We start from the raw sequence: 72089 nt of genomic DNA on the forward strand, positions 1-72089 counted from the left end.
AGCAGATACGAGAGGAGTTGAGCGTTCCCGTAGTTGTTCATCCACCGAATGCAAATTCGACAACGTTGGGAACTGAGAATCGTCAGACAGATGACGTCAGCAAGGCGATCGAGCAGATGCAAAGACAACTCGTAGAGATGGCTAGAAAACAGGATTCAGAAACGAAGAGTCTTGAGGAGCGAGTGAGGGCGATGGAAATCAGCAGCAGCGAACCTGTCCCAGCGAGGAATGATGGTTTGAATGCGGATGCGGATCCATTCATTCCTAACGGCCTTCATCTATCTTCGACAGTGAATCCTTCTCATGAACTCAGCAGGAGTCAACTCGCTGCGCGACACGCGGTGGCAAAGGAGTTACCTACATTCTCGGGCAACCCTGAAGAGTGGCCTTTATTCATCGCCACTTATGAGAGTACCACAAGGATATGCGGCTTTAGCGATGAAGAAAATTTGCTTCGACTCCAACGCAGTTTGAAAGGCAAAGCTCTTGAGACAGTTCGTAGTCTGTTGTTGTATCCAGCAGGACTTGATGGTGTCATCAATACGCTTCGTATGCTGTTTGGCCGTCCTGAAATCATCGTTCACTCGTTAGTTTGCAAGATTCGGGAAATGCCAGCGCCAAAGGCGGAGAAATTGGGAACTCTGATAGATTTCGGCGTAGCAGTCCAGAACATGTGCGCAACGATTGTGGCGTGTGGTTTGAACGAGCATCTATGCAACGTGGCACTCCTTCAAGAACTCGTTGAGAGACTGCCACCTACTGTGAAGCTCGACTGGGCAAAGCATCGTCAAACAATGTCAGCGGTCACACTATCGGATTTCAGTAGCTGGTTGGGCACGCTAGTGGAAGCAGCTTGCGTAGTAACGATTCCATCGACGATCAGTATGTACGTTGGTAGAACTGAGAAGCGTATCCGAAAGGAGGAAGTTAATGTCCACATTCAGTCCGACTCAAATCATTTTCCAAACTCTACGATGTCCTCCAAAAGTACGTCGAAACCAGCCAGCAAGCAATGCGTTACTTGTCACGGAGAATGCAGCAGTGTAGGGTTGTGCCAAAGGTTTCAAGAATTGGATATCGGGGCGCGATGGGCAGTGCTGAAACAGAATAAATTGTGTCGGAAGTGTCTGTCGAAACATTTCGGAGCATGTGCAGTAAAGCAAGCCTGTGGTAGAAACGGATGTTCATACATGCATCACAGGTTGCTACACGACGATTCCAGATACCAGCGAATGGAGAATCCTCAGATATCGAGTCTACAGGCGGAAGCAATTACACCTACCGAGAATTGTAATTTTCACATTAACGATGTTAGCAAGATTCTCTTCCGATACGTGCCGGTGCTACTTCACGGACGAGGGAAGATTGTACGCACATTCGCCTTTTTGGACGACGGTTCGTCAGTGACGCTGATGGAACATAGTTTGCTGAAGGAGCTAGACATTCAAGGTGAATCATATGCCTTGTGTCTGGGCTGGACAGGGGATTATCAACGTCAGGAAATGAATTCTGTGAGATTAGCGGTAGATATTTCCGGAGTGCACGACATGAGTACATATTGGATACCGAAAGTGCACACCGTGGACAGTCTCGCTCTACCCCAGCAAACTCTCGCGATGGAGGAATTAGCGCGACATTTTCATCATTTGACGGCCTTGCCGGCTGATTCCTATCACAATGTTCGACCACGGATACTTATAGGAATGGATAATTGCCGTTTGGGCCACGCGCTCGACAGCAGAGAAGGAAGAAAGGACGAACCAATCGCTGCCAAAACACGCCTGGGGTGGATAGTATTCGGGCCTTGCTCTATAGCATCCAAAAAAAAAAGACTAGTTTAGTCGCACACCACAGTCTTCATGTGTGTCCATGTACCGAACAGAGCGACGCAGAGCTACACAACGCAGTAAAAACGTACTTTTCGTTAGACAGCATCGCAATAAGTTCCGTTAAACCACTGATGTCGAAGGACGACGAGCGAGCCGAGAAATTGTTGAAATCTCTGACTAATGTGAACAAGGGGCGCTATGAAACTGGATTACTCTGGCGGTATGATGATGTTCGAATGCCAGACAGCAAATCAATGGCAATGAAGCGGCTGATATGTCTGGAAAAGCGAATGCAACGGGACCCTGATCTAGCTGAAGCTCTGAAGGAGAAACTTAGGGATTACGAGCGATCTGGGTACATCGTAAAACTGACGGAGAACCAACTAGCCGAGAGATTCGAACACGTGTGGTACCTTCCAATATTCCCTGTTGTCAATCCCAAGCCGGGAAAGTTGCGCATAGTGTGGGATGCAGCCGCAAAGGTGACGGGTGTTTCGCTGAACTCGTTCCTGCTAACTGGACCAGATCAACTTACTTCTCTTCTATCCGTTTTACAACGCTTCCGAGAATTTCGCATTGCCATAACGAGCGACATTCGAGAGATGTTTCTTCAGGTGTTGATGAACTGGCACGATCAACAGTGTTTGAGGTTTCTATGGCGGAACGGAGAATCAAATCGTAGCCCAGATGTCTATGTCACAAAGGTAATGACTTTCGGGGCAACCTGCTCACCCAGCTGTGCACAATATGTGAAGAACCACAATGCGCAACGATTTCAGGATAAGTTCCCGAGGGCAGCGGAGGCGATAATTAGAGAGCATTACGTGGATGATATGCTGTCCAGTGTGGGGACAGAAGATGAGGCGATTAAGCTAGCTGTAGATGTCCGATTCATTCACGCAGAGGCAGGTTTCGAAATAAGGAATTGGCTGTCAAATTCGAATCGAGTACTGCAGGAGCTGAAGGCAAATCCAGGAGAGAAGAGCTTGAATCTGTTGAGCGAAATGGGAACCGAGAAAGTTCTGGGATTGTGGTGGTGCACCGCAGCCGACACCTTCACCTTCAAAGTGTCTTCGAGGATAAATGTCGATCTACTGCAAGGTCATATTGTGCCAACCAAAAGGCAGATTTTGAGTACGCTGATGACGATCTACGACCCACTTGGACTACTTGCGAATTTCCTTATGTTCCTGAAAATCCTGCTCCAGGAAATTTGGCGTAGTGGCATAAATTGGGACGAACCCATTAAGAGCGAACAGTGGGAGAAATGGCAAATATGGTTGCAAGTTCTTCCGCAAGTGGAATCCGTCAGTGTACCCAGGTGTTACCGGATAAAAACGAGTACAGGCGGTCAAAACGAAATTCAACTCCATGTGTTCGTAGATGCATCCGAAAACGGATATGCCGCAGTTGCCTACCTCCGGTTCGAAGAAGATGGCGAAGTGGAATGTGCGCTCGTCGGCGCGAAAACAAGAGTAGCTCCGTTGCGATTCATGTCGATTCCCAGACTTGAACTTCAGGCAGCAGTTATCGGTGCCCGTTTGGCGAAAGGTATCATGATGTCTCACCAGCTTAAACCAACAAAACAGTTTTTCTGGACGGATGCGCGTGACGTTCTTTGCTGGTTGAATTCAATCAATTCGTCGCAGTGCGGATCAGTGAAATTCTAGAGTTGACCGAGGTTAACGAATGGAATTGGATTCCGACGAAACTGAATGTTGCTGACGATGCGACGAAATGGCAGAAACTCCCGGATTTTTCTCCTGCTAGTCAATGGTTCCGTGGTCCACAATTCTTGTTGGAGGCAAAGGAAGAGTGGCCTGTTGCAGTATCGAGCTTCGATTACACCGCAGAAGAGAAGCGACCCAATGTGCTACATCATTCCGTCAAGCGTGTCCTGTTTAGGTGGGAAGATTTCCCTAAATGGAAGCGGCTGCTGCGTCATGTTGCATTCGTACAGCGGTATCCATCGAATCTGCGCAAGAAATTATCGAAGGAGCCCATCGTCACTTGCCCATTGACACAAGAAGAGCTTCGAAAAGCAGAGTTGTTAATTCTCAAACTGGTTCAGAATGCTGAATGCACAACCGACTCATGCATTCTCGCCATCAGAAACTTCATCGCCAGGAGAGGTACCCCTCTGGAGATAGTAAGCGATCGCGGTACCAACTTCATCGGAGCAAGTCGAGAATTGAAAGAAGCGTTACAAAAAATGGACCACGAAAAGCTGATAGAGCACTTCGTCACCACTGATACGAAATGGTCTTTCAACCCTCCTGCATCTCCACATTTCGGAGGAGCCTGGGAACGCCTTGTTCAATCCGTGAAGAAAACCCTGAAGCAACTCCAAGTCACACGCACACCCACCGATGAACTATTGAAGAACATGCTCTCAGAGATCGAACTAATCATCAACTCACGACCTCTAACGAAATTGCCATTAGATGACGAGCTTTCCCAAGCTCTCACTCCGAATCATTTTCTGATCGGGTCATCAGATGGTTCAAAGCCCCCGTTCACGTTTGACGACAGCAGTTACGCTCTGAAACACACCTGGAAATCCTCCCAAGTCTACGCAAACCGGTTTTGGCGTCGCTGGGTAGCTGAATACCTACCAACTCTCACTCGGAGGACGAAATGGTTTAGCCACGTCAAGCCAATCGCAGAAGGGGACATCGTCGTCATCGTTGCCGAGACTCTGCCGAGGAACTGCTGGCCGAAAGGTCGAGTTGTCCACGCAATTCGGTCCAAGGATGGACAGGTTCGTCGTGCTCTGGCACAGACCTCGACTGGAGTGCTAGAGAGGCCAGTCGTGAAGATCGCTGTGTTGGACGTAGGTGCAAGCATAAGTACATAGGATCAATGGCCCTGATGCACTGGGGGAGAGTGTCGCAGAGAGTGTGGTGCGGTTGCGACGCACCTGCTCCCAAACACCTTGAGAGAAATAAAACGTTCCCACTTTCGGCGCGCTACTGTGTTTCACCGAGAATCGAAAGAAAACACAACAATGATTCAATGATTCAAAAACAAATAGTCAGAAGTGAAAGAAAGTCCTAAATTGATTGTTACAAAAGCGTTAAGCCTAATTATTCTTAATTGTATATCCTATATTATTGTAAGTAAGCTAGTAAATCGATTGTGCTATGTCTAATGCTAAAACTAAATTTACAGCTGCAAATCGAGAGAACGAAGATTCTTAAAAATAACCCCACCTCCAACGAACTATACAAACGAGACACTAAACGTAAGTTCTCTAAATCTAAATCTAGCTGCAACACAGAAAAACTTATGATAGTGTAAAAAACCTTAAAATTAATATGTACAATTTAAAACTACTTCTATTCCTAAAACTACTACGTACAATAGAACCATTTTAATGTATTGATTTATACCTACGGTAGGGATTTTTTAACGTCGTCGTCATCGCCATCGCCATTGTATTGCGTATTGAAATAAACGTTTAAAAAGACGGGTGGGTAATGTCGGGGACATAACCGGAGTGACGTAGGACTATACAAAGGGGACAGCTTTTGTTAAATATATATTTTAAATATATTGTTTTATTTTCTTCTCCTACGTGAATACCTACCTATCTACCTTAAAAATGGATTAGTTTACTGTTTACTCTTCATGAATATGTTGATGGTTCTGAAAAGAACCTTTGGTGTTGTGTTTTTGTTATCACTCGATATTCCCATCTTGTTCGGTTAAACCTTCCTGTTTAGCTATTGCGTTTGCCATTCGCCACAGCTTTCACAGTTGGAAAATTTCTTCCCATCCAGCTTGTGACATGTTGTTCAGTAAATTACATTTGATGCGACGTGCCGGAGAAAGAAGAACACTTAAGAAACACTTTGCCACTCACTGAAACTAATTGTTGCCTTGATGAGCGCCGAACCGAAGCTGCTTTGTTCTTGATGCGGGTTTTCTGATTGTCGTGAGCAGCTTTGTAAGCCAACTCGAGCACTCCGACGGCCAAAACTCTATAATCGCTGTTAGGTATACTGGTGCTCCGGCACCAATCCGTTCGGCCTAGTTACTCTTGCGGAGCAATCAGTGAATGCGACCAAAAGGGAACTGGAGACTTGCACGGTTCGAGTGAGACTTTGCCTTTCCCTTAACTTGTCCTCCTTTGTTACGTCCACGATGCCGATGACGTACAACCACACGGGTTTACGGTTTGAAAGAAAATAAGATTTTTTTTTTTGGGGGTCCGCGTGTTTTATACTCTAGCGGTACACACTCACAGGATAGAGACAAATAGGCAGACTCAGCCAGAGGGGCGAGTCCAACGAGACGAACGAAAGAGCGTTAAAAGGGAGCGATGGCAAAAAAATACATTCATTACGATTTGTTCGCTCGTTGGATTCACATGCAGGCTAAAAAGGGTCCTTTTCAGGATCACAAAATTATCTTCAATCTAAAGAGTTTATTGTTTTGTTATCACTCGATATCCCCATCTTGTTCGGCTAAACCTTTCTGTTTAGCGATTGCATTTGCCACTCGCCACAGCTTTCACAGTTGGAAAATTTCTTCCCATCCAGCTTGTGACATATTTTATAGTAAAGTACATTCAATGGCACGTCGCACTCAGTATCGGATTGGAGGTAATTTTAACCTTTAATTGAATATTTGCGATGACAGTGGTACAGTGTCGACCTTCAATGTGGGGTCATAATTTGGACCCCGAACTCTATGTTTACAAAAATGTCCAACTAAATATGTCGCATTACTGGTCCGTCCAATTAGCTAAATGTCGAGATAAGTGTAAATTACTGTACTTTCAATCTAGAAGCAATTTAAGAATTGGTGAAAATCAATAAGCTCAGAACAACTGCCAAATTCACATACTCATCATATCCTGGCAAACAAATTATGAAAAAATCAATTTGTGTTTTATTATTATTTTGGATATTGTTTTAGAAAGCATTGAACTGTATTTCCTAAACTCTTTTTTGGAAGGTTTAATGGCCCTGAAAAGCGCCTTGTTTTATGGAATGGTTCCAATTTAGAAAACTTAGTACTCGTGGTTTTGAAAAAAACCATTTCGAACGCCCTCGATGCCGCCTTGTTCTGGATTTGCCACCAAAGCAGTGTGTATAAAGAACAAACTTTTTTCTTCTGCTACCTGATGCCGTTTTGCGATTGCGTTTGCCACTCGCCACTCGCTGCAACTGCCTGTTGTCTTGATGTCCACAGAACCGAATATGTGTTCCGAATGCGGGTTTTCTTATCGTCGCGAGCAGCTTTACCAGCTAATTCGATCACTTCGGCGGCCGAAACTATATAACGCCGGCTAGGTGGACTGGTGCACTGGTACTAACGCGCTCGGCCTAGCTACCCTTGCGGAGAATTCCAGATCAACACAGTTCGAGCGGGATTTTGCCTTTCCCTTCACTTTTCCTCCTTTACCATGTCCAGACATGGCTGCTTGGGTTGGTTTGTTGATGTGTTGTGATGCGAACCGATGTGGTGTACGGTTTGAATGAGAATGATCGTTACGGCAGCGGAGCGGGGATTTTTAAGCTGACTGGCTGGCTCGAGAATTACGCATGTGTGGGACTGCGACCAATGTTTCGTTCATTTTTTTTTCTTTTTCCTTTCCAATCGTGGTTCATTCTATTTCGCTGCTGCTCTGGTTGCCCGTTTTGGTCGGTTCGATTTGAGGAGCACAAAATGGACCAATCAAAAATGGGCACATAGTGCATTTTGACAATGCTTGATATTTCACAATTATTCAATTATTTATCTCAAGAAAAATGAAATGTTATTCGTTATGATAGATGCGTAGATATATTTCCTATCAATTGATGCAAAAACCTTTGCGTTCTATTGAGAAATGCTCGAGTTATAAGCGTTCCAAATCTTGCATTTTTTCCTACTTGTTCAGTGCCTAGATTTCCATTTCACCCCCTATATCTTCCGGTTAGACGTAGTCCTACGTCAAAAACCGGAAAATTGTTTCTCTTCCGTTGCGGTTGCAACAATGCTCTATATACTAATATTCCAAACATACATGTACGTACAAAAATCTATAATAATTGTTATAATTATCAAGAACGCTTTCCGCTATTCGGTTTTTTTGGTACTCCGTAGTAAATCGTATATACGCATGACAATAGTCGTACTAGATACATGTATAAGTCGTAATTCATCTATCCAATCATCGGGAATACTGGTTCAAGTGGAAAATAAATGTGGAATGTGGAACACTAGACTAGAACAACTGATTAGACAGAGGAAGATCAGAAAAACGGTGAAATATACAATCAGCGGAATAAATGTGTTTGCGTTGTGTTTGTATGTTTTGTATTTGAAATTTGAATCTGTTTTTCCGGTTTAAGTATCCGAAAATTCAGAACGGTTGCGCGCGTACGTACACAATCCTTCTATGTGACGGTTAAACTTTCGTACCACCCATGAAACGCGTTGAAGCATCGCCGTCTATTTTCGGGTGGGTGCTTTTGTCTACGTCATTTCTGTCAGCCGCTGCTTTCATGAATGAAATTCTCAACGGAGCGGGGGGTGTTGTGTGTATATTCATATATCATACTTAATTTGTTCGGTTGTGTTTCCATCCGTAACAGCGCAGCCTTCTGGGACAAATCCTATCTTCGGTCACATCTCCATAATTCTCTTATCAGTGACAGTAGCAACACTGCGAGGGCTATGGCGACGCACTCTGGTTGTTTGCATTTGTCCGCTGGTGGTAGTGAAACTCGTTTGAATTGAGGCCACCAAATGGAGAATACACCGTTCCAACACTTGGCTACTACGTGAAAACATCATCGATTATTTGTGAGAATCTGAAAGCTGTTTTGTTCGCTGAACTTTCACGGTTTGCGTTGTCACGAAAGGTGAAGGATGTTTTCTGTCTTCAAGAAACTAGCCGCAAAAAATGACAATCCGGTTGGCGCTGGGATTGGTTCCGCTGGTGTTCCGGAATCTGTCGGTCAGCAGATGTCCGATTCGCTCAGGAAAAAGTTTTCCCGTGGGGTGCAATATAACAGTGAGTCGTGACTCGTGACGTGCCATTGTTGTGGGCGGTTATGATTCATTTGTTTATTCTATATTTTCCAGTGAAAGTGATCATCAAGGGCGATCGAAACGTTGGTAAATCGTGTCTGCTGGAGCGTTTGCAAGGGAAGGCCTTCCTCGAGCAATACAATCCAACCGAGCAGATACAGGTAGCCTCGATTCAGTGGTCCTTCAAAGCGACGGATGACATCGTCAAAGTGGAAGTCTGGGATGTTGTGGATCGTGGCAAATCCAAACAGAAGACAAGCGTGCTTAAGCTGAATACAGATTCACAGGTGGAAGACATTCCCGTGCTCGATGCGGAGTTTCTCGATGTTTACAAGGGTACTCATTGCGTCATCATGATGATGGATATAACGAAAGCCTGGACGTTTGACTACGTTTGTAGAGAGCTGCCAAAGGTGCCGGCTGAGATCCCGGTGTTGCTGCTAGGGAATCACTGTGACATGGGACACCATCGGGTGGTCAGCAAGGATCAGATTCAGGGATTCATCGAAGAGTTGAGTCAGACCCGATCGGCGGAGATTGTATACGGAGATAGTTCCATGAGGAATGGCTTCGGCTTGAGGCTGTTGCACAAGTTTTTCGGCATTCCATTCCTGTACCTGCAGAAAAGTGCCCTCGAGGCGTCACTTAAGAAGAACGAACAAGACGCGGACATATGCCGGCTAGAGATCGATGAATTTCTGGTGAGTAAAACGTAAAAAGCATAGAGAATTTTACTCACAGATTGCAGTGTAAGAACAATACGAGCTTTCATTGAAAACCAATTCTTGTTTCACAGAAGTCTGACGAGTCCAACTACACCACCTTCCTAGAAAGTCTAATTAGTCGGAAGAAAGCCAAGGAGACGACATCACCCCACCAGCAATCTGCTTCCGCTCCGAACACCCCCTTGGAGGTGCTTCCCCGTCCGACGAAGAGTATCATTCTTGGCGGAGGTCATCCCATCATCGTCCCGGACAAGAATAGTCACCTGGCGGTCGCTTCGACCTCCACTGTTAATACTGCCAAACTAGTCTCCCCCGCGGCTAAGCTTGCCGCATCGACACCAACAAAGGTTTCGCCCGGAGTGGAAGCGCTGCGCATTCCCAAAAGTGCGACAATGGGTTCGATGCTGTCCGAGGGCAAAAGTGGAAATGGGTTTGTCGCTCTGGGATCACCCGGTGGCGGGAAGATTAGCAATGTGGACGAGTTTTGTCCCGATGGTGGCATGCTGGATAAATCATTTCTGGAAGATGCATCAGATGTCGCAGCAGGGTTACCAGAGTCGAATGCGGTGTTGGAGTCCGAAAGGTGAGTAAAACACAGACTTGGATATTATCAGGGTGGCCACCCATTTGGGAAAAGCGAGAAAAAGTCGGGAATCCAAATCCATCGGGAAAAAATCGGGAATTGGTTCACTAAGTCGGGATTTTTGCTCAGTGGTCTTTTTCTGCGCTCTAAAATGTTAAATGTGTGTGTTTTAACGCGAAAATAAAAAAGTAGTGTTCTGTTGAAGGAAGTAAGTCAATGTTCAATGGATGGCCCAGTAAACTGGAAAATGTTGGAGGGGTTTTCCAAGCGAGGTTCACGAACTTACATCAAACCCGTCCTACGAAATTCTCAACATTGGAAGCTGCGGACTCCATACGGTTCACAATTCTTCCAAGGAGGGGGTGAGAAAAACCCAATGGAATTTGGATGACTTCTTAAGAGCATTGTACAATCTGTTTAAAAACATTCCTCTGAGAAGGGCAGATTACACGGCCGTAAGAGGTTCAAACGCTACCACACCTAGGACTGTTTATCGGCGAGGTAAGGAAACAGGAGGAGAATAAGCTTAAGGAAAGCCATCCAAACTTTAAACGGAGTTTTGCATAAGTTTTTCGGTCAAAGGTATTTGAGATTATCGCCAATGTTGTTGGGATCGTAATCAACTTTTTATGTTACGGCAACATCGACAATTAAATCGCGTTTGCATGAATATCAGACAGAGGCACCGATGATTCCTTTCTTTCTCGATTACCTAACGGGACTTGTAAGAGCTGTTACGGAGAAGTTTATGAAGCCCGAACGACTGAAAGTGAAATCTAAATCGCTTGTTGAACTTAAACTAGGATTGGGCGCTTTTTGAAAAAAAGATCGATTTTCCAAAAGCCAAACTGCTTAAATCGGTACCAAAAAATCGATCATTGAGATCAAATGCCTTTCTTATAATTTATTTATTTATTCTACATGAGAGCCGTCTTTTCTTTGAACAGGAAATTTTAGAAGAATCAGATTGACTTGGACATTATGTTTATAGAATCAAATCTACACAAAACAAATTTAGGATCGAAGAAATCGGAAGAAAAATATCGATTTTTGCAATTTTTTCGAATACAAAGAATCGATCCAAACAATCGGAAATCGAAACGGATCACCTAAATGTCGATCCAATATCGCCAAATCCTAACTTGAACTCATAAAAACCAATCTACTGCTTCCTGGAAGTATTGACATTGAATTTGCGACGAAATCCGCAATCAAAACAGCAAGGGACTCCGCCAAAATTTCCGATCAAGATCCTAATATTTCGTACCAGTTGTGAGTTCTACTGCTAATTTTAGAAGAACTTGCCCATACGATTACCTTTGACATATGTTATCACTTATTACCTAACGTGTATGAACCCGGATGTGATTTCCAACTGTCCGGATATAACGATGAAACAGATGGAGTTATGCTTGGAAGTATTCGTCGATAAAAATGCATTTGCCTGGCGCTTGTGTTAATAAAATAAAAAATGAATAAGGACAATTGTGTTCAACGTTTTCTGTTAAAATTATATCATCTGCATATCGAAGGAAAGATCAAAGACTGGGCAATTTTTGGATGGAGCTTAACCCTCAGTCGAAGAATTTGGAGAGAGAATTTTCTATCAACGAAAAGTGCTTGATAGTAAACCAAACCGAGGAAAGTTTTATAGCACAGAGAATCATCTATCTATCTATATTAGGATGGCTGCGAAAATGGTCATGTCAAATTTCAAAAACCGACCATATACATTTTGTTTATTGGCCAAAAAAAAAATATCTGTGCAAAGTTTCAGCTCGATCGGACATGATTTAGGGGTACCATAAACATACTTATGTTTATGTAAAGTGTTTCGGAATAATGTTACAACCAGTAACAGTGTTCTGGGATCGATACCAGGTGTCTTGGCCGGATTCCAGACCAGAAAAATTGGATTGAGACCATCTCGAATTCTGCATGGATTTTTTCACTGTTCGAGCATTTTCAAACACTTTCGATGCTTGGTCGAATAAAATCCGTTCTGGGTGGCCTGCTTTGCTCTTTCAAGCTCCTCCTTCTTCCAACGTTGTCTACTCATCTTTTTTTTTTGTAATTCAGCGGCATCTGGAATCAATTAGACCAAAGAAAAACCTCAAATCTGTAGGACCAACAACAATGTGTCCATGCCACCCCACACAACATGCAAAAATTAAAATGCAATTAATTTCGTTTATTGTTTTCAAACTTACAGTTTCGCTGCATCAAATTGTTCCTCTTCTGTAGGTGAACAGAATTTTACTGCACAATACGCGAAAAGTTTGTTTAATCAGAGAGAAAACCCTTAAAACCACGATCGGAAAATTCACATTTTTTGGCAACCAAAGTGCTTGATGTGTTCATGCTACCGTTTCCTTTCACCTGTTGAATTTTACCAAAGTTTTTTTTTACGTTAGTTACATACGGTTCATCAATGAAAGAAGATGACATTATGAAAAATCCAAGATGAGCCGTACTTTTTGAGATAATGGGGTGGTCCAAATCACCCCGTGTTACCCTAAATAAAGTCCGAATGAGCTAATATTTTGCAACGGGTAGATGCCTGAGAGGCAATGAAGGTATGGAAAGAAAATAATTATCGAATTTAAAGAACCGACCATGTACATTTTGTTTATTGGTCCAAAAAATGACCTGTGCAAAATTTCAGCTCAATCGGACATGATTTGATTTGATTTTTTGGTCCCAAAGTTTTGATTTTTTGGTCCCAAAAATCCCAAAAGGTCGATTTTAGGCCAAAATTTTTTTTTTCTAGCTGACATCATTTGTCATCGAAAAAAAGACGGGTGGGTAATGTCGGGGACATAACCGGAGTGACGTAGGACTATACAAAGGGGACAGCTTTTGTTAAATATATATTTTAAATATATTGTTTTATTTTGTTCTCCTACGTGAATACCTACCTATCTACCTGAAAAATGAATTAGTTTACTGTTTACTCTTTATGAACATGTTGGTGGTTCTGAAAAGAACCTTTGGTGTTGTGTTTTGTTTTTATGATGTGATGCGATGCGATGTTAAACCATGCCATACAACCACACTGGCTTGAAAGAAAATGAGATTTTTTTTGGGGTCCGCGCGTTTTGTACTCTAGCGGTACACACTCACAGGATAGAGACAAATCGGCAGACTCAGCCAAAGGGGCGAGTCCAACGAGACGAACGAATGAGCGTTAAAAGGCAGCGATGGCAAAAAAATATATTCATTACGATTTGTTCGCTCGTTGCATTCACATGCAGTTGTTTCTAACAAACACGAAGGCATCGAAGACTAGTGGAATAGTGGAAAAGCCGCCAAAAAGTTCGACACGGCGCAGAAGAATATTTCGGAAACCGACAAGAAGAAGGAGAAGGAATCATATGCTATCTACATCATAAGGTGCTGAATCAGGATCATTCCGACACCGGTTTCTCATCAAAGGTGATGAGCGTCAATGCATCTTTGAGCGTATCGTAGCAGAAGCTCCGCGTCTGATCCACTACAATAAGCGGTCAACCATTACTGCGTCGGAAATTCAGATCGCAATCAGTCTGTTGCTGCCCGGTGAACTTGCATGCGGTTTCCGAAGGTACCAAAGCGGTGACGAAGTATACCTGCTCCAAGTAAAGAGCGTTTTCCGACTGCTGATCCGGAAGCAAACCCTAAAAAGGGTCCTTTTCAGGACCACAAAATCATCTTTAATCTAAAAAGTTTATTGTTTTGTTATCACTCGATATCCTCATCTTGTTCGGCTAAACCGGCTAAACCACAGCTTTCACAGTTAGAAAATTACTTCCCATCCAGATTGTGACATGTTGTACCATAAATTACACTTAATGCGACGTGCCGAAGCACCACTCAGTGTCGCATTGGAAGCGATTTTAACCTGTAATTGAACATCTGCGATGACAGTGGTACAGTGTCGACTTTCAATGTGGGATCATAATTTGGATCCCGATTTCTATGTTTACAAAAATGTCCAACCAAATATGTTGCATTACATGTCCGTCCAATTAGCTAAATGTTGTAATAAATGTAAATTACTGTACTTTCAGTCTGGAGGCAATTTAAGAATTGGTGAAAATTGAATAATTGCGAAAGTCCACAACCATCAATAAACTCAGAACAACTGACAAATTCACATACTTATCATATCCTGGCAAACAAATTATGAAAAAATCAATTTGTGTTTTATTATTATTTTGGATATTATTTTAGAATGCATGTTATACAACTAGAGATGTGCCATCCGCTCATGAGCTGTTCCGAAGAATCGACTTTTTGAAGTGAGTTGACGCGGAACAGCTCGCAAAAAAAATCAAACAGCTCTTCAGCTCACTTTGATGATGATGAAGGAGAGAAAAGAGCTGTAGAATTGAAGAGAGTGTGTGAGCTGTAAGATTCAAATGAACTGACCGTCTCTCGCTCTTCGTGTTAAGACATCAGTTTAGTTTCATTTGTCCCTCGTCTTTTCAACTGTTATATTCGCGTTGACGGCATTGAGCTTTGTTTACCAGTTTAGGGGGCGCCAAAAATAATAATTGGCTCTCAGGCAGAATGAACACGTTTTTAAAATTCAAATTATTAATGAAAATTAACTTCTGTGTATCAAATGAGTATTCTATTTCAATGAAAAACACTTTGTTTGCAGGCGGTGCAAAAATCTCATAAGATTTTTTTTTTTTGAAGAAAACTTTCTATTGTAATGTAAAGCCTCAGTAAAAATGTCGGAAATGTTGTACTCGCCGAGTCTGTTGTAAAAAATAGTCTGGAATACGTGTTTCAAGTAATTAATAATATGGTGTGAAAAATTTCATTTGAATTTTAACATTTTCAAACTGGCTTCGTGGCTATCGAGTTTGGGACCCAAATTGAAAGTCGGCACTGACAACTGAGCTGAAGAGCTGTTCATAAAGAAGAGCTCATTTAGATGAGCTGATATGATCAGAGCTGTTCAACATGATGAGCTGATTTGCACACCTCTATATACAACTGTATTTCGTGAACTCTTTTTTTGAAAGGTTTAATGGCCCTGATAAGCGCCGTGTTTTATGGAATGGTTCCAATTTAGAAAACTCAATACTCGTGGTTTTGAAAAAAACCATTTCGAACGCCCTCGATGCCGCCTTGTTCTGGATTTGCCACCAAAGTAGTTTGAATAAAGAACAAACTTTTCTCTTCTGCTACCTGGTGCCGTTTTGCGATTGCGTTTGCCACTCGCCACTCAATGCAACTGCCTGTTGTTGTCTTGGTGTCCACGGAACCGATTGTGGTCTGTTCTGAATGCGGGTTTTCTTATCGTCGCGATCCTCCTTTGCTTCTTTGCTCCTTTGCCATGTCCAGACATGGCTGCTTATGTTGGTTTGTTGATGTGATGTGATGCGAAACGATGTGGTGTATGGTTTGGATGAGAATGATCGTTACGGCATCGGAGCGGGGATTTTAAGCTGACTGGCTGACTCGAGAATTACGTATGTGTGAGACTGCGACCAATGTTTCGTTCATTTTTTTTTTCTTTTTCCTTTCCAATCGTGCTTCATTCTATTTCGCTGCTGCTCTGGTTGCCCGTTTTGGTCGGTACGATTTGAGGAGCACAAAATGGACCAATCAAAAATGGGCACATAGTGTGTTTGGACAATTCTTGATATTTCACAATTATTCAATTGTTTATCTCAAGAAAAATGAAATGTTATTCGTTTTGATAGATGCGTAGATATATTTCCTATCAATTGATGCAAACACCTTTGCGATCTATTGAGAAATGCCCGAGTTATAAGCGTTCCAAATCTTGCATTTTTTCCTACTTGTTCAGTGCCTAGATTTCCATTTCACCCCCTATATCTTCCGGTTAGACGTAGTCCTACGTCAAAAATCGATTTTCCGTTTCTCCCCCCGTTTACTCCCCCCTTGGAAGATTTTCGAGAATCAAAAAATCAAAACTTTGAGCGCTTTGCCGCTTAAGTCCGATTGAGCTGATATTTGGCATAGGCTGTTTTTTCGAGGTGGTGAACATTTTGTATAGGGTAACTTTTTGAAATTTTAGGGTCGATTTTTTCGCATAACGGGTGTTAAATAAAAAATGAGAATTTTTTCAATCACATATAAATTATTTTTTTCTCATCGCTTTCAGTATTTTTTATTAATAACATAATGTATTTTCTTCAAAAAAATGTCAGTGAATGTTTGAGTAAGGGCCGTGGTCTGCTGTTCGACGCAATGCTCGCACAAGAACGTTGTACGGTATTTACGTCCATTTTCCGGATACAATTCCGGATTCTTGTAGTCAGTTGCTTCGTGTCCTTGGCCCTCCAATTGTTTTTATACACTAGGGCACTGAGTGAGCCAAATAAATCCTCTATTGGGCGGCACTGGTGCAAGTTTGTTGGGTTACGATCTTTCGGCACGAACGGTATCTTTTTCTCCTCAAGATACGCCAGCATCTTCTTGGCGTAATGGGAAGACGCCTTGTCCGGCCAGAAGACGTACTTCCCATCCGCGTGATGCTCGTTCAGGAACGGCAGCAGGATTTTATCGAGGCACTCTTCTCGATAGATTTGTTGGTTGATTGCCAGACCGCTCGGCTTAAACCAAGGCTTTGAAATGCACCAGTCGGAAATGGCGATGTACAACATAACCTTTTTTTCAAAATTGTGCTTGAACTTGTATTTCACTTCAGGCGGTGTGGATGACTTGTCGCTGGAGTAGTAATTATCAATTCCTGGAATATGCGTTTTGGACAGCGGAAAATAGCTTCCGTCGTCCAGAACGAAAGACGTCCCGCGGTATTTTTTGGTCATCCACCGACACTGTGATTTAACCGTCTCAATCTGCTCCTCCGTGAGCTCCGGCGACCTCGTCTTCTTCCTGCAGACGATTCCTTCCATCTTGAGGCTCATTGATAGTATTGTTTCATATTTATCGACTCTCGCTTGAGCAGTAAGTTTTCGATACAAGGCAGGCTGGAAATCGCCGTTGAGTTCGGGTTGAGTAGCGTACCGGAGTGGACGTGTGTTTTTGCGTTCCGTGCTTTGACCTTTATGTGCTTGCGATTCCTGCCGTTTTAAAGTGTCATGACCAGTGAAACTGATGAACATTGTTCTAGTGGAATGAAAACCAGTGAAATTCGGTTGAATTCCATGTTTTATAGTGAGATAAAAATAAAAAGTGACATCAGATCGAGAGAAGCCATTTTTTTTTTCGGCTCGTAATTATTTGTTAAGGCTGATTTAGACGATGCCAGTCGGCGCTCTGGTTGAGGTGTCCAGTGAACGGAGAACAGACACTCTGTCCAAGTTACTTGTACCAGTATCGAACAAGTAATTGGCCTCTATCTTGAACAGAGTGTCTGTTCTCTATTCACTGGATGCTTCAACTGGAGCGCTGACTGGCATCGTCTATATCAGCCTTTAGTTAGAATTTTCTCTAACGTTGTGCTCCTGATTGTCGGCACTCTCGCAATGTGCTCTTGTTCGTCACGCTCTCGGTTTCGTGTCTCTCTCAGTTCTCGCGCTCTCAAATGCGTGTTGTGTTCTTATCGTCGCGTAATCGGTTTCGGGAAGACTGTTACAAATATATGTTATGGGAAAATCTTTGCTTAGATTCATGTGATTGATTTGGAGTTGCTAACGAGTATGAAGATGTTCTTTGGTTTTTTTTTTGCACCGCCGTAGTGAACGTATCACATCGAAAGAAAGCGCTGACATCGCTGGACTGAGGATACGAGCTAAGTTTTATTTTTCATTCCTATCTCATACATATTATAAACATTACATTTAACTTATTGTGGGTTCCTGTGGGTGTGGGTAGAGATTTTATTTCATTTCATTTCATATAGCAGCTGTGTGTTAACGGTTCCAGATTTGAGTACAATCATAGGCAAAACAGGAGTTCCCGCTGCAATCAGTGACTCGAATATGTGGAGGTGACGGGCGGATGTGTGTGTATGTGTAGCGTGTTTCTGAGCGAGTGGCGGATTGATCCGGAGAGTGAGATTCATCATCCTCTCTAGCGAGTGCGTCCTAATGTTCGGTTTCGTTAACTGGGCTGCAGCAGTTGCAATGTAAGCTGCCATTTGAATTCATCTTGAAATGACTGACTCTGAACTCCAGGATGTGCCTCACATTATGGAGTTGTCAGAATTCACTTTATGTTGCGTATCTAAAGTACTTTGTGTAGATTGTGATTAGCTTGTATTGTTGCCAAAAAAATATTATTCTCTGCATACAGAAGGACTTGGAAAATGGAGGAGAAGGATTTGGTCACTCAACCCTACTGTTCGCAAATGTTTGTATATGTGTTTGTATGTATTTGTATTTATTTTTTCTCTTTTTTCGAGTTTCTGCTGTACTATAAACTATGTTTTTTTTTAAATTCTGGATTCCAAATAAGGTGGTTGCAGAATTATGTGCGATTCACATAGCACGTTACGGAGAAGAACGTCTACGTTCCGTCAACGTCTACACCAATTCACACATGCAGTCAATGCTTCCACCAGCACCGTCACGTCAAATGCCAAACGAATGATTTATTGAATTTTATTCATGGTGTCGCCACCTACAACAATTTTAAATTGCAATGCCCTCTTTCAAATCTGCATGCCTAGAATCAGTTCTAAATTTTGAAAAATTCAATGAGAAACATTGAATTCAATTATTTAAATGCTTAAACCCCGTAGTCCGACCCTTATGCAACAATAATAATAAATGGAATAATTATTTCAACTAGTCGCGAATGATTTTCACTTCGAAATTTGGAGCTAAGAGATATGTTGGCATAAAAAGTACAGTAAGTTACTTATAAAGCGATATGCTGAGGCACCACTCAGTGTCGCATTGGAGTAGGTTTTGACCAGTAATTGGACATTTGCGACTGGTGGCGACTTTCAATGTGGGGCCATAATTTGGGCCCCGAACTCAATGTTTACAAAAATCTCCAACTAGAGGTAAAAATGTCTAATTAAACGTGTTGCATCACAGATCTGTTCAATTAGCTTAATGTCGATGTAGATGTAAATTACTGTACAACCAAATCAAAACAAAAGCCGAGACACAAAACCCAGACAAAAACCAAACGAGCCGTCCGTCTCCGTCAATTATTCTTTTCTACAAACCCTGCCGGTCGTTTTCGTTGAACGTATGCTGACGGGTCGTTACGTTGCTGGTGTATGTGAATGTTTTCATGAGAACTGCATGGTAGAATCATTGACGTATCGTGACGTGACGGGACGTGAACGTGACGTGTATGTTGTATGTGAATCGCACTTTATAATTTCAAATGTCTTTCCTCGTCGATTCTATGTTGAGCCTCTTTTTCAAAGGGTCGAGGAACTCGGATTTTAAAATCAGATTCAGTGTTCATACACACACTCTCGTGTACTGTGATAGTGGATGCGACTGTGTGCGAGAGTTGGCCGTACGAGATGTTAAGGTCGTGGGATTGCAGCTGCATTGAATGATATTGGTGTGGATGCATTGCTTTCCCTCGCTTTGTTCGGATTTGCTGCTTCGAGCGGGCAGAGTGGTTTGTTTTTTTTCGTCAGTTGTGCAGTCAAATTTTTGTGTGAGCTCGGATCCACTGTCAACGTAGCCTTGAGTTCAGTTATGTTGAATCCGAGTACATATGGTTTGATTTAGAGGTGTGCAAATCAGCTCATCATGATGAGCAGCTCTGATCATATCAGCTCATCTAGATGAGCTGTTCTTTATGAACAGCTCTTCAGCTCAGTTGTCAGAGCCGACTTTCAATTTGGGTCAAAAACTCGATAGCCACGGAGCCAGTTTGAAAATGTTAAAATTCAAATGAAATTTTTCACACCATATTATTAATTACTTGAAACACGTATTCCAGACTATTATTTACAACAGACTCGGCGAGTACAACATTTCCGACATTTTTACTGAGGCTTTACATTACAATAGAAAGTTTTCTTCAAAAAAAAAAAAATCTTATGAGATTTTTGCACCGCCTGCAAACAAAGTGTTTTTCATTGAAATAGAATACTCATTTGATACACAGAAGTTAATTTTCATTAATAATTTGAATTTTAAAAACGTGTTCATTCTGCCTGAGAGCCAATTATTATTTTTGGCGCCCCCTAAACTGGTAAACAAAGCTCAATGCCGTCAACGCGAATATAACAGTTGAAAAGACGAGGGACAAATGAAACTAAACTGATGTCTTAACACGAAGAGCGAGAGACGGTCAGTTCATTTGAATCTTACAGCTCACACACTCTCTTCAATTCTACAGCTCTTTTCTCTCCTTCATCATCATCAAAGTGAGCTGAAGAGCTGTTTGATTTTTTTTGCGAGCTGTTCCGCGTCAACTCACTTCAAAGAGTCGATTCTTCGGAACAGCTCATGAGCGGATGGCACATCTCTAGTTTGATTGTACGATAGCTAAGGTAAGGAGACGAGCTATTTTGTTCGCTTGGTCTGGCCGATTTCGGGTGGCGCGAGGGGACACTGACAGCCGCACCGGTGCAATTCTGTGTAGCTGTTTACTTCTCGCGATTGCATACGATTCGAGTGGCCCCATTTTCGCACAGAGGTTCATTAAATTTAACCAAAATATGGAACTAGTATGAACATAGTAGCTTTAGTGTGTTAATTTATACTCTAATTGAGGGTGATTGTTTCTAGATGAGTTTTCTCGGTTACCTTCTCAGGTTTCCCCACAGTTAAAACTTCGCAGTTGCGATTGGATTTCGATAACAAATATGTGCAGAAAAATTTAAAATCTAATTAATGTTACAAGTTTTCCTTCTCAGGATACCTAAAGATCTCTGCCGCGTGTTGAGATATGAGATTTTCAAAATTTAGTTCCATTCAATAGATTGCGTTTACATAATCACATCACTTACCACAGTGAATCCTGATGTTTACCCTTTTCCCACTAACAACTATCCCTTCCATGATAATCGCTAGGGAACCAGGCTATCGAGGCGACCCTTCTGGCCTTCGGGCGGCGATTATCATACTAACATTCCTTCCCTTCGTCTGGTGACTGTAAGGACGTGGCCGGCGTCGTTATTGACCATTTAAAGCTCGAATCACCGAAAATTGCACAACGAGAATGATTTGCTAGTCCCAAGCGTCATTCTGTGTGTTATTTGTGCAATTTGGTTGGTTCAGGTCAATCACGGAGAGCAACTACGAATTGTACAGTCTACCCAAGCTCAAGCTCAAGGCAGGCTGGAAATCGCCGTATTTGAATGTCGTGAACATGAATCAGTGCATCCGTGGCCGAGTGGTTAGCGTCTCACATTATGATGCCGGGGGTTCGGGTTCGATTCCCGTTCTGGCCGGGGGATTTTTCGTCAGAGAAATTTCCTTCGACTTGCACTGTGGTCGGGCGTATTCTAGAGTTTGCTTAAGAAATCTCAACTAACTATTAGGGGGCTGTCCATATACCACGTGGATAACTTAAGGGGGTAGGGGTTACGAAAATGTCCACGCTTGTCCACAGTGAGGGGGGAGCGGGTTTTGATAATGTCCACGTGGACACGTTAAGTATTTTTTAAAGTAAAACATTCCAGTTAATAGTCAAAATTGAATGAGATTTGTTTTATATTTACACGATTTTTTGAACTTCACGCCCGCCCTGAGTACTCAGTATTCATCAATAAAAAAATGGGTGGGTTATATCAATGATATAACCGCAAAGTTGACGTGGGACTAGGTTAGCTTAGCAATCATTTGTTTGTATTGATTTAATTTTTGTTTGAATGAAACAATTTCCGAATTCAATCGAATTCAATATATTTGCTTTGTGAGTAAAAAGATTGAATAAATGTCATGTAAGATCAATTCATGCATTGTGATAGATTATGTTCTTCGTTACCAGTAAATTTAATGACAGTCCTTTTTCGTTTGGTACGATACCTAGGAAGAAAAAAAAGTGAACGGAAGAATTATCAAACGATTATTTTATTTTACATTTCCCTCTGAAGTTTGCATCTCTCAAGTCAGGGTGTCGACTCAAACTTCCAAGAAAAATTCCCTGATATTCCCTGATTTTCCAGTAATTTTTCAAAAAAATTCCAGATGTAGACTAGTAATCAAATTCTCTACTAATACTTTAGCTATAGTTCCTAAGATATTCAGCGCTATTCTGTTATCCGACGGATTTGCCTTTTGTTCGAAACTGTTATTTCGTTCGAATTATAATTTCGCATTCCCTATTTCTAACGTTTTGCCCATTTAATGTTCGAAGGGAAGCAGATCGAACGAGATGCAATAACAACTCGAACGGAATATAGAATGCAATGTTATCAAGTCGTTCGGAATATTTCGAATCAATCGAAATATCGATATCTTCCAATGAGAAAATTGTTTGTGATTTTTAAATAAGTTAAACGACGACAGATAAGTGTCGTAAGAGATAAAAAAATAGATTTATTAATACAGTTCAAAGTTCTTATGAAGGAGCTTTAAACACTAGTTCTCAGTCATTTTCATTTTGATTCGGATCAATTTCACGAAACTGTTACGGTTTTACGAAACACTTTTTCTTGCAATCTTCCGGCCTCCTATGCATTTTTCAAAATTTCCTTATTTCTTTCAACTTTCCTTGTCTTTTAGATAAAGAGAATGAGAATTTTGAACTCGTTGAATTAACTAGCTCAACATTTTTTTTTTGATGCTATCCTTCCAAAATGAAGCATATCATCGTAAACATGTCGCATAGCATAACCGTTTCCTCACAAATGTTTTCTTAAAACATTCGGTATTACTGGGAAAACTCTCTCAACGAGAGACAGAAGACCATTTTGGTTGAAAAGTTCCGTGAACCTATCATTTCCAAAAATGCTCCAGTCGGATATTTTCAGATCATAGTGACCAAACTTGATGCTGTTTTTGCTATCAATATTGTTTTAGTGCTAAGTCTGCTGGAGCTCCACTGATACGTTCAAAATCCGTCAAATATTAAAAAGGTCACAAGAGTCAACAGTCAAAAGTTTCCCGAATCGTTTTCCAGCTATTTTTTAAAATCGAAATCAATAACAGCAAGATCAAGGGTATATCAATGCTTCGAAAGCAGAGCTCCGCAAGATTTCTTTGTCGTGAATTTTGGCAAATCAAATTTTTCAAATCTGTCGTGAGTTTTGGCGAGTTTTTTTAATCCATCAATCTATTGATGAATCCGGAGCTACCCAAATTCAAGAGTTTTCTCCCTTTTTGTAAAATTCTAGTTACAGCTCGCGTAATATGACCAATTCACGTTGGTAGGTTTGTTCAAATATATAATTCCCAGACCTTCTTTAAAAGCTGCTTTGATGTTTGAGAACGATCCAAGAACATTGACGACATGTAACGATTTACCACCTCCATTTATTCTTCATCCCAAAATCTGATATTTAGATGCAACTGCAGCCTCTTTGTGGTCTTGTTCAAAGACTCGTCGAAACCAATGACAAAATATATCTTATGAAGTTTCATCGAGCTCGAATTCTCAGCTTTAGAATTCGTGGCAAAGTCTAACATCATCATGATGCTCATTTTATCAAGCCCTAGCTATATCTTCTTAGCATTTGACGTTATCAAAATTTTCTAATTACTGCAATAATGAAAATTCTAAATGACGGAATTTATTTTTTTCTAGTTTGATGTCGAAATTCCCTGATATTTCCTGATTTTTCCTGACATTATTTTAATTCCCTGATATTCCCTGATTTTCAAGGATTTTCAAGGTAGTCGACACCCTGCAAGTGCACGTACTTCTCGAACCGCGAATTTGTTTGATTTGATGAACTTCAGGTACTCAGTGCCAGTAATGCAATGAGTAGAAGATATGAAGGCATATCCTTCAATGCAATCTTGAATAACCGAGCCAAAGCGTTGTGGTCGTACCCGTTTTTGTAATCCGTGTTAGGAAGACACTTTTCAGAGTTAACAAAAAACATGCGGGTGCAGAAGTACACCCGGCTTGCATGAATCAACAACTTCAACTTATACCATGTTCAGGAAACATATTCTAGTCTGCATAAAGGCAAGCGAGTACAAAAGTACTCGCAGTTTGCATTTATTTGCAAAACCGAGTTTCCCCAGACATCTTGGTTTTGAAGTCTGCGTTAGGCAAACACATTTCAGTCGGAACTAAAATACCCCCGACTTACATGCATTTGCAATGCCAATTTCCCCACGCTCCATGGATTTGAAATCTGTGTTGGGGAAACACATTTCAGTCGGAACAAAAATACCCCCAACTTCCATGTATTTGCAATGCCGATTTCTCCAACACTACTTGGTTTTGAAGTCTGTGTTAGGGAACACATTTCGTTGAGAACAAAAATCCCCATAGTTTCATGTATTTGCAATGCCGATTTCGCCAAGGCTGCTTGGTTATGATGGCTGTGTTGGGGAAACTGTAAAACGGGCCAATCAAAACAAAGTAGTTAGGGCGTTTAGATATCGCTTAACATTTTATAGTTATTCAATTGTTTACCTAATGATAAATAACATTTTATTAATTGCGATAGATGCGTAGAAATATTCCCTATCAATTGATGCAAACATCATTCCGATACAGTAAGAAATGTTCGATTTATAAGCATTTGGAATCTTGCATTTTTTCCTGCATGTTCTGCGTTTAGGTTTTCATTTTACCCCCCATATACTCCGGTTAGACGTAGTCCCACGTCAAAAGACTGAACTGCGTGAGAGTGCTGCTCGGTCAAACATCCATGTTTTTCATATGACTGAACCTCTTTCCTGAAATGTATATTCTGAAGGTAACGCACATGAACTAGGATCCATCAATTTATTCCAATCGGTAATAGAGGGCCATTAAATCCGTCAGGATAAAGACACCCAATAACATAAAGAATGTTGGATTTTTTGTAGTATAAAAAATCACGACTTAAGTGCGGGTTCAATTCAGCTTTTGCTCCTGATGACAAAGAGTTTTTTTTCGAGAACCGTCATGGATTTCTGAACATTCAAACGAACAACAAATTTTTGCATGAGTTGTACGGGCCGTATCTCTGGAGATTCATTTCTTGCAATGATGTTGTTCTTTATTAATGTCTGGTAATTTTTGTAATACGCTTCTTTTGAGTTGTGTTGCTGCTACTGCTGATTAATTCAAAGAAAAGATTAATCCTTGATGCACATGAATTAGTAAATTCGCTACAGATGTCGAAAATCACCGTTCATGAAAAACGAAACATCACGAAAAACGCTACAATGCATGGACTACATATTAACCCATATAACGGAACCCGATCGGGTTTGACATATCGCAATCCGAACGAAATAAACTTTTGTATTCTGCATTTCAAGGTTGCAACATTTGCACAATCCGATAGGATTTGACTCGATCAGATTAAGGGGAATAAAGACACGAATTTCTGACGTTTTCTCGAGCTCCGCAAAAGTAAAAAAAAGAGTATTTTCCCCATCCATTTTATCACTATTTGTTTATCTATCTTTCAACAATAAAACAAAAATTGAACGGAAAAAATATATACATAATTAGAAGCTGGTTCAAAAAAAAGTTGTGCCATGGCGTACACGATTCCAGCCCTTCTGGTTGTCTGAAACAAACAAATCGAACAGATTCTGAATCAGTAAAGATGCCACAATCGCATGATCCTCAGACAAGTCAAAAACGTGTTTTTGGACAAAATGGCGGAAATTTGAAGAAAAAAAATGCTGTTTGAAACATTTTTTTCAAGTTTCTTGACTTTTTTAAAATAGTAAAGCTACGAAATTATGATTGTTTATGGGTTTATGCGATAGAGAGATGCATACAGATTGTATTCATATAAATATAGATTAATATAGATTATGCATATTAATTTGAGATATCGTGTAAGCCAGTTTGAAAAAACATGTTTCAAGAAAAACGCGTTTGAAGTAAATTGTTATGGCCGTACTAGATAAGATATTACATTACTAAAATGGCTATAACTTGGTAAATATTGAGATTTTCGAAAAGTCTATTCTATGGTATATTCTTAAATGTCTGAATTAGAGAAATATGAAGAAAAAAATTATTTTGTTTTTCAAATTTCTAGACTAGAATATCCTCTTAAAGAACGCAACATTGTGCTAATTCCCGATTTCGGATTCCGGAATAAGGGTTTATTTTACCGAAAAACATTTGAAGGGACTTATCTCAATCTGCGATTCGTTTCATAAACATATTTGTAGCGAATTCAGAAGGGCAAATCATTCACAAGAATGTTGAGTTAAAAAAAATCTTAGCAAGTGAATGGAACCCCGAAGCAGGTTTTCGCTTGAAGAAAGTTATGGCTGGGTCTTGTACGACTGGAAGAAAATCTGTATCATGTGCTTCTACCAAGCAACTAGTTTCGATGAATTCCAACAAGTACTGCTAGCAGCTGAACGTATTAAAATGAACGATCCAGAACGCTTCTAGGGCACTTCTAAAACTCCACCCGCCTTACTCACCAGATATTGCATCTTCAAACTATTAACTGTTAAGATTCATGTAAGAACTTCAACTGAGAGGATGGAATTATCAAGTTGCATGAAGGATGCTGAAATATTCAGGAAAAAACGGTGCATCTATGATAGAAAAGATGTATGTCTACAAAAATATGCTATTGGTTTTTTCCTTAGAATCGGCACGAATTTTTCAGGACAATATTTAGCACGATTTAACAATTAAGGGCTGTAGGTCAACGGAATCATCGATCACGATGATACTGCAGATGTTTTGTTTTTACTAGGTTCATTATAGCCATCAGGCACTACCGAACCTGTTAAAAGTGAAAGTCAGTGATGTTTAGACGAGAAAATTCTGTTTTCAAACAAAGTGCTTGATTTCATTGTCTGATTTTTCGAAAACTCAAACAGCGAGCCAGCTTTGATAATAATACTCGAGAATTTGATAAAAATACTCGAGAAAGAAGTTCACAATCGATATTTCAAAATGTTGGAAGAAGTTCACAATCGATAAAGGGTGTGTCACATCAAATTGCATCACGGAAAAAACGCTGTAGAAATTTAATTTTGACGTAGGATTACGTTTTTCGGGAACATATTGGAGTACAAATTGAAAATCGAAAATCGAGCACATCGTGAAAATTGTCCAATTTCTAATGCTTATTGCTTAGTCGTTTCATGATGGATTCATGAGATTTTTGCGTGAATCGATCTCGGCACTCCCTAACAATTTTTTATATTGAAGAAAATAATATTTGTCATGAAACTAACTATCGAACAATTGAAAAATCCTAATCCTAACGGAAATACCCACTTCTGATTGGTCGAAATTGACGACACATGCGGCGGGTCCCTAACAGAGACATCAAAACCAAGCTACCTGGGAGAATTTCGGCATTGCAAATACATGAAAGTAGAGGGAGCTTTTGTTCCTACCGAAATGTGTTCCCTAACAGAGACATCAAAATCAAGCTGCCTGGGGGAAATCGACATTGCAAATACATGAAAGTAGAGGGAACTTTTCTTCCTACCGAAATGTATTCTCTAACAGAGACATCAAAACCAAGCTGCCTGGGGAAATCAACATTGCAAATACTTGAAAGTAGGGGGAGATTTTTTCCCACAGAAATGTGTTCTTTAACAGAGGTGCCTGGGAAAATCGACATTGCAAATATAAGCATGTGAAATTTCATATTTCAATTTCAATTGTTCATTGTGAAAAATTTAGCACAAGTGTGAGTATAAAATTGTATATGGTAGTTGTGTTGAATATGATTTGATATATGAAACGATCTATTTCAATTTTCATAAATAATAACCAAGGTTTGTTCCCGCTCGAGAACGGGTCTTTAGGTTTAAGCTTGTTGTGTTCATTTTCATCCAAGAAAAGTTAATACGGCAGAAAAATTGGAAAAGTGAAGATTTAAAAAAAAAGTGATTTCCCATATGCTCTACATATAGTATTAGGTGTTGTTGTCCAATTAAAATTCGCATTGGGTTGGAGAAACACTCAGAAAGCAAAAAATAAAAAAGGAAATTACCTTTTCCATTTCAAATAAGTTTTCTCTATATTAAAGAAAAATTGATAAGTGTGTTCGGTATTGGTAATTATCTTATATTACATTGGTGAGTTTTTTTTATTTATTTCATCCATACACAACACAGGAGCCATCTCGTCTAGGATCACAAAAGGCAGTTTTTCATCATATCTCGTTCCACTTCGGAATCTTTTATCTGATACGCACCATCCAACGACTGTTTACCATCCTTCTGTCATCATCACTCGGTAAACACTGGTGGAGTTAACAAACAATACCCAACACCCAAACAAAACGGCCCTTTTCAGGGCCACCAAATCATTATCAAAGAGTTTTACGATGTAATACTTCAAACATATCCAAAATCAACAGATAGTCTAACGGAATCCTACGTCAACTATGCGGTTGTGTCTCGGACACGACCTTCCTGTGACTTTTTAGGAATTATATCTTCAGCTTTCGCTTATAATCAGAGAAGAGTGTATAGATCACGTTGGCCATGCTTCACTGTCAATTTTTCGTAAATTTGGGAAAATGTCGTCGAACGAAAAAGAGCGTCGTGAATTAATCCTGTGCACTCATTTCGAGAATCCGGAGTTGTCACATCGGGACATCGGTAAGATGCTGGGAATCGTCCAATTCACGGTCAGCAGAGTACTAAAACGATACTTCGAGAACCTAACCCTCGACCGGAAGGTGAAGAACGGCAAAATGGATGCTCCGTCAGTGAAAAAGATCACAAGCGCGTAGTTAAGCAGTTTAGACGTGATCCGAGAAGTTCGGTCCGGGATGTCGCCAATAAGCTGAATTTGTCAAGTTCATTCGTCCAGCGGACCAAGCAGCGGGAGGGCCTGCGTACATACAAGGTTCAGAAGGCTCCTAACCGCGACGAAAGGCAAAACATGGTGGGGAAGACGCGAGCCCGGAAGCTGTACACCGAATTGCTGACGAAGCCGCATTGCCTGGTAATGGACGACGAAACCTACGTCGAAGCGGACTCTCGTCAGCTGCCGGGCCTGTTGTTCTTCTCCGCAGAGGAGAAATTCAGCGTTCCGGAGGAGATTCGCAAGCAGAAACTATCCAAGTTTGCCAAAAAGTACATGGTGTGGCAAGCGATCTGCTCTTGCGGAGCGCCCCCTTCGTGATGACCGGCACGGTAAACGGGCAGGTTTACCTTAAGGAGTGCCTACAGAAGCGCTTACTACCACTATTGAAGCAGCACGAGGGCCCGACCATCTTCTGGCCGGATCTCGCTTCGTGCCAAATATTCAAAGGACGTGTTGGAGTAGTACGAAGCCAACGGGGTCACCTTCGTGCCAAAGGAAATGACCCACCCAACGCGCCGGAGCTTCGCCCAATAGAGAAATATTGGGCGATTATGAAGCAGGACCTCCGGAAGAACCCAAAAGTTGTCAAATCATAGGCGGACTTCAAGAGAAAATGGATTTCTGTTCAAAAAAAACTACAACCTGACGTTGTACAGAACCTTATGGACGGGGTAAAGAGGAAGGTGCGAGCATACGGGCTTGGGCTCGAAATATGAATAAAAAGAAAATGCCAAAAGTTGTTTAATAGTTTTTATTTTACTGTCTAAAATTTTCAAAAGTATCGGTCTACTGGGCGAATTTCCACAGCGTTTTTTCCGTGATGCAATTTGATGTGACACACCCTTTATATAAAAAATTTAAGATTTCAAGACAAATCGTTACCATTGGTAAGGCTATAATTTTTATCAATAAAAAAATGGAATAGAAAATCGAAATAAACTTGAAATGAAATTTAAGCGAACAAAATATAATTTCTTGATTTTTTCCTCAAAACCGGAGGAATGTCCACGTGGACAACAGGAGGAGGGGTATAAGGAATGCTTTTTCTGTCCACGTGGTATGTGGACAGCCTCTAATGACGCTAATTAATGCATACGTTGAGACGGCAAAAGTTCCACAGGGAAGGTTAACGACATTCAAGAAGAACATGAATATTTTTGGCACTGGTTACAAACCGTTTGACGGTTCTGGGTACCAGTGTATGTCACACGTACATATTTATCTGGAATGGTACAGATTTTTTTGTCATTTTTGGTACAGATTCTGTACAGTACAGAGTATAGATTTTTGTCAAAAAGTACAGATTGGTACAGATTTTTTCCGCTTGTGAAATTTATTACATTTGAACGAAGCTACATGACGACTTTTGCGCCGCAGTATCGCTTGGTGCTGCAGATCATGAACGCATTTACAATGCAATGATTGATCAGTTTCATAAGGACGAAAATCCTTACAAGCATCGTCTGAATTCGCGTCGAACGGTGTGTTTTGCCCAGCTGTATGACACCCGCCATGTTTTTGGTGCCAACATCTCAAACATCAAATGTATTTGTTTTCTTCAAAACAGCGATCCGCGTTGGCGGCATTGTGCTTCGTTTACTAGTTTAGGGGAGCGTCAACGAATAGCCGATTTTCAGTCGGAATGAACGTTTTCAAAATTAAAATTATGAATGAAAATTAGCTTTTCTATATCAAATTAGCATTCTATTTGAATTAAAAACATTTTTGTTTGCAGGTGGTGAAAAAGTCTCATACGAAAATTGTTTATGAAGACAATTTTATATTATAATAAAAAAAAATCAGCAACACGTTTGGAATTGTATAGCCATATGGTTTAATGAAAGTCAGAAATACGTGTTTCAAGTAATTAAATAACATGATGTGAAAATTTTCATTCAAATTTTAAAATTTAAAAACCGGCCTCGTGTCTTCTAATCTGATAGAGATTACATCAACGAGTGTGGGACACAAATTATGGCCCTAATTTGAAGTCGCCACCAAACGTCGACACCATCGCGAATTACCAATTTACCACCATCTGACATATCGTGATGTCGATGATGAACTTTTACATCAGAGGGATAGTGAGATATGCGATGACGGTAGGTAGAGTGAGATAGGGATAATCGTGTCATACACCTGGTTTTGCCCCAGAAACATGAAAAACCTGAATTCACGATACTATACGAATAGTTGAAAGATTTTTATTTGATTATTCTCACCAATTTCTGCGAGGAATCTAACGTTGTTTCAATGTCCAATGCTATTAAATTTGAAGATCATTTGAAAAGCGGCAAGACTTTTTGACGTAGGACTACGTCTTTCATTTCTATACCGGGGTGTAAAACCAAAGTTTCGAAAACGAAAGCGTTACGCCGGAGACCGAGATTTTGAGCGTTAATAGCTCCTAAACAACTGAACGAAATGGTATGATAAACACTTCATTCGAAAGATAAAATGTCTACGCGTTCTATACTTGTTACTTTTTGATCCAAAAACTTGTTTCAATAGTCTTAAAATTGCTTTCAAAGCAGGCTATTGAAATCACCAATCGGTATATAAGCGAGCGCCGCTCGGAAATCCACTCAGTTCTAATTGAACAGCGATTGGAGCATGTTGTCGCTGTTGTGGTGAAGCTAATTTCGTTTATCATGAAAGCGCTGATGAACGGTGTCACCAAGAGCCTGTTTGTGCACCTAAGGCCAGAAGGGAATCCATCAGGAGGAGAGTGATGCCATAAACGGTTCCCCGGGAAGATCTCGAAGCAGCCGCTACACATACACGCGCGGAATTCTTCCCGTTTGGATGCCATTCAGCATCGAGAATGTTCCGGAAGGATCTAATCATTTCTGGAAAATAATCTGCCAGTTCCTATGGGAATTTAAAAATACATTCATGTGAAAGGGTTTATTTTAATGTTTTCTAACCATATAACACAGCGATCAAACACATTTGATTTTGTAATTTTTCAACCAAGTGTAATTAACAGGATAGCTTCTGAAGATTATTCTTCCTCATCAATAGGATATTTCCGTATCCAATATTGTATGCGCCCGCAATCGATTATTGCTCAGTCGCCGAAAGTTCCGAGCCCAGAGAGTTCATTCCCCTCTAATTTGCCTTCCAAATTGCCATCGTAAACCACGCCTTCTCTCGATTCAATCACACACAAAAAGCATACTTAAGCGATTTTCTGGTGGTGAGATCCATTCATTTTTCGTGAGGACATCGACAAGACAACATCGTTGCTGAGGGTGCTGGACGGCGAAGGATCGAGATCTGCCCTGAAACGCAAGCAGTTTGTTTGAAACTGTGATGGAGCACAGAGAAGCCGTCCTTCAAGAGAAGAGAAGGTGACCATCGAAGCAGCCGCTACACACACACATACACGCACGGAATTCTTTCCGTTTGGATGCCATTCAGCATCGAGAAAGATCCGGAAAATAATCTGAAAGTTCCTCTGGGAATTTAAAAATACATTCATGTGAAAGAGTTTATTTGAATGTTTTCTATCTATAAAATATCCATATAATACATTTGGGTTTGTGATTTGTTAATCAAGTACAGTTAGCAGGAAAGCTTCTGACGATTATTCTTCAGAACAAGGTTTTACGTATCCTATATTGGATGCATAAAACCCTGTGCCTCCAACGTAACGCTCTCGTTTTCGAAGTCCCCCAAATATTCATTTATTCATACATTCAGAATGGATTTAGATTCAACTTCAAACAAATGATCTCTAAATCAACGATAGTCCTACGTCACCCTTGCGGTCATACCATAGATATAACCCACTTCCTGTTTTTAGGTTGGAATAGCAGCAGAAGAAACTATCAGAACAATCATTTTTTACGATACTCGCAGTTTTTCCGTGGAGATGATCAAGCAAATGAGAAATAGATTCGATTTTGTTGATTCGACGCTCTGCGGCAATGTTAAATCCCATTCAGTACCCTAAAGATAAAATTACTCCGTAAGGAAATCGTATTTTCGGGAAAAGAGCATGTGCAGGATTGGTGGACAAGAAATGGATGTCTACAAAAATTGACGGTTCGCTCGAATTTTCGGCGCTTCGATTTCTTGTTTGTAACGTTCTCACTATGCCTCACTCCTCGGCAACTGTCGAGCATTTTTTTCTGAATATAAAAAATAAGCTTCGAAATCGGCTCAGCATCGACACGATGAACGTTATTTTGAGATCAAAAGATTAATTAAATATCGTGGCGTAAACTCGAAAATTTCAATAAATAAAAAATATCAATAAGCATAATAAAACAAATATTTTCGATGGTACAGATTTTTGGAACAAAGTACAGATGAGAAAGATTTTCAACTCCTCTGGTACAGATTGAAATGTGGCAACACTGATGGGTACATATAACGAACGGAAGAGTTAAACTATCAAATTTCTGAACCTGAACAATGAAAAGAATTACATTAAAAAAAACAACTGTTCTGAACAATCATAGTTCTACCCTTCTACTTTTTGAAAATGATGGACACCCAAACCTATTTTTCTATGATTGATCTTTTGGAAGTTTCTGCGAGAAGATAATGTACCCTTTTCATTCCAGCGAGGACGAAAACCATCACAACCCGTTGGTTTCACGGTTCGATGACGACTTAGGAGGCGATGGTGCTGATCAACCTCAGCTCGTGCAGTCACAGCTTCCAAGGCCAACAAGTTTCCAATCACCAATCACCAAAGTGAATCCATTGCGACAGGACAGCCTAACGCCTTCCCCGAATCCTGCCGTCATAGACAGAGCGTTCTCTCTGTCCAGCATTGAACTAGAGATCGATCGGATGGATGCCTCAGGTGAAAAACCCAGACAAGTAGCGGTAGATGCGGACGGATCATTGAATGATAGTGAAAGCTGGACGCCGGACACGAAGGAACGTCGGTCTCCCGAGGGTGGAGAGGACGTTGGATCGAATGTTTCGGTAGCGTGTTTAAACAGTAGCGGAAGCGGAAGTGGGAAGAAGGTAAGTCGATGTTTTCATTTTTTCAGATAGGCACAAATCAAACGAGTCTTTTCTTATGTCTTAGAGCAAAGATAAGGACAAAGACAGAGAGCGTACCAGTAAGCACAAGAAATCGAAGAAATCAAGCCGAGAGAAAGATGAATCGAAAGAGGAACGACGTCGCAGCAAACGCAAAAGTCACGTCGATGAATTTGTGCATGAAATGAAATCTAGTGCCGAATATTGCGAAGATGCTTACGAAGCTATTTGAGATTATGAGTACAGCGGATATGTGAAGTCTGATCTGCTTGCGCCTATTATTTTATTTACGAGTTTTTATTTTTTTCCAGTTGACTTAACTCTCCATAAATATACATTTTTAACTTCTGCCTAAAGTGTAATTCCCTTTAAAGCGTAGTGAAAAAAACATAGTTATTAGTTATTATCCAAAAAGATGTGAACTAATCATTCAATGTACTTGAAAACAAGAATAGAAAACTACATTTTACGAACAGTTATCGGTCTCTAACGTGAACGAAAATGAATTATTCCGAAATCCCTTCCTGGTTTTCATTAGAACGGTAAAATGTCATTAACCTTACTTCCGTTTGCTGCGGCGTAGAAACAAAACGAAAAAAAAATACAACCCACTCAAACGGTGAAAGTGATGTTATTTCCCCTCACCATATGTGTGTCTGTGGAAGCAAACAAATAATAATATCCGTACCCCCGTAAAAGGTAAACGAGAGAATTCCCACGGTCATTTTTGATGTGTCCAAACAACCAACACCACTAGCGGCTTCATCCTTGGAGGGTGCCTCACACACTTCGTTCGTGTGCAACAACATAACAATAATGAGAGCGGCACCGCGGCTCTGGTTAATAAGGGTGAATACGTAAGAAAGCAGACAAAAAAGGAAAAAAAAGTCACAGGAGGGTTGTGTCCGAGACACGACCGCATAGTTGACGTAGGATTCCGTTAGGCTATCTGTTGATGCGAATTTAAATTGGACTAACAACACCTAATCTTATATGTAGAGCATATGGAAAATCACTTTCTAATATTTTCTAATATTTCTTCACTTTTCCAATTTTTCTCATTGTATAAACTTTCTTTGGGTGAGAATGAACATAACAAAACAGACAGCTTAGACCAAACGACCGTTCTCGAGCGGGAACACACCTTGGTTTTTATTTATGAAAATTGAAATAAATCGTTTCATGTATCAAGTTCTCGTGTGTGATTGTCCCTATATCCTTATACCCTCCTTCCCTTCCTTTGCGGGTAATTCGTCCCGTTGCTCTACACTTACACTTGTGTTAAATTTTTCACAATACACGATCGGTCATTGATATGAAATTTAACGAAGCAACCAACATTAAAGTTCCAGATTTAAATTTTATTTGCTAGCATTAATCGTATCACTCACCCGACTTGCATATATTTGCAATGCTGATTTCCCCCAGGCAGCTTGGTTTTGATGTCTCTGTTAGGGATCCGCCGCATGTGTCGTCAATTTCGACCAATCAGAAGTTGGTATTTCCGTTAGGGTAGGGGTTGAGATTTTTCAATTGTTCGATAGTTAGTTTCATGACATATTATTTTCTTCAATATGAAAAATTGTTATGGAGTGCCGAAATCGATTGAAGCAAAAATTTCATCAATCCATCATCGAATGACTGAGCAATAAGCGTTTGAAATTGGACAATTTTCACGATATACTCAATTTTCGATTTTCAATTTGTACCCCAATATGTTCCCGAAAGACGTAATCCTACGTCAAAAATAAATACATTTAAATTTTATCAATTCAAAACAGCCTTCGGGCCTGCTAGTTCGATTGGAGATTAATCTGCCTCCCTTAATGAATATTGCTCATGGCGTCGCTTGGTGCCGCCGAAAGCAGACTCGTTTGCTGAGGAGTGCTGAGCGACAATGAAAATGTCTTTCTAAAGGTAGGTCGAGAAAGAGTATGAACTAGTTTTCTTCGCAAGGTCCCTTCTCAGGGCTAGAGACGAATGAACGTAAAGTTTAAAGTCTCTATAATTCAAAAGAAGAAAAATATTGCTACCAGATGTCACGAACTTCGACATTTTTTGCTACTATGGTGCTACTCGCCCGTGTAGTTGGCGCAAAGGCACCGCAAAAATATTATTTTATAGAATTCCTTCATGCATTTGTCTGATACGGGCTGTGTATCGTTCGTTCTTGTTTTTGAAGGGACTTTAACCCAAAGGTCATTCGTCCCTAACGGGCTGTGTATGACTGGAGCGTTCCGTTATATACATGCATGCATATGTCCTTCGCTTCCTTTGCCATATCCAGTAAAAGGTGGTTGATGAAACGTATGGTTTTGACGTGATACGTTCCATGTTAGTTGTTAGAAGAAAATGTAAAAATAAACAGTATTTTTGATCGGTTTTATATAGTTTTTGTGGTAAGTGGAAAACAATAAAATAAACTCTTTTGTTTCAAAACAAATTGATAGTCCTGAGAAGGACTGGAATGGTTTAATGGATTGTACGGAATCTGCTGCGTTTCAGTCGGATATAGCAGTTTAGTTTTGGGAGCGGTAGCTTTTACGGATTCGCTGATGCTTTGCTTGACTTTGGCGCCATCGAATTCTGTGCGTCGATTTTCGAGGGTTTGATTGGCACCACCCCGACGAGCTAAACGACGGATAGGCGGGTGTGATACGATGCGACGCAATGCACTTCGCTCCTCTGCCTCCTTTGCCGCATCCAATTGTTGATGTGAAGAGGAGCGCACCAGCAATGCACACTAGATTTAATTCGATGCTCTCCGCTGCTTCCTCTTCTTTGATCCCTTTGCCGCACCGCATCCATCGTTGGTTACCGATGGCTTCCTCTCCTTTGCCGCACCGTATGGTGTTGGTTGATTTGTAGAACACTGCACACTAGAAGCCCAGATGTTTGCCGATCTGAGCGTTGAACGAGAATGAGAAATCCAAAAATGCTACCGTCCTTTTATATCAGTTGGTATGTGAGAAATAGGCGCCCCTCACTCGCTCGCCATGCAAATATTTGACTTATCGGGGAACGAAAGAAGCGAAGCAGGCGAAAAAGAAATGACGTCAATTTCGACCAATCAGTACCGTTTGGATAGGGGTTGAGATTTTGCAATTGTTCGATAGTTAATTACATGATATATATTATTTTATTCAAGGTGAAAAATTGTTATAGAGTGCCGCAATGTTTTGATATAAAAATCTCATCAATCCGTCATGAAATGACTGAGCAATAAGCGTTTGAAATTGGACATTTTTCACGATACGATCGATATTCGTTTTTCAATTTGTACCCCAATATGTTCCCGAAAGACGTAATCCTACGTCAAAAAAAGTCACAGGAGGGTTTTGTCCGAGACACGACCGCGTAGTTGACGTAGGATTCCGTTAGGCTATCTGTTGATAATCGATATGTTTGAAGAATTACATGGTTAAACTCTCTAATAATTATTTGGTGGCCCTGAAAAGGGTCGTTTTGTTTGGTTGTTGGGTATTGTTTGTTCACTCCATCAGTGTTTACAGAGTTATGATGACAGAAGGATGGTAAACAGTCGTTGGATAGTGTGTATCAGATAAAAGATGCCGAAGTCGAATGAGATATGATGAAAATACGCATGCCTTCAACCTGATATGTTGGGCTGTAAAATAAACATTGATACTAGAGATGAAACGGATATCCGGCCTTTCCGGCCAATATTTGCCATTCGGTCAGATGTCGGATATTGGAGAAAATCGCTAGCTAGCTAGCTAGCTAACAAAGCATAGCAAAATCATTAAAAATAAGGTTTGATAACTGAAATACCAGATTTTAAAAAAATCAAATTAATACTTACTCATAACATTCATTTATGAACTGTACTCAAAATTACCCGGTGGTAAATTATGATGAATGAATAATGAATTTTCAAAAATTGATGATGACAACCGATGACGCTTTGCTTCGTACACCAGGCTAACTTCAGAGAACAATCTTCGCTGTAATACTACTGCAAGGAGCTGATAAAGGATATAAATTCTAGCAATCCTTGCCCTTCATTGACTGCTTAGATTTTAATGACCACCAAATGTAAGGATCGTATTTGCGAGTGATTCTAAAGGTTTTCACATTTCGTTGATTTCGTTAACAACGGGATATTTTCTTGAAAACGACGCTAATTACAGGGTCTTTCAGATTAAACGCTCACACAAAAAAAATCGAATAGCTCCTTATAAATTCTTTTTTTTCCGCTCCGTCGATGGTAACACTGCATTCCCCACTTCAAGGTGATAATATTCGGCTACTCGTTCAGTCTGATCGGATGGTTTTTAGTGTCAAGATGTACAATTTACAAGAACGTGTATTTTTAGTGAAATCGTATTACTCGAGCAACCGAAGCCTTAATGAAACTTTTTCCTCTTATGGTTAGAATTTCAACATTTCTTGTCGTCGATTACTTCCTCTGGGGGTACGTAAAGGACCGTTGCTATGTTAATAAGCCACAAAACTTGGAGGAACTGGAGAAGAAATAGCTCCGATTTTCCACAGCATCGAAGTCGTAAATCACATCGAAAATGTCCCAAAATAAGCTTTGTTTTCGTTTTTTTCAAATAAATATCGATTTACTTTTGTAGAAGTTATTAAAATGTGTTGTGTGAGCGTTTGATTAAAATTTTATTTGCCACTTCGTTGAAACAGTCCCAAAGGCGTGTCGTGAGTTTCGTGTATAAGGTATTCTCTCTCGTTTCATTTACAGGTCTTGAAGAAGACGACGAGCTGTTACTCTCAGAAGATTTGTCGCAAAATATTTAATATACTCCAAAAACATTGCCAGCAAGACTGTTTACGTTTCAAGAACTTCTTAAAAGTCTGACTTGATCCTTGGGTCTCAGAAGGTTGCAATTAAGAAATTCTGATCTTCTCCTAAGTAATTGAATCCTTATCAGAAAAAAAACCCTGTTGAAGATTCCTTGCAGAAAACTTAATACTCTATTAGAGGATATCCATTTGAAACGGAAAATTTATTCATAGCTCATTATTTTTATGTAAAAATGTGTTTTTCTCCTCTAAAATGAAATTCTTTATTCGCTTCATGCACACACAGTGTCTTCCAGTTTCGTATTCGCGAATGAAAAGCCGAATATCCGGCTCCCGGATATCCGGTATCCGGCCAAACTACTATCCGTTTCACCACTAATAGATGCAAATTTCACTTCAATTTCTTCAGACCTTTTCCTGGGTGATAGAAAATCAGTTTTTGCGCATTCTTGAGTAATCATGAACAGTTTTGCATCCATTAAAAAAACGTTTTGCGTCGATATAACGTAACGAGAAAAAAAAAGTTGCCTTACATCGAGATATAACTGTATTTACTTTCTGAGTGTTCATTCAATCCAATGCGAATTTTAATTGGATTGACAACACCTAAGACTATATGTAGAGCATATGGGAAATAACTTTTTCTAATATTTCTTCACTTTTCCAACTTTTCTCACCGTATAAACTATCCTTGGGTGAAAAATAACACAACAAAACAGACAGCTTAAACCGAACGACCCGTTCTCAAGCGGGAACGCACCTTGGTTTTCATTTAATTATTATTATTTTTTAATTGAAATAAATCGTTTCATATATCAAGTCATTTTGAACACAACTGCTACCTTATAAAATTTTACACTTACACTTGTGCTAAATTTTTCACAATACACAATCGGTCATAGAAATGAAATTTCACGAAGCAACCAACATTTAAGTTTAAAATTTAAATTATATTTGCTAGAATTAATCGTATCACTCACCTTACTAGCAATATAAAAATGCCCCCGAGCTTGGTCTCGATGTCTCTGTTAGGGAACACATTTCGGTAGGAACAAAAGTTCCCCCTACTTTCATGTATTCACTTTGCCGATTCTCCCCAGGCAGCTTGGTTTTGATGTCTCTGTTTGGGAACCGCCGCATGTGTCGTCAATTTCGACCAATCAGAAGTGGATATTTCCGTTAGGATAGGGGTTGAGAATTTTCAATTGTTCGACAGTTAGTTTCATGACATATATTATTTTCTTCAATATAAAAAATTGTTATAGAGTACCGAAATCGATTGATGCAAAAATTTCATCAATCCATCATGAAACAACTGAGCAATAAGCGTTTGAAATTGGACAATTTTCACGATGTGCTCGATTTTCGGGTTTCAATTTGTACCCCAATATGTTCCCGAAAGACGTAATCCTACGTCAAAACTCTTGTAGCGAAAAGGAAGAGGACCTTCACTTGAGTAATCCCACGATGCTGCAAACTCTTGAGCCAGAAGAAAAGAAGACGGCCCCTTTGTTACCGTGTGAACTGTAAAAGGATATCACCAGAGGAAGTTGGGAAGGTTCTGATTGAGATGGGAGATTTGGTAAATGGTAAAATAAGAATGAAAACAAATCATGAAACTTTGCCAAAAATTAGATTTTCAATTTCAAGATAACCATCCAGCTAAACGTAAATATCCGTTGGATGGAAGTCACGGTGGCGTCTTCCAAAATACCTTTCTTTGGTTTTTCCTCTGATCACTAATTGATTTAGAGGCGTCTAACTGACGAAGTAACAAAACAAAGTGGAAAGTGAAGGGTCTGTTTATGGTGAGTGATGCTCTCAAGTAGCATATCGGTGTGTACCTGTCCCTTTCCCGTTCCCTCGTTTTCACTACCAACCCATAACTCATTAATGTATGGGAATGCTTCCTCTTAATTTCGCTCACCCGTACCATGTTTTTTTTGGTGTGATATGCTACGTGTGTTTCCAACAAGAAGAAACCTTGCGCAGGGAGGAAAAGTGTGGGAATTTACGCTACGACTTCTTCCCCTCGCTCCAACCCAAGGGACTTACTACGGTTTGTTTCCGATGGAAATGCGTGTTTGGAAATTCTTCTACATGGCTATTTTTTGTGCCTTCTGTGCTGACTTGATAGTGTGTATGTTTATCGCACTCGTGTATGTATTTGCATGGGGGGATCGCCGGATCACGTTTCGTGACAATGGTTGTTGAAAGCGGTGCACACATGAATGGATGAACTGCGTTTGGCCTCAAGTCGGCTGCTTTTTTCAGGATTGGGGCGGGTTTCAGCGTATGCTGCGTTGACAATTTACTTTCGCGGGGAAAGGTATTGCATTCGTGTGTAAATACCATGATCAACGGATTATATTTGAACATTTTAATATTTGAATATTTTTGGACATGGCATTTACAACTTGAATGCCCAACAAAGAATAACACATAAATTGAAATTGAAGATGACGAGTCGTCTACCGGTCTTATTTTCTGAAAATATTATTGTTAAAACACGCGAAACAAAGCGAATAAAACGAACGGCAGGAACGAATTATTTTGTTTCAGTGTTGTAACTCATGTTGAATCAAGAATTGAATTGAATTTATACAAGATATGGAATGATGAAGTAAGCATTTGACTAAATATACCTAACTAATTTTCAGTTCATATTTATTTCAACTAAGACAATTTGGCATCTTAACGATTTTCAATGGATATTCTTATGCTTATTGTAAAACGTACGCAACAACATGTCGAACTTCTAACCGATGCAGAGAAGGAGTCCACTCACGCTACGCTGATCGTCGACCCTCTGTTCATTTTGATCTTATTCAGTTTTTGTTGTTGTTGCTTTTTCTTTTTCGGCTTGCAAGCCAGCGAGCAACCTCACCAGCTCAAGATCAGACCAAAAGCACACAGCAGCTCATTTCTTCAAAGAAAGTTCATCTAGAACTGACACATGAATGGTTTAAGTTGGACACAATATACAATCCCTTTCAAGAAAAGTTGTTACGACATAGAAAAAATGAAAAATTTGGAGAAAAAATATTTTTCATATTTTTTGCGTTTGAGAAAATGGTGTTTCAAAATAATTTAAAATTTCTCTATTTCCCTCATCTATATTTCTAAACATATCAACCAGACCAAGTGGAGCATGGCATGGCGAGCACGGGGTGCCCGCGGAATTGCAGAGAGAGAGAGATAGCCACGAACCGAGTTAATTGGAGAAAAATTGTGAATCAGACCATGTTGTAAAGACGTTAATCCAAAATAAATAAAAAAAAATATTTATAAACATTGTTCCGTTCGTTTGTGTACGCGTCAGAACCTTGAAAAGTTCGGAACCGATTGAGCTCAAACTATAATGCAATGTACAAAACAAATACATTTAGGATTGTTATTACAACATGAAAAATTGAAAAATTCAACTCAACCATGCAACCACAATGTGCTACAGCAAAGCGTGGCAGGGAACAGTTAGTTGTTGATAATTTGATTCCAATTTACATTATTGTGATAAATGGAATGTTAACACGTTGAGCCCCGCGTCGTCGGACACGTTGAGCTTTATGATAGGAAACGCTGCCTGATTGGGACTGACAGTTACGAAATCAAAAAATGCAGTGGGAAAAGTGGAATAAACCGGTGCGTTTTATCCGCGAAAGTGAGTTCTATGGACATTCCCGAAATTTATCAGTGAGCGGTAAGCTTTTGCTCTTTTAACTTGTTTTGGTCGTGACTTTCGCATTATTTGGCCACTGGTGTACACGACCTTACAGATAGATAGTTAAATGATTCCTGTATTGATAAAACATGGTTATCATGCTGAAATATCTTTTTTTTGTGTTTGCATTAAATTTTTAGTCATTTATTGCGTTATCCAGAATTTTCGTAGTCCGCGAAAACCTTGCCATGCTATTCCGCGTATAATCGGGGTTCCACTGTACAGGGTAACTTCGATATAACGTAAATTTAAATTGTACGTTGTATCGAATTGTAAGTTATATCGAAGCATAATAAAGAACACAGAAACGTAGCTTATATTACTTTATTGTGTTGCTGTTTGAGTAAGATTAATGAATAAAATCAACTAGAAGGCGAAACCATCCTTACTCATGATGTACTGTTGATTAAAGATTGATTCATTTAGAATCAGGAATCACAAAACAGTCGTACTTCGTGATTGGTTAAAGGTACAAAACAAGTTTTAGTTTCAAAATACTTTTATAAAATACTAAAAATACTAAAAAAAATATATTCAAAAAATTATTCATTTGAACTTTGAAAATGTGTACGTTATATCAAGGTAAAATGTACGTTATATCGAGGGTGCGTTATATCGAAGTTTCTCTGTATATGGTTTGTTTTCGGATATTTTAAAAATGTAACTACTTTCTACCCGAGTTCCTGACTAAATTCTATGTGTACTATAAGTATCTTTGGGAGCTGGGACCAACTTTTATATTATGCAAACGCTCTCAAGAGCGGACTGAATGAAAAGCGCAGCAAGAACAATTTGGGACTCGAAGTGTTAATGATACTCAAAGGTGTATTCAACTAGGCAGGTTTTTTGTGTACATTTACTTCAGTGCATGGTGTTGCATTTTCTATTAGTAAAGTTTTGACTCAGAAGGGCAAACAGGGCGAGAGCAGGAGGTTTCTGATCGTCGTAACCTCTAATGACCCTTCCATCATTGATTTCGATCCAAAATTTTCGAATATATGGACAGGTTTTGGGCGTTTTAGAAGAGTCCCATCAAACTTGGTGCTGAAACAATATAAAAACAGGAAGTGGGTTATATCTATGGTATAACCGCAAGGGTGACGTAGGACTATCGTTGATTTAGAGATCATTTGTTTGAAGTTGAATCTGAATGAATGAATATTTGGGGGACTTCGAAAACGAGAGCGTTACGTTGGAGGCACAAGGTTTAATGCATCCAATATTGGATACGGAAATATCCTACTGTTGGGGAAGAATAATCTTCAGAAGCTATCCTGTTAATTGCGATTGATTGAAAAATCACAAAACCAAATGTATTTGGTCACAGTGTTACATGGATAGAAATCATTAAAATAAACTCTTTCACATGAATGTAATTTTAAATTCCCAGAGGAACTGGCAGATTATTTTCAGTAACGATTAGATATTCCCACATTTTCCTCGATACTGGAAGCCCACCAGTGGTTAATGCTAACTCGATAACCATCTGTTATCATTTGTTTGAAGTTGAATCTGAATTCATTCTGAATGAATGAATATTTGGGGGACTTCGAAAACGAGAGCGTTACGTTAGAGGCACAAGGTTTTATGCATCCAATACTGGATACGGAAATATCCTACTGATGGGGAAGAATAATCTTCAGAAGCTATTCTGTTAATTGCGATTGATTGAAAAATCACAAAACCAAATGTATTTGATCACAGTGTTACATGGATAGAAAACATTCAAATAAACTCTTTCACATGAATGTATTTTTAAATTCCCAGAGGAACTGGCAGATTATTTTCCGGATCTTTCTCGATGCTGAATGGCATCCAAACGGAAAGAATTCCGCGCGTGTATGTGTGTGTGTAGCGGCTGCTTCGAGATCTTCCCGGGGAACCGTTTGTGGCATCACTCTCCTCCTGATGGATTCCCTTCTGGCCTAAGGTGCACAAACAGGCTCTTGGTGACACCGTTCATTCGCGCTTTCATGATAAACGAAGAGTTTCACCACAACAGCGACAACATGCTCCAATCGCTGTTCAATTAGAACTGAGTGGATTTCCGAGCGGCGCTTGCTTATATACCGATTGGTGATTTCAATAGCCTGTTTTGAAAGCAATTTTAAGGCTATTGAAACAAGTTTTTGGATCAGAAAGTAACAAGTATAGAACGCGTAGACATTTTATCTTTCGAAAGAAGTGTTTATCAAACCATTTCGTTCAGTTGTTTAGGAGCTATTAACGCTCAAAATCTCGGTCTCCGGCGTAACGCTTTCGTTTTCGAAACTTTGATTTTACACCCCGGTATAGAAATGAAAGACGTAGTCCTACGTCAAAAAATAGTTGCTAGTGACGAAAGCAACAAAATTGCTCACTATGACAAGAAAAATGAACCACTGGACAGTTCTCGGTATGGGTTGCTCTCGGATGATTATCTGCATTCGCGCAGAACAACTGCCAAATTCACATACTTATCAGATCCTGGCAAACAAATTATGAAAAAATCAATTTGTGTTTTATTATTATTTTGGATAATGTTTTAGAAAGCATTGAACTGTATTTCCTAAACTCTTTTTTGGAAGGTTTAATGTCCCTGAAAAGCGCCTTGTTTTATGGAATGGTTCCAATTTATAAAACTTATTACTCGTGGTTTTGAAAAAAACCATTTCGAACGCCCTCGATGCCGCCTTGTTCTGGATTTGCCACCAAAGCAGTTTGTATAAAGAACAAACTTTTTTCTTCTGCTACCTGATGTCGTTTTGCGATTGCGTTTGCCACTCGCCACTCGCTGCAACTGCCTGTTGTCTTGATGTCCACCGAACCGAATGTGTTCTGTTCCGAATGCGGGTTTTCTTATCGTCGCGAGCAGCTTTGCTAGCTAACTCGATCTCTTCGGCGGCCGAAACTATATAACGCCGGCTAGGTGGACTGGTGCACTGGTACTAACGCGCTCGGCCTAGCTACCCTTGCGGGGAACTCCAGATCAACACGGTTCGAGCGGGATTTTGCCTTTCCCTTCACTTTTCCTCCTTTACCATGTCCAGCCATGGCTGCTTGGGTTGGTTTGTTGATGTGTTGTGATGCGAACCGATGTGGTGTACGGTTTGAATGAGAATGATCGTTACGGCAGCGGAGCGGGGATTTTTAAGCTGACTGGCTGGCTCGAGAATTACGCATGTGTGAGACTGCGACCAATGTTTCGTTCATTTTTTTCTTTTTCCTTTCCAATCGTGCTTCATTCTATTTCGCTGCTGCTCTGGTTGCCCGTTTTGGTCGGTACGATTTGAGGAGCACAAAATGGACCAATCAAAAATGGGCACACAGTGCATTTTGACAATGCTTGATATTTCCCAATTATTCAATTATTTATCTCAAGAAAAATGAAATGTTATTCGTTATGATAGTTGCGTAGATATATTTCCTATCAATTGATGCAAAAACCTTTGCGATCTATTGAGAAATGCTCGAGTTATAGGCGTTCCAAATCTTGCATTTTTTCCTACTTGTTCAGTGCCTAGATTTCCATTTCACCCCCTATATCTTCCGGTTAGACGTAGTCCTACGTCAAAAATCATCGAATAAAATGCTTTTCAAATTAAGCGAGTAAGAATCAAACTTCGGACTCTATACAAAAATCAAATTTCGGACAGATTGAATTCAAATTTCGGACACTTTATTTTGTAATTTTTTCAACGAAAATTCCATTACACTTGATTATATTTTATAGTCAACTACGAAACACTTACCAATCAATCACAGTAACCTGATAACGATGATGAGAACTGATGAAACACGAGAGAATGTGCTCACGCTAAGAAAACGTCAAACACAAACGATAATGAGTAGTGCTATTGGATTTGTTCTTACTATGTAATAATTCAAATGTAACTCTCAAATGGAGTGATAGTGAAACCAAGGGATTACTCTAAAGAAGTAATTGTGATATTAATTTTATAGTTATATCATCAGTGCATTAAGCATTTCAAGATATTAGAACAAATTGTCCGAAATATGATTCAGAACGGTACACATGACGAGTGCAAAGCAAGCAAATTGAACGAGTTGTGGAAATACTCGATAATGGAATTTTGATTCGACTTTTTGGTGAAACTGGTTACTGGTTACTTTGATGGTTACCAGTAACCAGTTACTTTGATGTATTTGAAAAAAGAAAAAAAACGATGTTCTCAGGGGCCCACATACCACGTGGAAATCTTTAGGGAGGGGGGATATACAAATATCCATATCCGTGGACACGAAAAATAAATATTTTTTCAAATATTATCACCTTATATATCTAAATCAAATAACAACTTTTCTGTATTCAAGAATTTTGAAACTTTGCGCTCAACCTGAGTATCACGTAATTTTCAATAAACGGATTGAGCTGCCTTAGTGCTTCATATATTTTTCTTTAATATCTGAGCTCTTTCACTGCAATCTATATTTTGAAAATAACTCACGTAAACTGTGAATAATCATGCGATTTTCAATGATCCTATGACTTATAGTTAAGGGCTATGCATAGACGTTCGCAGTCCAAAACATGAAAAATAACGATTTCATAACGGTCGAGTTTTCATGATATTATATAATTTTCTACAGATTATGTTCTATCTCGAGAACAGTTAGTCTCAGGTTAATAATGTCTGTATAGTATGAAACCAATTTTTAGTATTACTTTCTTCGAAGAGTTACAATTTTTCAGAGTATTTGAATTCCGTCAGTTTCTAGGAATTAATATTTAAATTTGCGTGAGATGGTACATGCACCGTTAGTCGCCAAACTTTATTCAATTGATCTAGTATTCTCATTTTTTTTCACTAAATTTCGCATAAAACGCAGCTGTAAAAAAATTAAATTGATGGAACCATGAACCATTTAGAAGTGAAAAATGAAATTAATTGTATTCGTTATTGATGGGTTTTTGCTTGTTTTCCTACAAAAATGCACGATAGACATGATTGTTTCTATCAAAAAAATCGACCAACCATTCTAAAATTCCTACCTCGACACCAGAATGCCTCTTGTTATCTTCCACTATTTAAAATTTTCATTACATAATATTACACTAAATTTCCCCATCTTTCAAATGATTGCAATTAAATCGTTCTAAGAAGCGTGCTATTGAGTTGGAGTCAATTTAAGTCAAAAAATAGGTATCAAGAAAAGTTCAATAATTCTTTCATAGTTGAGATTTGGGCTTGATTTTGTAGTGAGAAATCAACGAATCGTGAGTCGTCTGATGTCTTTTTTCCCCGCAAGCACTTTGAAAATCATCTAGACACTCAATGCAGAATGGTCGACAAGGATTTGAAATATACACCCTTATTCTCATTTACGGCCGTATCCGTATATTCATTCGTCGGATACGATACGTCGTCAAAGAAAAAACTATCCTCATTTACGGCCGTATTTCTGTGTACTAGATTTGTTTGGGTAAACTTCATTAACGACATCCATGACTGATGTTTTTCATTTTAAACATCGGCATCAAAGAAACATCGGTTATGGTGAAATTATGACGATCTTCCAGCTGCTTCGCAGCATTGTTCAAAGCACAAATATAAGCATATTATCCAAAGACATTCGACGCTCATATGGAGAAACATTTGGAGTGAGTATTTTCACATTGGTAAAATCTATTGAAAATAAAGAAAACCCATTGTAGAAGGAAGCAATTTCCAATGTGACATGGAATTCGAAACTAAAAGAGTTGGACAAACACAAACGTCTCGAGCATCGCGACTTGTATGCGACACATGTGGATTATCTATCGAGCAGAAATTTGCCCTAGAAACTCACAGGAAGCGACATGAGAATGTGAATATATGGAGTGAATGTATGGAGTACAATGGAGTACTACACTCGTCCGGAAATGTTTCCCTACGTGAAACAAGTCCACCTGAATGCTTTCCAAGTGAAATGTCCCTATTGCGGGCTAAGCTTCTAGACGAAATAAATATCGAACAATTTGACTTTTAGATTCAAGTATATTTTGTCTGTAACATTTGTTTGCAATCATACAATTCAAAAGACAAATTTCGTATGCGTAATCCGTACAGCTGCTGTTGGACACGGTCATCTTGATCGGGGTGCCATCAGGAATGGGTATTTTACCATTGCTCATTGGGGAACATCCCACCGAGGCGGCACTCATCGAGAGATGATGGTTCCCTTTCAGATGGTTAGTAGACTGTTTCGCCTGATATGTGGATATTTTTCGCGAAGCGATGACTTTCTGCACCGGTCGTTTGTTAGGTGTCGAAGTGGTACTGTTACCGTTATTGTTGGCACCTTCAACAAACGATGGCAAAATGTTTCGAACCTATTATGTCACCACCACTGAGCAGACCTGAAAGACCATTTGCACCTGCAGATGAGAACAGAGGACACATTAGAATGACCAGCTGTACCTGTTCCTGCTGTTGGTGCACTGAAGCTAGTGGTTGTTGTTTTGAATGGTGGTGGTTTCCCACTGAAGCCTGTTTGAATTGAAATGGGCGACCATTTGGGCGAATAGATACCGCCACTATCGTGCGAGTTTTCCTGAGACCAACGCTTACCGTCGAAACCACCATCGCTTGTGTTATATCCAGAATCTTCGTGAGCACGTCTGTTCCGGGTACCGTCCAACAGACTTCTGGAGTATTTTCTCGACGAGAATGCCGACCTCTGTAGGGTAGCGTCCCATCGAGACCACTCTTCGATTTCTCCTCTTTGGCTGCCGTTGTTTCTAGATACTTGAACACGAGACCTCGAACGCAATGTTAGAGGTAAAAGTTTTACATGAGAATAATTGAGACAGTTTTGAGTTAATATACGAGATGCTAACGCTTGCTGGTGATGAGCGTCAACAACGGCTTTTCCAAAAAATATTTAGCGATTGCAGTCTCAAAAAATAACAAAACAAAAAGAATGAACATTCGTTTCTGTAATTTACAAACAATCGTCTTATACTAAGAAACACGGTGGGAAAATCTACCACAAATTAATCAATGCAATTTTGCAAAATATAAATCAGACAGTAAGAATTTGTATAAAAATTTCGCTTGCATAAACAATGTGACAATGATGAAACGAAGCACGTTATTATAAAAGATAATAAAATAAAAAAGAACAACCACAAACATGTAAAAATGTGATCACGAGGAACGGTAATATATAGTAGAAAACAGCATTAAATTTGAATGTTGTAAAAGATAACCATTTCTGCAATGGTAAATGCATTGTAAGAATCCAGTTCTCTCGTAACAAGTAAGAATTGATCTGTAGAATTCGATGTTTTCTAAGAACTTCTAGCGCCCATGAGACCACCACGTTCCTCTTGATACAGTTTTTGCGTGACGGAGGGTAGTTGCTCCTGCAGAGTCGGCTTTGCAGAGAAATATGTACCATTAGGATATTTGTCATCGACTGGGAACAGTTAATTGAAGGGATTACAATTGTTAGCAGTTCGGCTAAGAACCGAAAGACTTCGCTGCATATTCGGACAAATCGATTGCTGAGCAATTATGTATTTGTTGACTTGATATCGTGCTAGCATATCGATTAATCGATTGAAGGCAGTATTCGTCTCAGAAATGATGATTATTCGGTCCAATTAATTAGTCTGCAAACTTCGGTTAAAACGTTGATGGTAGTTCTGCGGTGTTTGGTTGCGATCGTCCTCGTTCATTAGTTGAACAGAACGACTGATCATACGCATTACGTCTGCTGAACCATTTGCTAAAGTGCGAACCTGGTTTATTCGCCTCAAGCAACGAATCAAGCTTCATGGATTCCTCAAAGGTCATATTGTTCATATTCAGGCTAGCTTGTCTCGGTTGCTGATGAAATTTAAGGTAAGAATCATTAAGCTTTTCACCGGTCATTTGATTTTGTCGGGGTGCTACGAGCTGGCGGTGGTGAGTTAGTATTGGATGAAGCAACACTTTCAATATCATGTTCACGTACGGATGTGTCACTCTAATTCGAGATACTGTTACCACGTTCACCTTGCGCGTGTTCATAGTGATTCATCATAAAACGATATAGGTTTCTCGGAACTTTTACCGGTATTTTTTGCTTTCTCCAATGAAGATGACGAGGTGTTGATTGAGGCATCTTCGTCGAACCCACCAAGCTCGATTGTGTCCAGGCGAGAGGTAGGTCCTGCCGACACCCATTTTGGCACTTCCTCGTTTGCTGTATCTCGGTGTTGTTGTTCATCTGCACTTATGAAGTTTTTTCATAATAACATGCTGGTTTCGGTTGGTAAACTCGTAATTGTGACGGAACCTTGGAGCGACGAAAGTTAATTAAGTTGATTAAAGCCAATTAAAATCGTTTTTAGGTCCGGTTTATGTTCATATAGTTTGTCATACCTTCGCTTCTATCAAATCCATAGTCTTTCGAGTTAACTTTGAAACCTTTTGGATTGTAGACTTTTCTCAATTTATCAGGTCCAAATGGCAAAATTTGACACAATATGGTCATCTGCTTCTCCCGGATGGCGGTTGCAGAGCAGGGATTTTCTCAATGCGAACAGCTGACTATTCGTATAGCGAATAGTGCAGGTATACACGGGCTGTATGTCTAATAGTATGATAGCCGGCGATTCGCAATTTAGAATAGGCCAATCTAGTTCCTCTTGCAGAAGATTTTATGCGTTTAACAATTTTGCACAATCAATTTATAAATTTAACACGTTCGATATGAAAACACCTCCTAACTGTCAACGATGTCGATAATGTAGTATACCAATAACTTGATCTAGTACGACTGTAAATTGAAAATACGACGAATGGCTCGTACGAAAACAAGGATGGGATTTGCGTACGTTTCCTATTCGTTCGAAAACTATGATAAGGGTGATAATAACTTATTTTAGTATGCTTTTCATACCCTCTGAAAATTCTCTGAACTATGGCGGAATAGGCTTCGTAATGACCTAATGACTGGCGGTGAATTGAAAATCAAGAGTGAAGATGAACCGGCATTTTCTGTTATCAATCATAATTCGGAGCTAGCAAAGAACTGCACTCTACAAAAATGCAGAATGCGACATCGAAAATTGAACTGGATCTTGTAGAGAACGTTTTCAAGTTTTCACAACTGTCCATCGATTTGCTGTGCGATCGTTATGTCACAAAATATTCATAATCAAAAACGAAAGGATAATTTTTCATTCGGTCGAGAATATCTCTGTTGTGAAAGGTTCTAATAAGGTAAAAGTTTCTATAACACGATCCATTTTTAGGAGTGTTTTCATCTATTTTTCAACAATTTTACTAGGTTATGTAATTTGCATTAGATATTTGTTAGATTTTCAACTTTCCCGTTTTGACTTGTTTTTCACACTGTGTTGCGTTTGTTAATATTTCCGATTACAGGTTACAATCGCATTTTAAGCGATGATGCCTCGGTATGTCCAATTAGAGGCAAATCGCTGAATTTCTAAATTAAACTCATATGAAACATCTGCTTTGTTTTGCTTCTCATTTTCCTATCATAAAACCGCATAAGCCACAGCAAAACAGGTACACCAGAGAGCAGCTAGTAAAATTTGAAATAAAATAAACTTAAATGTGTTAAAATGGAATTAGAAAATTGGAAAAGAAAGAATGGAAATTCAAAAAATCCAATTGGACAAATTTAATAAAAACGTGACCTGTTTTCTGATTTGGCATCCTCACTGAAAAACGCAGCACTACATCGAAACGAAACGAATACGGAATAATTTGTTTCAGATGTTTTTCCTAAAGATGAATATAAAAGGTGAATATTTTTGAAATAAATGGAAAAGTCATATTACTTCAAAATCAATACAAACGATTATTCTAGTTCGATTATACAAAAACCAGAATAAAATGGTACCAATTAAAAAATTGTTAGCTTATAGCTTTTCGAAGTGCTCATAAAAACGCCTACTGATAGGTGGATAAGTCTCTCCGGGAGATTCTCCCCCTTTTTGCATTTTCTCCCTCGTCGATCTGATTGTTTACATCCTGTGTGAGAATGCGGTAGCGACGAACGACGATTTCATGCGTATGTGTGCGCGCGCCTACTTTGGGTCAGCTGCGCCTGCTTCGTTCCATGCTTGGATTGCCTTTCGGTGTGTGTTTATGCTTTGGCTGCATGTTCTCTTGTATGCTTCGCCGAGCCGTGGTCCGTTCTGTGTTCTGCGAGCGTGGGAAAAAAGCGATCAAGTGAGATGGAAGTCAAATCTACAGCGCATACACATACTCACGGGTTAGAACAAGACCGGCCAGAACGTGGGAACCTTTTTGCTAGATCAGGATAATAACATGAATTAGGGCCGCGTGTGAAGATATGCGCGAAGCAGACAGAGGTGGTCGAGGGCAAGATTTGATCACATAGCATCACACTCTCGTGCCGTTCGGAACGCATTCTCATTTTGGAAGTGAACGGGGATAGGTCGGGTTCGTCGCGTGGAGGAGTTCAGATCGTAGAACGGAAATACAGGAAGTCGTACGGAAGTTACTGGAAGTTGTGGGTCAAGGAAGTTGTTTAGTGTAACGGCAGATTTTGACGAGTGAACATGTCCAATCCAAGAGATAGCGATCATCACGGGGGCGATGGACGTGATGCAGAGAACTATCTGAGAAGGATTAAAGCGGAGATCAGAAAGGTGCGTTATGGAATGTGTATTCTGAAGAGCAAGTGTTGTGCCAGTGCATTAGAACTGCTAAGTGGTGATCTTTTGAGTCATTGAATTTTGAAGTTATTGCAATGAATTTGAAAGCGATTTTGTCCTCAGACGGAAAATCGTCAACTTGAGTTATAAGATTAAAAAAAAACAAGAAAAAAACATTTGCATCGAAATGGATTCGAAATAAGTTAACATTATTTCTTGTCTATCCTTGCAGACAAATAAACCAATTATGGAAAAAAAGCGTCGAGCTCGGATCAACAATTATCTGAACGACTTGAAAGCCCTGCTCTTGGATGCGATGAAAAAAGATGTAAGTTTCACCACTAACATGCTTCCCAACTCAACCGTCATTCTCACCATTCCGTCAAATTACAGCCCATGCGCCACTCAAAACTAGAGAAGGCTGATATCCTTGACCTAACGGTGAAATATCTTCAAGATCTGGAACGCCGCAAGCTGTCCATTGCGATGGCTGTAGATCCCTCCGTGGTGGACAAGTTCAAATCTGGCTACAACGAGTGCGTGGATGAAATTGACAAATATCTCAACACTGTTCCTGGAGTCGATAACGGGATGAAACAACGCATCTCCAATCACTTGAAAACGTACCTCAAATACCAGCGATTCCCACAACCGGGAGGCAACCCTTTCGGTGGTCTCTTCAGCAGATCAACTGACGAGATCAACAACAACGGTCGGCTGGCCATGGACGGAATGCCACTGATCCCATCGCTGCTGCCTAGTGGCGAACTTGCCTTCATAATGCCTCACACCGGTGGCAACAGTCTACCATTCCTGCCGAGGTTTCCCACCGGTGCACCTGGAGTTCCGTCGCTTAGTTCCAGTCACTTCAAGCCAATCTCCAGCCAGGAAAAGCAGCAATACGCACCGAGTCCACCTTTGAGTCCGGTATCCGATCAGGATAGCATGAAGGATTTAAAGGATTTAAAGACACCCCTCGTGAAGACGCGGCCCACACTGATGGAAAGTTTGCTGAGTGTCTTCCCAACGCCGCCCACTCCAGAGGAAAGCAGCAGGATCTCGGCCTTCAGACCGAATCATAAACTAATTGATCGGATACGATTGCATCAGGAGGACACGCGGTCTACGCCGCAACGCGCAAACGAAGCGAAAAGACGGAAGGTGGAGAAAGAGGAGGAATTCAGCGACAGCAGCGATAGTGAGGAAGACGAGGAAGAGAATGAGGCGAAAGAGAGTGGCAGTGGGGATATGTGGAGACCATGGTGAAGCGCTCAGTGGCAGCTGTTTGTCGGCAGTTATTTTGTGATAGGGGATAAGAACGTTATGTAAGAGTGAATTATACGCCTCGGATGCTTTAATTTTCCAGAATAATAGCTTTAATAGTATGTAAGCAATTGACAATATATTGATTGGAATGTGATAAACATGTTGATTTTTCAAATTAATTCTACACACTAATGATCAACATTATCAAAATGTGTCATTATTGTTTCAGTGAAGGATGATTAGTACGTGCTTGAGTCAGAACTCTCAGTTCATGTCCTGGATTTGGTTTCCGGATTAAATTGCCGCAGAAAAGACTGCAACAGAAACAACTACTCAAAAAAACAGGAAGTGGGTTATATCTATGGTATAACCGCAAGGATGACGTAGGACTCTCGTTGATATAGAGATCATTTGTATGAAGTTGAATCTGAATTCATTCTGAATGAATGAATATTTGGAGAACTTCGAAAACGAGAGCGTTACGTTGGAGGCACAAGGTTTTATGCATCCAATATTGGATACGGAAATATCCTACTGATGGGGAAGAATAATCTTCAGAAGCTATCCTGTTGATTGCGATTGATTGAAAAACCACAAAACCAAATGTATTTGGTCACAGTGTTACATGGATAGAAAATATTCAATTAAACTCTTTCACATGAATATATTTTGAAAATTCCCAGAGATTGGCAGATTATTTTCAGTAACGATTAGTTATTTCCACATTTTCCTCGATACTGGAAGCCCACCAGTGGTTAATACCAACTCGATAACCACCTGTTAATAGCACTTGATTGAAACATATTTGGTCACACTGTAACATGGATAGAAAACATTCAATTAAACTCTTTCACATGAATATATTTTGAAAATTCCCAGAGGAACTGGCAGATTATTTTCAGTAACGATTAGTTATTTCCACATTTTCCTCGATACTGGAAGCCCACCAGTGGTTAATGCCAACTCGATAACCACCTGTTAATAGCACTTGATTGAAACATATTTGGTCACAGTGTTACATGGATAGAAAACATTCAATTAAACTCTTTCACATGAATTTATTTTGAAAATTCCCAGAGGAACTGGCAGATTATTTTCAGTAACGATTAGATATTTCCACATTTTCCTCGATACTGGAAGCCCACCAGTGGTTAATGCCAACTCGATAACCACCTGTTAATAGCACTTGGTTGAAACATATTTGGTCACAGTGTAACATGGATAGAAAACATTCAATTAAACTCTTTCACATGAATATATTTCGAAAATTCCCAAAGGAACTGGCAGATTATTTTCCAGCAATGATTAGATCTTTCCGGAACTTTCTCGATGCTGAATGGCATCCTAACGGAAAGAGTTCTGCGCGTGTATGTGTCGATCCTTCGCCGTCCACCTCCTCCAGCACGTTAGGCAACGATGTTGTCTTGTCGATGTCCTCACGAAAAATTAATGTGTCTCACCACCAGAATATCGCTTAAGTATGCTTTTTGTGTGTGATTGAATCGAGAGAAGGTGTGGTTTACGATGGCAATTTGGAAGGCAAACTAGAGGGGAATGAACTCTCTGAGCTCGGAACTTTCGGCGACTGAGCAATAATCGATTGCGGGCGCATACAATATTGGATACGGAAATATCCTACTGATGGGGAAGAATAATCTTCTGAAGCTATCCTGTTAATTGCGATTGATTGAAAAACCACAAAACCAAATGTATTTGGTCACAGTGTTACATGGATAGAAAACATTCAATTAAACTCTTTCACATGAATATATTTTGAAAATTCCCAGAGGAACTGGCAGATTATTCTCAGTAACGATTAGATATTTCCACATTTTCCTCGATACTGGAAGCCCACCAGTGGTTAATGCCAACTCGATAACCACCTGTTAATAGCCGCGCGTGTATGTGTGTGTAGCGATGTCTTCCCAGGGAACCGTTTGTGGCATCACTCTCCTCCTGATAGATTCCCTTCTGGCCTAGGGTGCACAAACAGGCTCTTGGTGACACCGTTCATCCGCGCTTTCATGATAAATAAAGAGCTTCACCGCAACAGCGACAACATGCTCCAATCGCTGTTCAATTAGAACTGAGTGGATTTCCGAGCGGCGCTCGCTTATATACCGATTGGTGATTTCAATAGCCTGTTTTGAAAGCAATTTTAAGACTATTGAAACAAGTTTTTGGATCAGAAGGTAACAAGTATAGAACGCGTAGACATTTTATCTATCGAATGAAGTGTTTATCATACCATTTCGTTCAGTTGTTTAGGAGCTATTAACGATCAAAATCTCGGTCTCCGGCGTAACGCTTTCGTTTTCGAAACTTTGATTTTACACCCCGGTATAGAAATGAAAGACGTAGTCCTACGTCAAAAGTGTAGAAGTGTATTTAAAAACAAAAATTAACCGGGCAAACGTATGCCGTCCGATGCTCGCTAAAGTTCGGTCGGTAATTGCTAACTAACCGGGCAATTAGTGGAACCCAGGTTTGCATGCTTCCGACGGCGGGTCGGCGGTGGACTCGGATCGCGTCATCTTGGGGGCTTAAATCGCCTCGATTCCTCACACTCGTTAAATGAGGACTTCGTCCCCATTACATTGACCTCAGAATAAATTTCGAAAAACGAAAACGAGAAGGAAATGATAGAGGAAATTTGGAAAATCGAAATTTTTTTTCGATGCCTAATGACGTCGAGATCTGGTGTCATCTCGAAAAAAGACGGGTGGGTAATGTCGGGGACATAACCGGAGTGACGTAGGACTATACAAAGGGGACAGCTTTTGTTAAATATATATTTTAAATATATTGTTTTATTTTCTTCTTCTACATGAATACCTACCTATCTACCTGAAAAATGGATTAGTTTACTGTTTACTCTTTATGAATATGTTGATGGTTCTGAAAAGAACCTTTGGTGTTGTGTTTTTGTTATCACTCGATATTCCCATCTTGTTCGGTTAAACCTTCCTGTTTAGCTATTGCGTTTGCCACTCGCCACAGCTTTTACCGTTGGAAAATTTCTTCCCATCCAGCTTTGTGACATGTTGTACAGTAAATTACATTCAATGCGACGTGCCGAAGCGCCACTCAGTGTCGCATTGGAGGCGATTTTAACCTGTAATTGAACATTTGCGATGACAGTGGTACAGTGTCGACTTTCAATGTGGGGTCATAATTTGGATCTCTATGTTTACAAAAATGTCCAACTAAATAAGTCGCATTACATGTGCGTCCAATTAGCTAAATGTCGAACTAATTGTAAATTACTGTACTTTCAATCTGGAAACAATTTAAGAATTGGTGAAAATTGTATAATCAGGAAAGCTCAATAAGCTATCAATAAGCTCAGAACAACTGCCAAATTCACATACTCATCAGATCCTGACAAACAAATTATGAAAAAATCAATTTGTGTTTTATTATTATTTTGGATAATGTTTTAGAAAGCATTGAACTGTATTTCAAAAACTCTTTTTTGGAAGGTTTAATGGCCCTGAAAAGCGCCTTGTTTTATGGAATGGTTCCAATTTAGAAAACTTAGTACTCGTGGTTTTGAAAAAAAACCATTTCGAACGCCCTCGATGCCGCCTTGTTCTGGATTTGCCACCAAAGCAGTTTGTATAAAGAACAAACTTTTTTATTCTGCTACCTGATGCCGATTTGCGATTGCGTTTGCCACTCGCCACTCGCTGCAACTGCCTGTTGTCTTGATGTCCACCGTACCGAATGTGTTCTGTTCCGAATGCGGGTTTTCTTATCGTCGCGAGCAGCTTTGCCAGCTAACTCGATCACTCGATCACCCTTGCGGGGAACTCCAGATCAACACGGTTCGAGCGGGATTTTGCCTTTCCCTTCACTTTTCCTCCTTTACTATGTCCAGACATGGCTGCTTGGGTTGGTTTGTTGATGTGTTGTGATGCGAACCGATGTGGTGTACGGTTAGAATGAGAATGATCGTTACGGCAGCGGAGCGGGGATTTTTAAGCTGACTGGCTGGCTCGAGAATTACGCATGTGTGAGACTGCAACCAATGTTTCGTTCATTTTTTTCTTTTTCCTTTCCAATCGTGCTTCATTCTATTTCGCTGCTGCTCTGGTTGCCCGTTTTGGTCGGTACGATTTGAGGAGCACAAAATGGACCAATCAAAAATGGGCACATAGTGCATTTTGACAATGCTTGATATTTCACAATTATTCAATTATTTATCTCAAGAAAAATGAAATGTTATTCGTTATGATAGATGCGTAGATATATTTCCTATCAATTGATGCAAAAACCTTTGCGATCTATTGAGAAATGCTCGAGTTATAAGCGTTCCAAATCTTGCATTTTTTCCTACTTGTTCAGTGCCTAGATTTCCATTTCACCCCCTATATCTTCCGGTTAGACGTAGTCCTACGTCAAAAAAATGTTGGCCGAAAATCGACCTTCTTCGAAACTTCGAAACTTCTTTTTCCTTTCCAATCGTGCTTCATTCTATTTCGCTGCTGCTCTGGTTGCCCGTTTTGGTCGGTACGATTTGAGGAGCACAAAATGGACCAATCAAAAATGGGCACATAGTGCATTTTGACAATGCTTGATATTTCACAATTATTCAATTATTTATCTCAAGAAAAATGAAATGTTATTCGTTATGATAGATGCGTAGATATATTTCCTATCAATTGATGCAAAAACCTTTGCGATCTATTGAGAAATGCTCGAGTTATAAGCGTTCCAAATCTTGCATTTTTTCCTACTTGTTCAGTGCCTAGATTTCCATTTCACCCCCTATATCTTCCGGTTAGACGTAGTCCTACGTCAAAAAAATGTTGGCCGAAAATCGACCTTCTTCGAAACTTCGAGCGCTTTGAGGCAACCCTAAATCATGTACGATTGAGCTGAAACTTTGCACAGGTAATTTTTTGGGCCAATAAACAAAATGTACATGGTCGGTTTTTGAAATTTGCCATGACCATCTTCGCTGCCACCCTAACGTACAAAAAATTGTAAGCGGTTGTATCTAGGACACGACCGCATATTTTCGACGTTGAACTACGCAATTATATTATGCAATCCACTTGTTTACCATGCATCGACATTTTTGTAATAGATTATGTTCTTCGTTACAAAGAAATTTGAAGAACGTCCTTTTACGTTCGATATGATGCCTAGGACTACCAAACTATGTGAACGGAAGAATTGTCAAACGATCATTGTATTTTACATTTCCCTCCGAAATTATTGCACATCTCATGTTTACGCGAATGTTCATTCAACTCTAGTATCTGAAATGACGATTTTCCCGGGCTTCTCAGTTTAAAAGTACGTTTCAGGGAAACATATTCCGGTCTGCACAACGACAAGCGAGTACAAAAGTACTCAACACCAAAAAATACCCCCGACTTGCATGTACAGTCAACCCTCCTATAACGCGGTACTCTGAGAACGCGGTTTCCATATAACGCGGTGATGAAATTGCGACAGCCCTCCTATAACGCGGTACTCTTATAGCGCGGTTTCCGTTCACCACGTCTTATCAGTTCTTTTCGTGCAACCAATGTATGATTTTTACTGAATATGTTTATATAAACATTCAAGATAATTTCTTAGCCGTTTACGACATCGGTTTCAGGCGAGCTCCGGCTTATGCTTCCTTTACAATGCAGGCTTTTAATCGCATGCGATATACTCACTCGCGATATTTTTCAATGCAGCTCTCTACAATGGTTAGCGATATCGCGCGATAATCTGTCATAATCTGTCTGTAAAACCTGCATCCCTCTAATCATACTGTCATTATTTGTTATGGACAAAGTCGTACTAGATTGGTGGAACAAAATCATATCGCTAGAAGTGTGATAGCAAGTATAAAGTTCCAGATAATTAATGATTGAAAAACTAACAAATTCAATCGTATATAAACAAAAATGTGTTAATATAATTATACCTATGCAGCAATACGCTTGCAATAGGTGATCGACTCAGTTCTCACTTGATAAAGCGTTTGATATGTATAGAGCTGAACATTTATTTCGATTTATCGTTCCACCCGTTTAGCATATTTCGTTCCACCTGTCTGACGTGATTTTCGCAGCCAAAGCATGGAGAGCTCTATCTTTTTTCGCACTGTCATGGGTGAATTCGGGCTTTGCTCTGATTGGATGAAGAATAAAAATCGTTATTGAAGTAAAAAATCGCGCTCATTGTGAATGATTGTAAATCCGGCATTAGAGGATATGATTCGCAAGTCAAGATGTGCGGTGAGTTCAAGGCAGATCTATGGAAAAAGTGCGCCCGTTTGGTTATTAACACATTGCGGATAACTCACGAGATTTCTCGTGTTTCGCGTTCCGTCTGTTACGGGTGGATCACGAAATAACCAGTGTTTTCTTTACTTGAAGGTTAATTCCTTGGTTTCCCAAGAAACTAACAAGGCCTACCGATGCCACGCCTTCGTCTCAACCACATCGAAGGAAACGATCTCATTCGTGGAATCCGAACAAATGAAGCGTTCAAGTTTGCCCCAAAACGTGCGGTCCTTAGTGTGATAAGCTGGGTTAGAGGAGGGGTAGAAAACAGTACGACAGAAAGCAGTAGAGGGTTTATCTGAAATGTTAAAGAGAAAGGATGATCACAAGAGTTTGAATGAATTCTGCACTCTCTCATTATTTAAGTAGTATTCAGCTGCTACTAGTATTTTATTCGAAGATAAAGGTTTGCAACATGAACTGTTGTAGAGTTCACAAATGTGTACAAGCGTATTTTGTTTTGTTTTCAAAAAAATCGGTATACTTTCAAAAATGGTTACAGAAATGCAGATTTAGTATGCGAAGCCACCTCTTTAACCTCAGCATCATCAACATTTTTAACAGGGAGGAACACCCGAATGCAGTTTTGAAATTTTAACATTTAAATGAAATTTTAAAGTTTAGTTTTAACGTAGAACTACACTTTGATTTCTATATAGGAGGGTCACTCTACGAAAAATGTAACGTTTCTTAAGAGTTTTCAAATGCATATTACGCAGAGTCTTTCTTACGATATATGTTATAATATATACCATTTGAAAGCAAATTTATCCAGCAATTTTTTCGCCTGAGACATCAACAGTGGAAATAATTAAACAAGTGTACAATTTAAAAAAAAACAGAGGTTCGTTAATTGGGTCGAAAAATCAATACACTTATCGAATTTTACTCGCTGCAAATCAGCAAAAGCAATACTTCGAATTGAAGATAACATCTATTATTGATACATAACTGCTTTGCCCCATCCCCATCCCAGTTAACGTACGCTCTGTTATAGATGAGTCCAGTTAGGACCTATTGAGATCGGCATTACATCACATTACAAAAATGAAACGAAATGAAATATGAATCTTCATGACTCATATTCATAATTCTCAATGACTCAATTCCTTCTATGATAGATTGAGAAAGAGAACCAACACGACTTGTTTGTGATAGTCTGCAAACGAACATTGTTGCACCGAAAAAGCTACCTTTCAGGGCTACTATTTAGAGTTTCAAAATAATTAAACTAACAGATTTCTGAACAATGAAAAGAATTACATTTGAAAAAACAACTGTTCTGAACAATTAGAGTCCTACGTCAAACTTCCGTCCGTGCCCTTAGGCTCAGATCCATCTACTTTTTGTTTTATTTTTTCATCATTTCCTTTTGTGATCTCTTATTGGTCTCCATACTACGCGGTACGAATGATGTGATTTGTGCTCATTCTGAGTTTCTTATAGCACGGTTTCCATACAACACGGTAGATGGTTTCCGTACAACGCGCTACGGATTAGCCTGGTTTGTATGCAAAATCCGAGTTTCTTATAGCGCGGTTTCCATCAAAGGCGGTACGCACTCACCGCGTTATAGGAGGGTTGACTGTATTTGCAAAGCGGATTCCCCCAGGCACATTTATTTTGAAGTCCGTGTTAGGGAAACACAGCTCAGTGAAAAAAAAATACCCCCGACTTGCATGTTTTGACAAAGTGGTTTCCCCGGCACATTGATTTTTAGGTCCGTGTTAAGGAAACACAGCCGACTTGCATGTATATTTGCAGAGCGGATATCCACAGGTACATCGTTTTTGAAGTCTGTGTTCGGGAAACCGTAAATCGGGCCAATCAAAACTTGGCAGTTAGGGCGTTCAGATAACGCTTGACATTTCACAGTTATTCAATTGTTCATCTAATGAAAAATAACATTTTATTAATTGTGATAGACGCGTAGAAATATTACCTATCAATTGATGCAAACATCTTTCCGATCTGTTAAGAAATGTTCGAGTTATAAGCATTCGAAATACGGGTAGGGTTAGCACACAAATCTTACAAATCTTATCATTCGTTCACAGTGAAAATAGTTATTAACGTCAACTTTATTTCATAAAAACGTGACCTGTTTTCTGATTTGGCACACTTCCTGAAAGACGTAGTTCTACGTCAAAAAATTACAGTTCTCGCGTAACTTTTGGAAAGGTCTCATGTAACATTTGAATCAACTCGAGAAAAACGAAGTGGAAGACCAGAACATTGTTACGCGAATTGTTTTAAAAGGAATCGATCCTCATCACTACTTTCACCACTAGCAGTCGATAATAACTCTTAAAACCCAATCGTAACTGGTGTTCCGTGATTTTAGCTTAAATTTGAAGCCTCCGAGCGAAAAATGTTACATTAGACGTTTCGACTAACCGCGTTTGTACATTGGACAAATTATGTAGCACGATAAGATTTTGAAAATGACTACTGTACGTCTTGGGTGTCATCCCCCATTTAAACTTTGTTTTAGAGTATTTTTGGATAACCTAGGTTCGTAAGAGTTCCACTCAAACTGTTGTCAGAATATTATTTTTCTTTTGCTTTTTTTTTTCGTCAGCTTAAACCTATTTTCGAGATATAATAGATTCCGCACCCTAAGCGATTGTGATGTTCTAGTTTGCATGCTTGCGTGCGCGGCCCCATTCTACTCGTGTAACTCAAGAGCAATTAAAAAAAATTCAAATGGACTGTGTTCGAGCAGCCTCTTTACTCCCCAGACCTTGCCCCTAGCGATTATCACTTATTCCCGGTGATGAAACAGGCGTTCGGTGGTCAACGTTTCGATAACACTGATAAAATTCGTGACGCAGTTACATCGTTCTTCAAAAAGTTGGACGCTACGCACTTCGCGCTCGGAATAGAAAAACTCGTGCCACACTATGAAAAATTCCTCGAATGTTATAGCGATTATGTAGAAAAATAGAAAATAAAACGTAGATTACCAAAGTGGAGGGGGGGAGGCAGCCCCCTTTGAGAGGGGGGAGTATTGAGTAACCTTCAGATGGCAAATTTGACTCCATTTGCTTAATTGGTTTTCGAGTTATGCAGAAATTTGTGTTTCATTTGTATGACCCCCTTCGAGAGGGGGGAGGAGTGTCAACTCACCATAGAAACGCTTCTTTCCCCCTAAAACCTTCACATGCCAAATTTGACTCCATTTGCTTGATTGGTTTTCGAGTTATGCAGAAATTTGTGTTTCATTTGTATGGCAGCTCCCCCTTAGAGAAGGGGGAGGAGTGTCTATTTACCATAGAAACCTTTCTTGCCTCCTAAAATCTTCACATGCCAAATTTGGCTTCATTTGCTTGATTAGTTCTCGAGTTATGCAGAAATTTGTGTTTCATTTGTATGGCATTCTGGTATCTGAATATTTTACATAAATATTTTTATCTTGGTGTGTGTAGGTGTAGTGGGCAACAATATCGGGGAGAAATGGAAATCGATTTTTCTCTGTTTTACTTAAGATTTTCTGGACTAACACAATTTTTTGCTAACCAACTCAAGAGCAAATCCAATTAACCTTATCAAGCAGGTTTCGTTTGGTTGCTATAACGTTCCTGTAGGACCTTCCCATACAAAGATATTTTAGTATGAATGAAAAATGACCTCTTCGTCTTTGATCACGAACTATTCAATGAAGAACCATCGCACCGCAAATCGAAAGGCGGTTTTGAAAACTTCAATTAATTCTGCACAAGGATAATTTGTTACTTTGACGAAAAAAGAATTATATTCATTTCATCGATTTCAAAAAAGTTCAAAAAACAGATTTTTTATAGTGCTTTACAAAATCCACTGTTATTTTGCAAATATCGCAGTAAGTTCTTATGTTTTCAGGGAAATGTTTAGCCTAGTATATTCCCTACACATCTGTGAACGTTTAATATTGATTCGTTCAGCCGATTTTTCAAAGTTTGGAGTGAATTAGAGGAGCGTTTAATCGCAAATCGTAAATTATGTTTGATATCGATTTTATGTTGTAATAATGAATGCATTTAATTTTCAATAACTTAAAACTGCCTCGCAACATTCTAATCTGACGAAGAGTAAAGAATCATTCGGGGAAACACAGAATACTGTCAAACATTTTTTTTATCTGAAGGTGGCCGTGCACTGTTTGACCGGAGGTCAAATATTTGACACTTTTTGACAGAAAAATTATAATGGGTTGTATCTAGGACACGACCGCAGTTTTCGACGCAGAACTACGGAATTATATTATTCAATCCACTTGTTTGTCACTTCGGATATTATTTCAGAATACATTGAAATTTTTGTAATATCCTTTTAGCTATTTATTTTTTTATTACTTAAGTAGACTCGAAAGAGTCGAGTAGAGTCGAAAGCTATCAGCACTTCTCGTTTATCGGGTTCAACTCGCATCAGACTTTCTCCTTCCCATTCAGATATCGATCAGTAACTATGAACCATTTTACTCCTATATTCCGCTTGAGATGTGATCAAACCCCACAACATGCAACAGTAATGTTACCCTGTCGGAGTTTGAAAGCATACTTTCATGAAATATAAGTTTATCTAAATAAATGCAGTGTATATCTATATTCCAAAATTCTGGATAATCTTCCATATCCGCACTAGCACTAAAAATTCTCGTATGCTGCTCTTCTTTGCGGTAGCACACCTCGATACAAAGCGCTTCCTCTTTTTGTATCGAGCTGTGTGTGTATGAGTGTGAAATTAGCATTAGGCATGAATGATATCCGCTAAATAGTTGTGTTATGCTAGCTCACTCGCATCTGTGTTTTCATTCTATTCTATTTTTGTTTCCACCCCTAGTGGAAAGAAACCCTATTCTATACCCTTCATCCGACAAGAAAACAATCCTCTACCGCTCGACGCTCTGCTACAACCATGTTCCTTCGATGACCACCAAACGAGAAGTGGTGTGGCTTCAAGGAAGGAAGGTATTGTATTATAGAGACTTTAAACTTTTGCAGTTCATTCGTCTCTAGCCTTGAGAAAGGCCCTTTGAAAACTCTACTCTACTCTACTTCAGCGCTACCACCTCCGCCCTCTTGCCTTGAGAAAGGCACTCGATCCCTCGCCGTCCAGCTCGTCCAGCAACGATGTTGTCCAGTCGGTGTCCACACAAAGAATCCCGTGTGGCTTCAAATCGCGGATGGCTTATTTAAACAAAATATATTGAAAACGGACAGAAACGAGTGTATCGGTTGCTCGTTGTTGACAGCTCTGTTCGGGAATGCACACAAAACGGGAGAACAAATGTATGGGAAAATGAGAATGCTTCTAGTTTTCATTAATTTAAACTGTTTAGGCATTAGTGGATTGTACTGTATAGTATATCAAACGAATCTTAGAGATTTTCCGATTTCATTGGGGTGCAAAGTATCAGAATTTGTTCGCTGTGAAAATAGTTATTAACGTTAACATTATTTCACAAAAACGTGACCTGTTTTCTGATTTGGCACCCTTCCTGAAAGAAGTAGTTCTACGTCAAAAATTTGTTCAAAATTTAGTACAAATTTCATGTTTGGCAAAAATATTTTACAACCATAATTACATCTATTTGTTTTTATCAAAAATTTGACATAAAACTATTTGGCCAAATACAGTTGTTTGTAGTGAATGCCAAACACGGTTATCACATAGTACACTGTTTGTCGAGCGTCGAGTCGGACACTATTTTGTGTGTGTCCGCTGTCATTTTTCAAAGAAAAAATATTTATTGATGAAAAAGGTTACTGCCATTGAAGACGTCATATGAATAAATAAAATTACGAATAAATCTATTCGATGTACCAATGTTTTATTCAACTTAGATTTATAAAATTGTTTTCTTTACATAGAAAGGATATATTCTTATAAAAAAAAAACTATCGCACACCTATGTACACATACGTTTTATTGATGACAGCCGAACGCTTGTCACGATTCTTTCCACGGGTTATTGTGCTTTGAAGACTTTGAAGGCGGCCGCATTGATGAAGTTCTTTTCTGCCTTGGCCAATCGGGCGCCCAGCTGCAGTCCATCCCGCAGAAAGCCGTTTTCCTCGACAGATGCACGTTCATTCCGAAATCCAGCGCGTTCCGGAGGTAGATTAACTGATGATGGAAAGATCAGCACCTTTGCCGAACTTGATGCAAATCTCCGGCGAGATGTGTTCCTCCAGATAGCGGCTGACGTCACATAAGGTCACACGCTGCACCTTGCGGTTTCGTTTGTTGCGATACTTGTGAGCATCGGTGAACAGCTTTTTGATGGCTTCGATGAAATCGGAAGGTTCCTCGTCAAGAAAGCCGTCGTCGTGCGAGCGGCCACTTTCCAGGATGAGTGCGATGGTTTTTCCGGCGGCCATTCTTACGTCAAGATGGGGACTCTGAAGCATTCCGACGATTTTTTGGATCGATGGGATCATAGCATTGTTACTGTTGACAGAGAACACCAAATCCCCGAGGGAACTATCATGAACAGTAGGGTCGAAGCGCTAAAAGCGGAACTGTGAAGAGCAGCAGCATCGGCGTTGTCACTGCTCGGTGTGTTGCCTCCTTTGAGATAGCGGCTTCTGCACGGCTTCGTCGATTTCCTCGAGCGGAATGAAGCGTGCAGCACACGCTTGTTCGGTTCCCTTGCGCTACTTGATGGACTTCTCGATCACCATACGAACGTCATCTTACGGCTTTCGATCGTATCGGGGATGTAGTGATGTACCGGCACATCGTTGATTGCCTGGAATGCGTTTTTTCTGGTCTGTAGAGATTTGTTCGAGGAATTCTCGATAGTTTAGAGGAGTTTCACCTCGTATTTCTCGAAGCCGCCTCCTTTCTCGCCACTTAATGGCCATAAAAAATCCACACAACCAAGGCAATCCGTTACGTTACTTTCGGCCATATTACGAAATGTTTACCAATGTTTACTTTCGGGCATGAATGCCAGGCGCAGAAATTGATCCGTGTTGCACGATTTTTTCAAAGGGTCTCAGGCCTAAAATTCATTGATTTATATCGTTGGGTTTAATGAAATAAAAAGAATGACAAACTCGGCTGAACAATTCAAATAGAAAATATATATTACACAGATTTTCACTGATTTGAAAATGAATTAATAAAAATTACAAAAAAAAAAACGGTCTGGCATCCCTCCTGGCAGTTTTATTTGTCACTTACCACTTTGTTTGCCACTATTCAATTATCAACAGTGGTAAATAATGCCAAACATCAAAAATACAAAAAAATTGACTGAAATATTTAACGTACGTCAGTACATGGTTTGACAAATTGGTCTAAAAAAGTTTAAGCAAACAAGTACTAAATATTTGCTCGTAGTGTTTTGTGTATATATTATATTTGAACAGTACACGTAGAGTAAATTTTATCTGTCAAAAATAGTCAAATATTTGACTACGGTCAAACAGTGTATGAGCACCCTGATGCTTTAATTTCGGAAAAGCGAAAATTGTCAATTTTCTTTTATTGAATTTTCAACTATTTTGATTGTCATCGATGACAAGGAATCGTCAACTATGAATATAGATCCATCCATGAAACACTCATTCCAGCTGTTACCGTTAAAAGAATGTATTTATGAATTCTCGTCAAAAAATAATTGGTTCGGAAAAGTTATCCACACACGTTGACATGATAAAAAGATAGTGGTGGCTTACCTCAACCGATGTGTATACTTTGCCGTGGTCTACCCACGAACAGGACAGGTAAACCACTTGACTGCAATAAAACCACCTCAACCTCACTTTACAAACTGCGAGCGATTCCATTTTTTTTCCACAATGAAGAGCCACGAGTACACTTGATAAATAACGTCGGGAAAATTTAAATATTTCCTGTACCGGTCACATACAATTTTTTTCAACGAAAACCACAATATCCAATTGCGGTCTCCACATTTTCCTTCACTTTGTCATATTTTTTTCAATTTGTGTTGAACTTCATTTCTACACACATTTTTTCCAAAATGTGAACTTGATGGAACCTAAATCCGAACCATCGCCTACTTGGCCCATTGTGATACCGCTCTCGAAATAGTCCGGTTTTACACCTCATTTCGAGTTTAATTATGAAACCAATTGTCACCGCCAGAAACGGTGGGAGGAAGGGGAGTTGTCGAACGCGGAAATGTGCGAAATTTCCAGCGGCACAAAAATAGCGGAACAGCAGATTATTTTAAAATTTATTTACCATTCATTTCCGTTTTTTAAATACAAGCGACAGCCGGCGCTCGAATGAACGTTTCCGTTTAGATAATTTTACAGATGTCATCAGTTCCTTCCCCCCGACCGAGCGGGGGGTATACCCACCCTACGGGGCGTGATGCCGCTACATTTTAACATATATAATTCATAATGAAGTCTGATTTTTTTTGTAGTTGTGCCATTTAACCTCTGGAATTCGATTGTTTTCGGGGGGACAAAGCGCCAAGTGGGAGAGCATTTCCCGACAATGAGTTTTACAAAACCTCAACTGCTGTCGCCACAGGTAGATTCGGCTTGATTAATGAAAACCACGAAGGTGGTGGGCGATAATGGTATGGGGAGGCATATGCGAATAAAAAAGGGTTTATCAAAATCATTCTCATTAATTATGAGAAAAACCAGCGGACCACGAACGAGTTGCATTTCCTTTTCCGGATCGACCGGTGCATGTTGGGTTTTTTTTTCACTCCGAAGTTGAGATTTAGCAGCAAATGGAGCGTGATAATTGAGTTGGGTTCTGTTGGGTTGTGTTTGGGTTGGCAAGGGTGAGTTGGAAAAGTGTAACGCATGCATTGAAAATGGTAAAATGTTGATCCACTGATGTCGCAAATAGTCAACATACGAACTACTAAGAAATTTAACTTCTCAACACGTGGGATTATTCATTGAAATATAAGGATTGTGAAGATAGGTTCCCAGCTGGTGATGCACCTCATATGGGCTAAGAAGAAATCCTGTTAATAGAGGAGTCGAATCAGATTCCTGTCAAATTCGAACCAGCTGTTAATTTGTCGATTTTCGTATGGCCTCGTTGCCTCGAAAGTTCATTTCGTTTTTTTTTCTAGCAGATTATTATTTACAATCAACCAACTGAATTCTCCGGTAGATATCAAACAACAGGAATAATTCCTTATAATTATCTAATTTGGAGCTTCACTATAATTCGAAACTAATGGGTCACCTTTCCAGAGATGCCTTGGGATAACATCATGTGTTTTACCGAGGAATATAGATTTTTTCAAAATGTCCGCGGCGAATACTTACGCGATTTGGATAAATCAGCCTATCGCTAAATAAGACAACATATTTTCTTTCTGAAACAATGGAGAAAATTAAAAGTCCAAGGAGCGACATAAAGATATTTGAGTGATTTTTGAAAGGGTGTAATATACATAATTTAAAATCTACAACTTTATATATAAATAAAATTGTCTTTCTCATGATTCACATTAGTTTTATAGTACATTTTTACGGAATCACATGTTTTAAAGGATTATAAAACACACCTTCTATTTGTATCAATGCGCTCCTCATTCAAGCTAACTTTTAATCGATCAACAGATGATTATTTGGCACGTATTCAGACCTTTTCTGGATTATAACACTTACAAATATTGTAAACATCATGCACACCATTTGTATCAGATTTACAAAGCTAAACCATTAAATTAACGCATTTTGACGAACTCAATTCTGATCATGAGTTGTCCAATCCAATTGACGAATTTACGTTGGATTTACAACCAGATGGCGCAGCGAGTAAAATGAGGATGTTTTGTTTTTTTTTGGTATGACATTCATTCAAATTTTCTAGAAAAATCAGAATTTATCTTCAAATTTCCCGGTTTCATGTATTCTTTCCACGCTGAAAAGGTTAGAAAATCATAATTTTACAATGTGCTATGTATATTACGAGGAATGGCTTGTTATAAGTATTGTAACTTTAATTTTTTTCAACTAAGTAAACGATGAATAGGGCGTTTCGTGCTAAAAATACTGCAAATCCTTCTCGTATCGGCCCCTACATAATCAACGATATCAGCCAATTTGATATGATATCGTTTTCATCCCAATCGTCCATAGTATCAATAACCGGTATGCATTATCAATCTTAAAATTTTCGAAGATTATCTATGACTTTGGTCAAATCGCGTGTAGAAACCATCGTAAATATACAAAACTCCAACTTTCTTACCATATACTGACGACATACAATGGCTGAAATGAATCTAAATTGAAATAAAATGAATAATCACCACCGAATCTTGCTTTTCAGTGCGTAAAATAAACAAACACCCTCACTTTTGTGGTTCTGAGCTCTAATGTAGATGTCGCATGACGTGATTTAGCTTTGCATAAATTCGTCAATAATGTTGTTTTGTCCACATGATTTCTATGGCAACCGCTTGGCGCGCTGCAGTTTGTTTATTGTGTCCTTCGCGCATAGCAGAAATAAAGTTTCTCTGTGTTGAATGCGTTGAGTTGAACACTTTTAAAATGCCCAAGAAAAGGCAATATTCTGAAGAAAGCCTAAATTATGAATGGATCAATATGATGACAGTAAACTCAAGCAATGATAAATGCAACATCTACTTGAGAATTCGAATGTTTTCATTCAAAAATGGTGATTTCTAAAATAGGACAAACCATGATCATTTTTTGGACAAACCATGATCAGAGGTGGTCAAACCATGAACATTAAAAAACATAAAAATTTGATTAATTTCAACACCTTATGGTATTATTAGCAACTAGAGATTAGAAGCTTTTCAACAAACCCAAACTTGTATCGATTATGTATGATTTTCATGAAGGAAAATCGATTTGCATTTACTAGTTGCGTAAAAACACCCCAAATCGGACAATCCAAGATCAATTATCCTATGTATTTGCAAGAAAAAAAAAAGTATCAGGAGAGAATAAAAGTTTTTCCGTTTTTTCGAAACTTTTGTGCGCCCAAACATTCAACTTTCATCTGTCTAATAGAACGTTTAAGTAAAAACTTTCAGTGCAGAGACATTTTTTTTGATTAATTTTACACATGGTAAAATCGATACTTCAGCAAAAACAAAATTTGAATTTTTAAATCAATTTTATGTCGAAAGTGCCGAAAATATGACTTTTTTTCAAATCTTCTCTAACATTGCAAATATTGTCGCAAGTTACTATGCCTACAAATATATGTTCAGTCCAGTATATACCAAAAAGCTTTGAAAAATTTCATATCGATTTTCATCCCCAATAGATACAAGTTTTGAGTAAATTTGAGTTGCATTTAAATGCAAATTGTGCTGAGAGTAGAAGATACCTGGATCATATCTAACGTTTTCATGCGTTTACGGGTATATCAGTTGTGACTAGTTGTGCCAAACCGATAGAGTGTCTCCTAGTTTTTCGTGATTATTGGATGTTTTGTGTCTTATCACAAAATATTAGACTCGTACTTTTTTTTTAATAGGGTGCCCATTTCCA

General features: G+C 39.6%; 2 protein-coding genes and 1 pseudogene across 2 annotated transcripts; 2 read left to right on the forward strand and 1 right to left on the reverse strand.

Moving 5' to 3' along the window:
• The first annotated feature begins 8331 nt into the window (after positions 1 to 8331).
• Positions 8332 to 34417, forward strand: LOC129769380 (rab-like protein 6). The gene is made up of 5 exons (XM_055771620.1): positions 8332 to 8838; positions 8910 to 9556; positions 9652 to 10163; positions 33509 to 33920; positions 33985 to 34417. The coding sequence occupies exons 1-5, from the start codon at positions 8694 to 8696 to the stop codon at positions 34168 to 34170; spliced, it is 1902 nt and encodes a 633-aa protein (XP_055627595.1). The 5' UTR covers positions 8332 to 8693; the 3' UTR covers positions 34171 to 34417.
• Positions 34418 to 52635: 18218 nt separating this feature from the next.
• LOC129768727 (protein deadpan) lies at positions 52636 to 54703 on the forward strand. Its single transcript, XM_055770565.1, has 3 exons — positions 52636 to 53062; positions 53301 to 53396; positions 53462 to 54703. The coding sequence occupies exons 1-3, from the start codon at positions 52973 to 52975 to the stop codon at positions 54332 to 54334; spliced, it is 1059 nt and encodes a 352-aa protein (XP_055626540.1). The 5' UTR covers positions 52636 to 52972; the 3' UTR covers positions 54335 to 54703.
• Positions 54704 to 66503: 11800 nt separating this feature from the next.
• LOC129764375 (interferon-related developmental regulator 2-like) lies at positions 66504 to 67347 on the reverse strand (annotated as a pseudogene).
• Between the last annotated feature and the right edge of the window lie 4742 nt (positions 67348 to 72089).

This window comes from Toxorhynchites rutilus, chromosome 2 (assembly GCF_029784135.1).
Source record: "Toxorhynchites rutilus septentrionalis strain SRP chromosome 2, ASM2978413v1, whole genome shotgun sequence".
Taxonomy (NCBI): domain Eukaryota; kingdom Metazoa; phylum Arthropoda; class Insecta; order Diptera; family Culicidae; genus Toxorhynchites; species Toxorhynchites rutilus.

Excerpts from the sequence above, each read along its gene's own strand:
- LOC129769380 (XM_055771620.1), top strand. The coding sequence starts at position 8,694 with ATGTTTTCTGTCTTCAAGAAACTAGCCGCAAAAAATGACAATCCGGTT. Across the intron at positions 9,557-9,651 it reads TAGAGATCGATGAATTTCTG|AAGTCTGACGAGTCCAACTA; the intron begins GTGAGTAAAACG and ends CTTGTTTCACAG. Across the intron at positions 10,164-33,508 it reads GCGGTGTTGGAGTCCGAAAG|CGAGGACGAAAACCATCACA; the intron begins GTGAGTAAAACA and ends TTTTCATTCCAG.
- LOC129768727 (XM_055770565.1), top strand. The coding sequence starts at position 52,973 with ATGTCCAATCCAAGAGATAGCGATCATCACGGGGGCGATGGACGTGAT. Across the intron at positions 53,063-53,300 it reads TTAAAGCGGAGATCAGAAAG|ACAAATAAACCAATTATGGA; the intron begins GTGCGTTATGGA and ends CTATCCTTGCAG. Across the intron at positions 53,397-53,461 it reads TGGATGCGATGAAAAAAGAT|CCCATGCGCCACTCAAAACT; the intron begins GTAAGTTTCACC and ends GTCAAATTACAG.